At 42.2% G+C, this 72,089-nt stretch overlaps 2 protein-coding genes across 2 annotated transcripts; one reads left to right on the forward strand and one right to left on the reverse strand.

Annotated features, from left to right (window-relative positions):
- Positions 1-14,738: 14,738 nt before the first annotated feature.
- Positions 14,739-26,142, forward strand: LOC131821339 (nuclear RNA export factor 2-like). Its single transcript, XM_059157376.1, has 21 exons — positions 14,739-14,866; positions 16,099-16,282; positions 16,517-16,670; positions 16,953-17,036; positions 17,152-17,256; positions 17,373-17,453; positions 17,574-17,643; positions 17,790-17,878; positions 17,999-18,106; positions 18,285-18,394; positions 19,795-19,831; positions 20,242-20,310; positions 20,397-20,452; positions 20,592-20,699; positions 20,818-20,876; positions 20,987-21,102; positions 21,195-21,237; positions 21,799-21,871; positions 22,426-22,608; positions 25,699-25,759; positions 25,898-26,142. Exons 1-21 carry the CDS (start codon positions 14,854-14,856, stop codon positions 25,940-25,942), a joined length of 1,848 nt encoding a protein of 615 aa, XP_059013359.1. The 5' UTR covers positions 14,739-14,853; the 3' UTR covers positions 25,943-26,142.
- Positions 26,143-42,351: 16,209 nt separating this feature from the next.
- On the reverse strand, positions 42,352-53,754 carry LOC131821334 (nuclear RNA export factor 2-like). The gene is made up of 21 exons (XM_059157362.1): positions 53,627-53,754; positions 52,211-52,394; positions 51,823-51,976; positions 51,457-51,540; positions 51,237-51,341; positions 51,040-51,120; positions 50,850-50,919; positions 50,615-50,703; positions 50,387-50,494; positions 50,099-50,208; positions 48,662-48,698; positions 48,183-48,251; positions 48,041-48,096; positions 47,794-47,901; positions 47,617-47,675; positions 47,391-47,506; positions 47,256-47,298; positions 46,622-46,694; positions 45,885-46,067; positions 42,735-42,795; positions 42,352-42,596 (listed from the first exon to the last, which is right to left on the reverse strand). Exons 1-21 carry the CDS (start codon positions 53,637-53,639, stop codon positions 42,552-42,554), a joined length of 1,848 nt encoding a protein of 615 aa, XP_059013345.1. The 5' UTR covers positions 53,640-53,754; the 3' UTR covers positions 42,352-42,551.
- Positions 53,755-72,089: the final 18,335 nt, after the last annotated feature.

Consider the following 72,089-nt stretch of genomic DNA (forward strand, 5'->3'; position numbering starts at 1 on the left):
ATTTAATGATTCTACAAAAATCCCATAGGTTTTCTTCACTCTTTTTAATTTTTTTTTCCTTTTTCTCTTCTGATTAGTTTCAAATTATGTTTTGTTTATGACTCCACAAACACTATCTTCTCTTACTATTTTTTTCCTTCAGAGCAAGAAAAAACCACAAACACAGTCTCTTGTCTTTACTAAGTTCCTCAACTTTAACCACTGTGGAAAGTTTGGTCTGTTGTCTTTTCTTTAACTTATTTACATAGCCATGCCACATTGCAGGGACCTAGAAAAATAATCCCAACACACACATAGCATTGTTTGCCTAAGCCAGCAAACTAAAAAGATCAGATCAAATTTATTTCAGGCATGCAAATGAAGCTGCAGTTTCCAATGCAAATCAACAAAGAGGTGTTTGTGGAAATGACGTTAAAAAAATACACACACACACACACACACACACACACACAGATCTCTAGAGTATATATATTTCCTTCTTTATCTTTTCTGGGGAGGCATGGACAGAATATAAATACAGTAAAATCTAATGAGTTCAGATTCCCCTCATTTGTAACTGCTGCAATTCAAGCAAGGGGACAAGTATGATGTTTAAACTTTACAATATTTCCCTTTTTAGTGTTTATTTAAAAGAAGGAAATGTTTTTAGCTAACATCAAGCATTTTATATGCTACTCTTACATACACATATTTCACACTTTAGATATAGATTTATATCTATACATAAACCTTAATTAAAGCTCATTAAGTAGATTCAACTTTGGGTCTAATTACTGATAGTACTTGAAATTGTTTAGTGGCATTTCAAAGAAATCTCCCATGATCTCAACTTTTCAGTAACCAGGACTAGTTTTCTAGATTTCGCAACTTAGTCAGACTGAACTAATATTACTTTCTGTTGAGGAACCTGGTGGGTGACCAGAACACAGAATCGAGAGCCAGACTGCTTGTGAGCAAAACTTAGTTTGCCACCTACAGTATCTGTGACCTCTTAGGCAAGTGATTTATATACCTCTGTACTTCAACTTCCTCATCTGTAAAGTTCTATAACAGTATCTCTTCTGTAGAGTTACCTCTCTTAAATGAGTTATGCCTTTAACATGCATGGACCATAGTAATCACTATACACCTTTTTATTCCCCACAAATGAACAATGAAAACTCATTAGATTTGTTTTAATTTCCTTTAGAATTGCATGAAATTTAAGTCATCAACATCCACCTGTACCTACTGTTAGGTTCTTACAGTAGTTTCTACAGTGTAACCACAATTATGATTTTTGGGAGGACTTATTGTAGTATTATGTGTTAATTTGTTATCTATTAAATTTCAGGTGGTATTGGGGGAAATCATATACAAATAACACATTAAAGAGCAATGGGAGTAGGCAAAGCCCAAACTTGTGTGCTGTGGAAGGTCACCTGGAGGCATCAATATCACAGAGGAGACCAGGAATGTGGCTAATCTCAGGTCTCCAGGTCTCCTGAAGATAACATTCTCCTGGAAAATGAAGATCAGGAGAATGCTACTGTCACTGGACCCTACATGAGCATTGTGGGTTCCCTATGGCTGCTGGTCATGTGGATGTTGGATCTTGTGGACAATAGTTATGTGGCAGGTCCAGCTGTACCTGTCATGTCAGCACCATGTGCTCTTAAACCCAAAAGGTCATGTGGTCTCTTTGGCCTTGTTGCCACCACGGTCATATGGTAGATCCAATTCTTTAAGCCACTAGAGCATCATGGACTCCTAAACCCTGCCTATCACATGGATCCTTCTCTCATGTAACCCTTAATTGTTACCAGCATGTGAAATCTTCAGCCCTTGATGTCACATAAATGACCTATTGCTTAGGGTCGTGTAGATGCTATGGTCATGTATCCCTCCCTCTGCCATGGTACATGTCAAGCTCAGCCGCCTCTGTCATGTGAAGATTGTGGGCTATAAAACTCTGCAGATCCATGTGTAGGCAACAGTGTGGTTCTTACCACATGTAGAACACAAAGCTCTTGCAGTCATGTGAGCCATGCAGCTACCTTATCACTATTGGCCATGTGAATCCTATGGTCGTGCTCCTGGATACAGTCACGTGAGACTCAGTTCTCTTGGTCATGTGAAGATCGAGGGCCGCTGAACTGTGTGGTGGGTCAGATGGTCCTAGGGGTCATGTGACACACAGATGTCCACCCTTTAAGTGTGTGTGGAGAATTCTGAACTATTGCTGGCTTAACCTTGCAAGGAGTCAGCCTGATAGGTTCAGAGGACCTTTAGACTTGCAGTCTGCACCCTGGCTCAGCATGATGAGATTCTGGCTCAGATCCCAACCTTTCCATTAACTTTTATATCCTGCTTTAGTGGGTGGTACTTGGGTAGGGGGAGTGCCAACAGGTACTAAAAGTTTATCCAGAGGAGGTTGGAGAGGAGGCAGCCAAACACCGTCAGGTCAAGGCCTGGCCAAATGGTCTGAGAAAGGGTTGGTTAGAGGCTGGGGAAGGACTTCTGAATGTGGCCTAACTTTTGTACATCTGGAAGAGAAAGCCTATTAGTGTGTGAGACCTGATCCTGGACTCAGGGGAGTTGTCTGTAGAAAGTGAAGTGGAGGAGGAGAATGACCTGCATCAGAGAGTGGGGTGGTAGGGAGGGGGCAGCAAGGATTCATGGACTTGTCTGTCATCTCTCAGTAGCAGGGCTCTGGAAGCTGTGTGGGAACCCTTCCCTGCTCTCACACTAAAGCCCTACCCCTGCTTATCAGCCTGCTATATTCATTGTCTGTACAGTGTGACAGCCTCCTCTGCTGTCTTTGACCATGTTGTTATTGAAGACAACAAAGACCTCCCAGATGCCAATTTGTCTAGAGGACTCCAAATCTCATCTTAATTTCTGCGTCTTATTTGATTTTATAAGATTCTCTATACTCCTTTGATATATTTCCCCAGCAAACATTCTACACATGTGCTCAGAGAAGTAACAAAGCAGAACTAGAGGGAGATAGAAAAGAGAGGAGGGAAGTAGGGGGAGAAAAAAGGGAAGGAGGAAAGACAGGAAAGAGAGAAAAAAAGGGAAGGAGAGAGTTTATTTTCAAGACTGTGTTATTTCAGGGGCGCCTGGGTGGCTCAGTGGGTTAAGCCTCTGACTTCGGCTCAGGTCATGATCTCAGGGTCCTGGGATCGAGCCCCACATCAGGCTGTCTGCACAGCAGGGAGCCTGCTTCCCCTCTCTCTCTGCCTGCCTCTCTGCCTACTGGTGATCTCTCTCTCTGTTTCAAATAAATAAATAAAAATTTTTAAAAAAGAATGTGTCATTTCAGGAAAGTGTCAAAGTAGCCATGATCTAAAGATTTGGACTTTATTTCTTTTTTTAAAAATTTTTTCAATTTATTTATTTTCAGAAAAACAGTATTCATTATTTTTTCACCACACCCAGTGCTCCATGCAATCCGTGCCCTCTATAATACCCACCACCTCGTACCCTAACCTCCCACCCCCCCACCACCACTTCAAACCCCTCAGATTGTTTTTCAGAGTCCATAGTCTCTCGTGATTCACCTCCCCTTCCAATTTACCCCAACTCCCTTCTCCTCTCTAACACCCCTTGTCCTCCATGATATTTGTTATGCTCCACAAATAAGTGAAACCATATGATAATTGACTCTCTCTGCTTGACTTATTTCACTCAGCATAATCTCTTCCAGTCCCGTCCATGTTGCTATAAAAGTTGGGTATTCATCCTTTCTGATGGAGGCATAATACTTATATTTAGTTTGAAGTTCAGTGGTTCTACAAAGTACATAAGGAAATGGGGTGACAATCTTTTTTTTTAAGATTTTATTTATTTGACAGACAGAGATCACAAGTAGGCAGAGAGGCAGGCAGAGAGAGAGGAAGAAGCAGGCTCCCTGCTGAGCAGAAAGCCTGATGCGGGGCTCGATCCCAGGACCCTGGGATCATGACCTGAGCCGAAGGCAGAGGCTTTAACCCACTGAGCCACCCAGGCACCCCTGGGGTGACAATCTTTTTGTGCTTAGGGTCTCTAAATGGCTTAAAGTAGTTCAGCCAGCCACAAATAATTTCTGGTGCCCCCTCCTCCCAATTTTCTAACCTTTGCTTCTTAGATTCCTTGTTGAGAACCCTCTTCTTTCCCTCACTCAAAAAATTATAGTGAATGGATTTAAGAAAACACCAGGTGAAGTCATCGGTGATACTCACATTTGGTACATCATGCAGGTGATACTGAATGAGTAAAGAGGGACTAATAATAAGATTGTGCTTACATTTATAGACTACTTAAATATTTCTTGACACATGACTCAGGATATTGTCACTCATGATAGTTTATATTACATGTAGCTTAGATAATCCACTTTCTTTTTCTCTCATTGCAGCATTTCCAAGTTTGTTTGGCAAAACACTAGGGCAAAGAAACAGCAGCAACAAAAAATGTGCCCTATTTTGGAGAAGTGTGAAGCATAGTGTGGGACTGTATGGTAAGTAAATTTCCATACTGTAGGACTTTTAAAAGTATTATTTTTTTATTTTTTTAAAGATTGTATTTATTTGAGAGACAGAGAGAGGAGAGAGAGAACATGCAAGTGGGGGAAGGGCAGGGAGAAAGAGAAGCAGACTACCTGCTGAGCAGGGAGCTAGATGCAGGGTTCCATCCTACGACCCTGGGATCATGATCTGAGCCAAAAGCAGACAACTGATTGAGCCATCCAGCCCCCCCCCCACACACAGTTTATTTTTAAAGATAATATGCTAATATGACATAGGAATCTCAAACTTTTTCATTCCTCAGAAATAACCCCAGTTTCTAAGCATGTTTCTGATAGCGTGGTGGCTGAAGAAAAAATAAGCAAATAAGTACAAATCATTAAGAAGTCTTATCTATAGAAACAAATATAGTGCCCCCTCTAGAAAGCAATGTACAACTTAACTGTTAGAGTCAACAGACATAATACCTCTCATTTTATACAAATATGCCACACTTTAAAAAAAACAGTTTTGAAATTATCATTTAATAATTATAGCTGCCATGTTTTGAGTCCCTATTATATGTGAAATACCACAATAATTTTTTTCATATATGTTAACTAATTTACCCCTCAGAAAAATCCTGAGAAGGTATTATTTTAATTAATGGATGAGATATGTGAGTCAGGAGAGGCTGGGGTTTTGCCATTGTAAATAGACAATCCCTACATCAGTGGCTTATTCCTCACTCCTTTTACATGTCCACGGCAGGTGCACATCCACCACAAGCTGGTGCATGTTGGCAGCCTGACGATTCTTACTGGAATGACTTGGCCACTCGAATTGACGGATCAGTCACCATCTAGAAAGTTGTCAGTTACCATGCCTGAGAAGTCTCCGGGTGGTTTCAAACCAACAACCATATATTCTGTCCCAGAAATAACACATGTCACTCCCAGCCCATTAACTAGAGCTACTTACATACATGGCCTTGTGTAAACTAAGGGGTTCAGACAAGAAATGCAGTTCTCACAGGTGCATGGAACAGGGCAGAAATGGAAACACTTGGCAACGACCCCCACTGACTACTGCATGATGGAACTGAAACTCTAAGAGTTTGAGTATATGCATAAAATAACATAAGCAATAAGTGACAGAGCCAAGATTTGAATCCAGAGAAGTATGCTTTTAAAGTCAATGATCTTTCCATGCTCTTTTCTACTTTGCATACTATCCTTTTTTTAAAAGATTTTATTTATTTATTTGACAGACAGAGAGATCACAAGTAGGTAGAAAGGCAGGTCGGGGGGGGGGGGCAGGCTCCCCAATGAGCAGAGAGCCCAATGCAGGACTTGATCTCAGGACTCTGAGATCATGACCTGAGCCAAAGGTAAAGGCTTAACCCACTAAGCCACCCAGGCACCCAAATGCTATCCTTTTAAATGAAGTTCATATATATTTATAATAGAGATGCCATTACTTGAATGCTGCAATTCCCTCTTCCTCTTCCTCATTCATCTGATATTCCAGCAGAGGGATTGAATAGACATGACAGTCTTGGTTGAGAACACCAGCATTGATGTTTTATAGTCTCCTAAAAATAAAAGAATGTGTTGGATATTTGAATGCCCATTATATTCAAAGATAAAAAGGAGACAAAGATAACTCATATGACTGTTTCTTTTAAGCATCACACTGCATCTCCTAGGCAGTACAGTAAGCCAAAAACATGCATGTATGCATATATACATACATTAATAAATGTGTACAAGTGAAAATAAAGCTGTCACAATGGTATGGCTATCTTCATGTAAATTCAAGGGATGCTATAGAAAATTAAATTAATAGGCTTTAGTAAGTTAGTTCATTGTAAGACTAATATACACAAAACAATTGTAACAAATAGAAAATGCCATTTTCATTCTGAATAGACCATTTACCATAGCAAAATTTATAATGTTCTGCTAAACTATGAACTGGCTCCCTTGGCAACTATCCCAACACATATAAAGGCTCTTGTAAGCTTTCTTGTTCTATAGAGACTAGAAAGCTAAAACATGAAGGGGAATCTGTGTGTGTGCATGCACATGTGTGTGTGCACGTGTGTGCGTGCACGTGTGTGTGTGTGTGTGTGTGTGTGTGACACACATACACATTAACCAGAGCCCCTTACAGCTAGGGTGCTAAATGGGATCTCAGTTGTATCATGCATATGCACCATCCTGGACTTAGAGCTGTAACTGAATGACATAGGAGCCACATATGGCCCAATGACATGGTCAGCTATCCATAATGGGAGAGGTTTCTGTTTTTCTGAAGCAACCATAGCAGAGTGCCTAGAATTCTGTCTCTGTCATACATGTCAATTAGCAGGCAAGCAGCAGGCAAGGTCTGTTTCAACTATAACAGACCTGCAGCATGAGTGGCTTCCCATGACCATATTGCATACAAACTTGCTTTTCTGGCCCCCGTAGAGTGTTTGTAAGCCATGTAATATATTTTATTAAAGATGTCTCATTTTTATAAAATAGCTAGAGTGAATTCTGGTGCAGGCAAGTAGGAACCTCGATTAGTAGAGTACTTGAAACCAAAATGGGTTGTAAGTAAAGGGCCCTGACAAAAAACGGGGGTCTGGGATGGGTTATCTGACCTAGGTGGATCTGAAGACGGTGAGAATCCAACTGACGTTAGAAGATGAAATACTGGTATTCTATGGTACATGATGGTGAAACAGTTGCTGAGTTATCACCCATGGTCACATGAATTGAAATGCCTTTGATATAAATGTGTCAGTGAAACAAGGAGATGCTTTTAGGGACTCAGAGGACACCTTTCCCCACAGCACTGAGAAACATATTGATGAGGAGGGCACCTACCTTTGAAGTGTTCTAAAGTGACTGAGTGGTACAAGCTGCGGATGAGTTTAGAGGTCCTTCTGTTGACATGGTCACCCTCATTTCAGTGAGGATGATGGGATCCTGGAGTCACAGGCCAAGTAGAAGCACTTAACCTCCTGGGTCAAGGTGCACACTGATTTGACACACACGGTTGGTTCAACCTACAGCAACCTTTGAAGGTGGCTAATTGATCAACAGATCCTTTGGACCTTGAAATAGCTGAGCATCCTCTAAAGCTGCATTTGATCATTGTAAAAATAAATGAAATATAAATAAATGCTCATTTATAATAAAAATGTAAGAACATAAAATATAAGTAAAACTCTAGATCCGGTGACTTGAGCCATCTTCATGGCAAACGATGGTCCCTTAACCAATTCCCACACCTGAGCCAGAACATCACGAGCAAACGGACTACTGAGGAAAGACCCTACAATGAAGCCACAAGTAGCTACAGTAAATCTTCTTCCTGGGCTTAGGCAAAGGGACCTCCAGCCATTTACCAGTGTTACTGCGCACTTGCTTTAAAGACACTTGCTCTAAGGCAGAGCTCAACAGTTTTTCCTTAAAATATTTTTTCCTAAATATTTGAGGCGTTGCAGGCCTTTCAAGTCTGTGATGGAACTATTCAAATCTGCCATTGTTGACCGAAAGCTGCCGCTGCCATAGACACAGCATGGCTCTGTTCCAATAAAACTTTACCTGTGGACATGGACATGTCAACGTCAAATATTTTTCATGTCTCAGGAAACATTATTTTTCTTTTGATTTTGGTTGAAAACCATTCAAATACTTAAATGCCATTCTTAGCTTGCAGGCCATACGAAAACAGGCTGTTTGCCAATCCCTGCCCTGAGCTAATGGAATCACTAGCTTCCTAAAATAGCACTGAGAAGAAAGCCAGCAGAATGAGGTGGCAGCCATCCCTATGGCTTCCGACAGGCCTAAAAGCTGATGCTTTTTAACATAGTGGTTTTCAACCTTGGTTGCACACTGCAGTCACATGAAGAGTTTAAGAACTGTGGTTGCCTAGTTTTGACCGCAAATTCTGCTTTAATTGTTGGGGGTATAGCCTGGTGTTGGTGAGTTTTTTCAGTCTCCTTAAGTTGCTCTAGTGTAGAGCAGCAAGGTTGAGAACTACTTGAACAATTTTACTGATGAGAGTGCAAGTATTTTGCAATATTTCATTTTAAAATGTTATAATTGTGATTTGGGGATAATAATATTCCAATAACAAATACATATAGTAATCTAAGAACAATAAATATATAGCTATGCTAGAAAGTATGAAATAAGGATTCCCATGTGAGAAAGGGAGAATTTCTCCTTTTAAAGAAAGAAGGGAAATTAACAAGACAGCAAACAACAAGTGTTGGAGAGGATGTGGAGAAAGGGGAACCCTCTTACACCGTTGGTGGGAATGCAAGATACAGATGTAGTGAAAAGAAGGGCCATCTGTACCCCAATGTTCATAGCATCAATGGCCACAGTTGCCAAACTGTGGAAAGAGCCAAGGGGCCCTTCAACAGACAAATGGATAGAGAAGATATGGTCCATATACACTATGGAGTAAAACCCAACTTTTGTATCCACATGGATGGGACTGGAGGAGATTATGCTGAGTGAAATCAGTCAAGCAGAGACAGTGAATTATCATATGGTTTCACTTACTTGTGGAGCATAAGGCATAACACGGAGGACATGGGGAGATGGAGAGACGTGAATTGGGTGAAATAGGAGTGGGGAGATGAACCATGAGAGACTGAGAAACAAACTGAGGGTTTTGGAGGGGAGTGGGATGAGGGCTTGGGTGAGCCTGGTGGTGGGTGATAAGGAGGGCACATACTGCATGGAACACTGGGCGTGGTGCATAAACAATGAATCTTGGAACACCGAAAACACAAAATAAAATTTAAGAAAGGAAGGAAGGAAGGAAGGAAGGAAGGAAGGAAGGAAGGAAGGAAGGAAGGAAGAAGGAAGAAGGAAGAAGGGAAAGGAAATGGGAAAACACAGTGATAAAGCAGGGGCCACCAGCGGAGGATCAAAGAAGAAGCAAAACTGCTGGCAAGGCCAGAACAAAGTACAGATTAAAGCCAAGCACCTTTGAGCCCCGGGCTGACTCAGCAAGGAAGCCACCTCTGCATGGGATAGTCCCAACTCAGGGTAAGCATGGAAGGGACAGCAGAAACAAAAATTCAAGTGATTTGCACTGAGGGAATAAAACAAAATAGAAAAGGGTGGAAAAGACTGTAAGATAATATTTCCTCAGAGTGATAAAAGAGTGACAAAGGATGAAATGATATCATTATATAAGAACAGAAGACTGACCAAGAAGATGGTGATTGAACACAAGGAACTGCTTTCACTTCCTCCTGTAACTTCCTTAAAACAACCTTAAAGCTAAACAAATTGATCAATGGGATACTGCTTAGCAATGGAAAGTCAGGGGCATGGATGGATCTTTAAAAATTGCTGAGTTTAAAAAGCCAGGCACAGAGGAGTACAGGATGTGTGATTCCATTTGTATGAAATTCTAGGACAGGAAAAACTAATATAGAGAGACTGAGAGCAGATCAAGGTTTGCATGCAGCCGGAGGATGAAGAGGAGATTAGCTGGGAACCATATGGGGTGTGGTCTATGTTCCATATCTTGATAAGGTGGCAGTTAGACCTAATCTCCGATTATTACATATAAGGAGCTGGGATCAGGAGAAGCTGGGTGAATTGTCTAAGGTGATACCGCTTATTAATCAGTGAGAAGATATATCTGCTTATAAACAATCGATTACTCCTATTGTGTTGCATAATGGGTCAGTAAGAATAGTGCTTCCCACCGCTCCCCCACCCCCAGCACCTGAAAACACCGTGACCCAGGCACAAACATCCTTTTATTCACATAAAACATCAACATGAAAGCATCACTTTTGGGTGTTCCAACCACCCATTTATAAATACGGTTGACATTCTCACATGTTCTTTTACCCTGACTTCTTTATGTTTACATTTGCGCATAAAAAAACATAAACATTTGCTAATATCTTCTTCTGAGGAACCATAGGGTAATATACAGTTTTATATCCTGACTTTTCCTCTTTTCAGATTGTATCATGTGCTGCAAGGAATAGTCCTCTTTGCTTTTTGTAACCTACCACTCAAGCCTGAACTGTTTCTTTTTTTTTTTTTTTTTAAGATCTTATTTATTTATCTGACAGAGAGATCACAAGTAGGCAGAGGCAGGCAGAGAGAGAGAGGGGGAAGCAGGCTCCCTGCCGAGCAGAGAGCCCGAGGTGGGGCTCGATCCCAGGACCCCAGGATTATGAACAGAGCCGAAGGCAGAGGCTTAACCCACTGAGCCACCCAGGTGCCCCAAGCCTGAACCGTTTCTTGAACAATAATGGTTCTCTTGCCCAAATTGTGGAAATGGGAACTTAAGCCCCCTACCTAGTCCTTCCAGATGCCTGTTTCAGTCTGTGATCTTTTAATTTTGGCTCCCTGAAACAGTATATCAGGTTATTTCCCACCCGTGCTGCCCTGTTTAACCATTGCCACTTTATAAAATATGTGAATAGCTGACACTGCAACTTGCCTCCATTCACCCATCTGTTTTCCTTTGTGTAATAACAAATGCAGTTAACACACATTCATCTCTTACTAAGCCCCAGCCATTGTACTAAGTTCCGGACCTAGTAATGACTAGCTTATTTGTGGTGCTTGTTGGGTCCCAGGCATTTCTCCAGGGGCTTTGCCTGTATTGCCAGAATTAGTTCAGTTCTCACAATTTTCTCATGAGGTCGAAACTATCACTACCCTCAATTTAAGGGAAAAAATAAGGTGAGAAAAAAAAATGAGAAACAAACTGAGGGTTTTGGAGGGAAGGGGAGCAGGAGGTTGGGTGAGCCTGGTGGTCGGTATTATGGAGGGCACGTATTGCATGCAGCACTGGGTGTGGTGCATAAACAATGAATTCTAGAACACTGAAAATAAATTAAAAAAATAAATAAATAAAAATTAAAAAAAAAAAAGAAAAAAAAAAGGTGAGTCACCATGAAGTCAAAGTTACTTGCCCTGGATCACAGACATTAGCCTCAGGATTCAAAACCTGGTTGATCTGACCTCAAATCCGATGCCCTTAACCAATAATGTGTGACTCCGTGTTAGGGCTGAAATGAGTACTGGGACTCAAAGTCCAGTGGCCAATGACGGATGTGGTATCTGGGACCAGCATGACCTGAACTCCAGCCCTCTGTCCAAGAGACCCATTTGTTGCACACTGTTCCCCTGTGCCATCTCTCCTTTCTCAGACTGTGTGGGAACTGTTTCCCTGGCGTTCAACATGAAGACAAAGTAACAGAGACAGACAAGATATGTGTGGAAAGAAAGGAAGGTTTCCAGTGGGGTGTGTATCACCAGGATGCATCCAGTTCCTCAGAGGCTTTTTCTACTTGTGTTGCATTCTCTTCCCAATGATCACCCTCACCTTTCTGGCCCAGACGTCCATCCCTTGGCCTTTTTACTCCGTATGTCACATATCTATGCCCCCTTCTTTCCCATCCTTGATTTGAGGGACAACCATTTCTACCCCTCTTCTGTCAATATCAGCCACTCCCAGATCCCATTGTCTTTCTGTGTCAAAGAGCCTGTAAAGAAGAATGAAATCATGCCATTTACAACGACTTGGATGGAGCTAGAAAGTATAAGCTAAGCAAAGTAAGTCAGTCAGAGAAGACTAATACCATATGATTTCACTTATACGTGGAATTTAGAAAACAAAAGAAATAAGGAAAGGTTAAAAAAATGAGAGGAAGAGGCACAGAGAGAGTGAAAGGAGAGAAAGGAGAGAGAGAGAAACAGAGCCTTAACTATAGGGAAAAACCTGGTGGTTACCAGAGGGGAGGTGGGGAGGTGGGGGATGGGTGAATTAGGTGATGGGGATTAAGGAGTGCACTTGCTGTGATGAACACAGGGTGATGTATGGAACTGTGGAATTACCATATTGTACACCTGAAACTAATATAACACTGTATGTTAACTATACTGGAATTAAAACTAAAACATTCAGAAAAGCACAAACTTCCAGTCCTAAGAGAAATAAGTATTAGGGGTGTGATGTACAACATGATGAGCATAGTTAATACTGCGTCATGGTGTATTTGAAAGGTGTTAAGAGAGTAAATCCTAAGGGTTCACATCACAAGGAAAAAATCTTTTACGTCTTTTTCACTTGCGTCACTTTTTTTTTGAAAGATTTTATCTGTTTATTTATTTATTTATTTATTTGATGAGAGAGAGAGAGAGAGAGAGAGAGAGGAACAGCAAGAGAAGGAACACAAGCAGGGGGAGTGGGAGAGGGAGAAGCAGGCTTCCTGCGGAGCAGGGAGACCGATGTGGGGCTCGATCCCAGGATCCTGGGATCATGACCTGAGCCCAGCGAAGGCAGGAGCTTAATGACTGAGCCTCCTGGGTGCCCCCATTTACTTTACTTTTTGCATCTGTATGAGATGATGGATGTTAAGTAATTGTGGTAATTATTTATGTAAGTAGGATCATTATGCTGTGGTCCTTAAACATACACAGTGGGAGATGTCAATTATACCTCAACAAAGATGGGGTTAAAAGGGGGGAAAAGAGCCTGTAATCCACAGCCATATAATTATAGGTATATATTTCGGCAGAAAATATTTTGTATGATAAATTTTAAAAGTGAAATGTCTGGGTCAAAGTGTAAGCATGACTTCTGAATGGTTAAACATACTCTAGGAAATTAGACTCTCCTACACTGTTAGTGGAGAAGTATATTGGTGTAAATATGCTTAGGAAATTGTCTCTTATAATTTAAAATATTTATGTGCTTCTTCTGGGAAGCTATAGAGCACAGACACAAATCTTGGAACTGCCCTAAATCCCAAGCCATGCTCCACTGGGTAATTTGGCCTCCACCATTAGCAATACCTTGTGTGGAGAATTCTAATACTTTAAATTTGAAAATCGATCCAAATATTAAAAGGCTAAGATGTAAAATAAAATAAAATAAAATAAAGGGTGTATTAAAAACAAGAAGCAAACATTGGGTATATATGGTATATGTTACATGAAAAGAAAATGTACATTTGTGTCCAGTTTTGTGTGGCAATGCACCTTCCAGCATGATTTGAAATACATGTATCTGTAGTCTAATTGTGCAAATGTAAAACATAAACTATTAGCACATGCCCCTACGCACGCACGCGTGCACGCACACACACAGACACACACACACATGCTCATGCACACACTCTTGCTTTGCTCTGAGACAAGTACGATACTGGCTGTCACAAAGCTGAGCACCCACAGACATGTGTGTAGGCCCAGAACATTCTTCTTACACATACCAGGCACCCAGGAAGCTATATCTGCTAGATTTAAGGAAAGCCTCTCCTTACTTCTGTGACCCGTTTGCAAAAGCCTCTCTTCCTTAGGTCAGAAAAGCAGTAGTTTTAGCATTAATCAGGAGGGGGTAACTCACTCTATTTCTAACTGTACACTAGTGAAAAATACTATTTTTGCAAAGGACAAATTCAACACATGGTAGTTTTACAAGCAGTTTATGAAACAGTTCTGCAGCCCTCCCCCCCACCCCCCGGAATAAATAGATGTGGGTAGAAATGGTTGAGATGTATGGATTCTCAAAAGTGGCTTTGTTGATCCCAAATCTACAACATTCACTTAATGAATACTAATTAGGCCCCAGTATATGCCAGACACTGCCACCTCAAAGTGTCTCCTAATCGGCAAATGCTGTGATCCAAACAGATTTCTTCATCTAGTTCAAGACCGATATCTCCACTTGGTCCAAGGTACCTGGACCCACCCAAACAAGAGTGACTAACACCTGCTCACAAAATGTCATCCCTTGTCTGCTCACAGAAATCTGTCCTTGAGATCTGAAAGTCCACCATTAAAGGAGAACCAGCACACTAGCTAGAGGAACACTTAGGATGTGGAGGCAGACCAAAAGGTGAGGACACAATTTCTGTTCCACCACTGTCTTAGCTGAGGAATCCTGGGAAATGTACCTAAACCCTGTGAGCCTAATAGTCATGATCTGAAAAGGGATTGTGGACACAATCATTTTTGGACTTCTGTGAGGAGGTCAAAAAACTCTAGTGAGTCTGCCCAACACTGAGCAAATGCTGGTTGCTGCTGGGCAAGTGTTGGTTTACTTCTCACCCTGTTCTTTCCCTACCATAGCAGGGATGCCACTTCCATGTACTCAATGGCATAGCAATGATGTAGGCAGAATTCCAAACCGACACAGGAAGTAAGTACCATGTGAACACACATGATGTCATAAAGGATACTCACAACCGTTTCTTCGCGGGAGGATCAGTTAATACTGTGGTAGAGACGGAGAGGGATCCCAGGCAGCCTGGGGAAGAGGCACCAGCTGATTTCCGATGCTCCTGGCTTTGATTTTGTCAGAACGACGGTGAGACGGGGACCGTGCTGAGATGCAACCCTTCAGTAAGTGGACATGCATGCGCACACACGTGTGTGTGTGGTCTCTCTGGCTTTTTAATCACATGCCCACTCTCCTGTGAGGTTCCCAAAACAAGGCTATGCTTGAGATTGCTCCTGTCTGATTCACCTTGATGAGGGAGGCCTCTGGCCTTGTTTAGGCACCCAACTTAGCTGGTCAGTCTGAGGACTGCTGTAGCTGTTCGCTGGCTCACTTTTAACACTTTCCCCTTGACAACGTTATTTCTGAAGTAATGTCAGTTCTCAAAGATGACTCTGACACCCCCATATGCCATATGCTGACCACGAGCCGTTATTTCCTCCTTTCAATGTATGAGTTTTTCCTTTAATATTCATCAAGCTAGATCATCAAACAAACTTCAACAAATTTTAAAAGAATTGAAATCACACAGAGCACATTCTCTGACCATAATGGACCCATGTTAGAAATCAATAATAGAATGAAAAAGGAAGAATCCCTACACACTTGGAAATGGTAGTTGACATATTATCCCAGTTTGTCATTCAGATCCTTGTTATAGAGGAGTTGAGGTTAGGAAGAGTTGTCCCCTCAGCTGAAAGGCATTTCAGGGTGGGCAAAAAGAAAACTCACTCTGGATATTTCAAACTGAATATTGTTGACAACAAGGCTGGAGGGAGGGGGACAGCTTAGGAGGCTGTTACATCAGTCCCACCTGACATTAAAAGTTGAAGTACACCAGCATAGGAAGTACAGCTTGCTGATTGTTAGTGGGATCAGTTTGGTGGCTGATTGAATTTGGGAAGCATGAGAGAGATTGCCACCCTTGTATTGGTGTGGCTTTTAGACAGGCCTGAGAGAAGGTACAATTCAGATGTCTTCCTAGTGTATGGCTGGTTTCCAGTTTAACCCATGGATGCACAGATCTCTGTTTTTGTTTGTTTGTTTGTTTGTTTGTTTTGGTTTGGTTTTTGTTTTTTTTTTTTTTAAATAAATCCTGCTTTATTCTTTAAAAGGTTCAATAAAATTTCCTCCTCTTCCTCTTCCTCCCCCAAGATCCTCCCTGATGGTGCCATCTGTCAAATAAAGCTCTCCTATCTGGACAAGCAGAGGAGTTTCCTTTCTGTGGTTTGGGGGATTGGACCCTTAGGGCAGGTTAACACTTTGCTTGCCCTACCATGGTGTTAGCCTAAGATGGGTACATGGTAAGTGGACCACTGATGTGTCTTCAAACTTGTATTTTTGTTCCCCTTTTGAGAATACGATGATGGTGATAGCTCACCTCAAGGAAGAAAGAACGTTTGGAGTTCTCTCCGAGGTAATTTTGGCAGGAGGAACCCTCGTTATGAACGTGGTGGATATGAGCCTCAGCCTTCACACCTCCAGGAGGATGATGGAAGTGTGCTGATGAGAGATGCCCGGGAGGACCCCCAAATAAGACAGTAAGTGACGGGGCAGACTGGCTTGCATGTAACAGCCCCTGGGACTATGCGACTCTTTCACTCTCCCTGGTCTTCTTTTTCTTCTTTCACTGGAAGACTGAAAGAAGGCCAGAAGTGGAATAATGGTTAAGAGATCCTAATTGTAGTCCTGGTGACAGAGAGGTGAGGGTGTATAGAAGAAGACTTTCTTAGCATTTATGGCCCTACCTCTGTCTTTCCTCTTCCCTTCCACAGCACTCCCTATAGCACCCGGCGTGACAAGAGGAGAGTGAAATGGCAAAATGAAGGCCATATCCGTATTACTATGTGGAGAGATAGAAAAACTCCAAGGAGAGGAATGGGGGAGAACACACAAGACGGAAACCCAGGGAGCTGGTTCAAGATCACCGTGAGTGTCTTGGCAAGGTCTGCATTAGGTAGACTATCCTGGAACCTTATAAAAAAGGAAGAGCACATTAAACAACCTTACGTCAATTATTTGGAGGAGATTTCTCTTCTCCATTGGAGGGTCTAGGAGATCCATATTTGGCACGAAAATAAGAAAGAATGCCAGTGGTCCCTTCTTTCAAAGTCCTATGCAGCTCAATATAGAAGGTCAGATAAGAATGCTGTTGGGTCTGTTAATTCTATGTTGTCTCTCCTAACTCCCATCCCTTCTTCTCACCTTTAGATTCCCTATGGGAGAAAGTATGACAAGACATGGCTAATGAATTCAATCCAGAGCCATTGCAGTGTCCCCTTCACTCCAGTGGATGTAAGAGAGGATGGTGAAGCCAGATGAGTGGGCACAGGGAAGTGTGGGTGGGGGAAGCCAACTGAGCCAGAAGACTCTATCCTCCAAAATTATTGTTGCCCCCCACCTCCTGCAGTTTCACTACGTGAAAAACCAGGCTCGGTTCTTTGTCCAGGGTGTTGGCACTGCCTCTGCACTGAAGGATGTCAGCTACAAGATTTATGATGAGGAGAACCGAAAGGTATGTGTTGAGGGCACTACCTCTCCCTAGTCCTGGGGCAGGAAGACAGGGCAGGGGCTGGTTATCTTCTCTGGAATGAAAGTTCTTGGTGTTTACCCCACCTCTCCTTCCTGCAGATAACTATCTTTGTCAATCCCTCCTCTGTACCCTACTCTGTGAGGTATAAGTTGGAGCCAGAAGAAATGGAGCAGCTAAAGGTAATGCAGACTCAAGGCCCATTGCGTGCCCACACCCAGACCCACCCCTTCTTCCTCGAGCCCCTGATTTCCTTATCCCCACCAGAGCCTCCCAGTGGCTCTCTGCGTCTCTCACTGCAGCTGACCATGAACAAACGCTATGACATCTCCCAGCAAGCTCTTGACCTCCAGAGTCTCCGCTTTGACCCAGGTACACTTGACAGCAATAATTCTTGGGTAGGTGAGGGCACAGGGATCTTTCTGAGAGGGAGACTGAGGGATGGCGATGTGGGGAGGGTTTGGGCTGGTCCTGGACTGCTCTCAGCCTTCTGATTGCCTCCTCTCGGCTTCCTGAAGACTTGGTGGGCCATGATATAGATATAATCCTGAACCGAAGAAACTGCATGACTGCCACCCTGCAGATCATAGAAGAAAATTATCCCGAGGTGAGAGCTTAGGCCCAGTGCTGTTATTAATGGTAGGGGGTGGAACACATGGGGTGGAGGACAGAGTTGTCTCTGAGGCCCTAGATAGTAACTGTCACTCTAACTCTTCTTCACCAACAGCTGTTGTCCTTGAACTTGAGCAACAACAAACTGTATGGGCTGGATGGCCTGTCTGACATCATAGAGATGGTCCCCACAGTCAAGATCCTGAACCTCTCCAAAAATGAAGTGAGAAGAGGGAGCCTGATCAGATTTGGGGTTGACAGTGGGTGGGTAGTGCTCATCAGAGTGGTGGCAGGAGGCAGGAGAAGGTACCTCTGTGGAAAGGTGGGGGCTGGGGGTGCCGGTGCCTGTGTGTGTCCCTTTCCCTGGGATTCCTTTCCTGTTTCTTCCCCGTCCTTCTCAGCTGAACGTGGTGTGGGAGTTAAACAAGATGAAAGGGCTAGAGCTTGAAGAGCTTTGGCTAGAAGGGAACCCCCTGTGTGACACTTTTCCAGACCAGCCCACCTACATAAGGTCAGTGTGAATCCCTGTCACCCTTCCTGGGGACCTTTGGGCCTGGAAGTCTGAACTGTCCCTGAGAATGCAGGTATGCAGGAAGCTGCAGCCCTGGTCCTCGGGAATGACTGTAGGCCCCACCTTCTCCTCTCTCCCTGTCCCTCACCTGTAAGGAGTTTCCTTCCTCTGACCTGCTCACCTGTTCTCCTGGTCTGGGGTCTCTTTCCACCTCTCTGCATTCAGTGTTCTTTAGCATGCCCTCCAAGAGTGTGCTCCAGGAAGCAGGGCCCCTCCTCTTCCCCAGGACCAGGAGTGACCAGCCTTGAGCCAGATGCTGGTGCCCTGGACTGAGATGGGTCCTCTGTCCTGGGGCCTCATGCTGAGACAGGCTTTCCTACTCCCTGCTAAGATGGGACTTCCCTCCCTTGTTCTGAGAGGGGACCTGCTCTCAGAAGCACTTTCCTCCTCCCTTCCCTCCACACATCACATCATCACAATTGGTTCTTTAGAAAAGCCCTGGGTAGCCCAGCATAGGCACATTTCCTCAGGCCAGGAACCAAAAGTGACAGGCACCGGTGCACAAGGGCCATTAGGAGGGAAGGTGGTGATCAAAAGAGGGGGCCACAGACCCCCAGCTCCATGCTGATCTGGGGCTTGACCCTCTACTCCCTCCAGGAAAGGTCTCCTGCCCCCGTGGCTGCCTCATTTCCCATGCCTGGCTCAGGCTAAGCTCACACAGGTGACAAAGTTTCAGCCAGCATGCAATGGGCCCCCAGCCCCACCAATACCTGCAGGTTTTCCATTCCTACCTTGGGTGCCAGGGCCAGCCAAGGCAGATGCAGGAAAGGACTGCAGCCAGGGAGCCATTGCACCCTTCTTCTCTCTTCCTCCTGATCCCCACCACTGTGGTAGGGCCTCTTTCCCTTCCCTTTGTTTTGCATTCTCTTCCTCCTTTGTCTCTGGTTCCCCTATGTCTCTCCCACCTCTCCCTTTCTACCTTTACTCCCTCTTCTGTCTTCATCCCCCTCCTTCTCCCTCCATGCCTCATGGGCCTTGCCTCACTCAACCTCCCTGCCCCAACATTCTGGGCCATCCCTGGGGTGGGAGGGTATCATGGTCCTGCAGAATGCTGCACCCCTCGTGATACAGCAGAGCGCTGGGCTCCCACTCCATTCCCTCTTCTCTCTAGAGTCTTCAGTGGGGATTTGGAGGAAGAAAGGGAAGCAGGGAGGGGAAGGCAGCCCTGGAGCCTGGGCTCCACATGTTGTTTCTTGTGGCACTGAAGAAGGGAGTCAGAGCAGTCTAGGTGGAAGCTACCCAGTGGAAAGGAGGGGTGGGGGAAGGGAGGGAAAGGGTAGGAGGGAGGCTTGGCAGCCCTGACCTATCAGTCACTTCTTCCTATTTTGGATTTTGGACAGTGCCATCAAGGACTGTTTTCCTAAGTTGTTACGCCTGGTAAGTGACTACACTCATCATTGTCTCTTACTAACATTGATCACCACCACACCTGCTCTCAAGCTCTTTGGGTCTTCTCTAGATTACATGTTTGTGTCAGACCCTTTTCTATTTTAGGGTACCAGGACTCCTGAAAATGACATGAATATGCTCTCTGGAAAAATGTGTGCGTGCGCGCGCGCGCACGCACACACACACACACCCACCCCCCAGAAAAATAGTTGCATATAATAGTAAATACTTTCCAGACGTCATGTTGAAGACACACACTCTAATCTTGTCCATGTAATTTCCAGTGCGCTTTCATACCTAACCTCTGACCCTCACCCTCTCTTGGGCTCACCTTTTCCCCTGATCATCCAGGGCCACCTCCCTGGTCTCCCCTGCTGACTTCTTCTTCCCTTCTCCAGGATGGCCAGGAGTTATCACCACCAGTTATCACTGATACTGACACACCCTGCTTGTTAAAGCCCTGCAAGGTGAGGGAAAATTGATCAAACAACATTTGGGCTATTACAAGGGAGGTTTTATCAGCCACATAGTCTCAAATGTATTTTGATTCCAGGAAAGCTACAAAGGATCTGATGCCCTGAAGAGTCTAGTCCTGCAGTTCCTGCAGCAGTAAGTACTCCTGGGAATCTGGAGAAGGAGATGGCTAGGACGGGTGAGGCCACCCAAGCTCAGAACTGCTGACTGGGTCTGGAAATCTCATTTGGGGTCCAGACCACAGAAATAGACTGTCCTCATTACTCTCCCACAGGTACTATTTCATCTACGATTCTGGAGACCGTCAGGGTCTTCTCCATGCCTACCATGATGAGGCCTGCTTCTCCCTGGCCATTCCCTTCAGCCCTGAGGACTCAGCCCCGTGAGTAGCAAAGCTCAGACTGTTCCTGGGCCCTGTGGCTCCCCAGCAGACACAGGGCAGCTCCTGGAATCAGCCACACTGGCCAGACCACCACCTTCTGTTCTTCTTTCTCTGCTAGAAGCAGCTTGTGCGAGTACTTCAAGGAAAGCAGGAATATGAAGAAGCCCAAGGACCCCTGTGCGTGTGTGATGGGGAAGACTGGGCATGGAAAGGGGATGTGCAGGGTAATTATAGGTCCCAGGGTGTGGCGACCCCCAATCTTTGCCTACTTCTCCTCCCCCACTTAGCCCTGTGTGTTCAGCCACTGAAACATACAAAATGTGACATCGTGGGCTCCCTCTGTGTGCTGCCCAAAACACAGCACGATCTCAGCTCCTTCTTGGTGGACATGTGGTTCCAGACGGTGAGCACCTTCGTCCTCCCAAGGGCAGCCCCAGAAAGCCATGGGTGGGTAGGAAGTATAGGTGACTTAGCACCTGGGCTCTTCCCTTTCAGGAGAAGATGCTCTGCTTCTCTGTTAACGGGGTGTTCAAGGAGGGTGAGTGTGCACAGAGCCCCTCCCCAAATGCCCCACTGCTCCCTCCCCGCTGGCTGGGCTCCCTCTCAGAACTGTCCCAGCTTCCCTGATCCCTTTCCTTCTCTTCCTACTCCTGCTGTGTTCTCCTGCCTCCACTCTGTCCCCAAACCATCCTGGTCCGAACTGGCTCTATGCCGGTCTGCCCCACACAGCTTGAGCATTAGGAACACAGTCTGTGGAGTTTCATGGCTGTCATTCCAGATCCTTATTCTGAGAGCTACTTGGGGTGGCTACCTAACCTCTAAGTTTCCTCATTTGCAAAATGGGGCTAACAATAACCACCTCTCAGATAAATCAAATGAACTTGTGGAGTGGTTGTCACAGCACCTGCCACCTGGTAGAGGCCCTGTCACTGGGAGTAGACTGTCCCTACTGTTGCCATCCCCATGCCAGACACCCTGACTCCCAGTGAACAATTGTCCCCTTCAGCATGAGTACCAAAGCAGACCCTGACTGAGGAACACCGTGTGGGCATGTGACGTATGTGTGACTCTAAGAGGGTATTGTTGTTTGTTGTTGAAGTGGAGGGAAAGTCTCAGGGTTCTGTTCGCGCTTTCACCCGGACTTTCATCGCCATCCCTGCTGGCAATTCCAGGTGAGCGCTACGTTGTAGGTGGGAATGTTCATCCCAGCCTGGGCTCAGGGGTGTGGGAGCGTGGTGGTGAAGACATCTTAGCTTTCTCAGTATTGTGGAAAGCCAACAGGTAGATACAAGGAGCAGTCTGATCTGGTGGTTAAGAGTATGGGCTCTGGAGTTAGAGCACTGGGTTCTCTTCTTGACCCAAGCACTCACTGGATGTGTGCGAGATCTTGGTTAAGTCACGTGACCTCTCTGTGATGCATTGTCCTCCTTGGAAAATGGGGATTAGACTGCCCATTCCCTTGGGCTATTGTAAGGGATAAATGTGGGTATAAAATCAACCCTGGGTTGCAGGTTAAGTACACATCTAGTGAGTTTGGTAGATAGTCCCTGCAAAGGTGGGCTCTGTGGAGGGGTGGAAGCACTAGCCAAGGACTCTGGGGTGGGGGGAAGGCACAGAAGGGGTATGGAAGGAATCTGGTTGGTGAGGGGCAGTGGGAGCAGGATCATTGTTGGGGATGTGGAGTTGTACATTCGTCCACTTGTCTGAGGGCCCATTTTCCCTTCAGTCTGTGCATCGTGAATGATGAGCTGTTTGTGAGAGATGCCACCCCCAGTGAGACTCAGAATGCGTTCTCCAACCAAGAGCCTACACTGACCTCCAGCTCCATGCCCACCCTCTCCCAGGAGCAGCAGGAAATGGTGTATGCTTTCTCCACTCAGTCTGGGATGAAACTCGAGTGGTCTCAGAAGTGAGTGGTGGGTGTGCATGGGAAGAAGGATGAGTTGGGGCAATGACTTGGGTGGGGGACCCTGAATCAAAGACACTGCAGGAAATTTGGAAAAGTAACATTTTGGAATAGTTTGCTTCCAAAAAAGAAAAAGAAAGAAAGAAGAAAGAAAGTGGGCCCATGGAGAAGGTATCATACTATTATATATGTGAAGGATTTAAAAAATAGTATAATGCTCAATGACATTGTCTTATATATAGAAAATCTGAAAGAGTCCACCAAAAAGCTAATAGAGCTAATAAACTCAGCGAGGTTAGGGATAAAAGGCCACTATACAAAACTCATTTGCATTTCTATGTGCTTGCAATGAGCAGTCCAAAAATGAAGTTAAGAAAACAAGTCCATTTACAATAGCATCAAAGTAGTAAAATATTTGGAAACAAATGTAACAAAAGAAGCACAAATCTTATACTCTGAAATCCATAAAATGTTGTTGAAAAAAATTAAATAAATAGAAAGACACCCCATTTCCATGGGTTGGAATATTGCTAAATGGCTTAATATTGTTAAGATGGCAGTAATACCTAGAGCAATCTACAGATTCAATGCAATCCCTGTCAAAATCCTTCTCTGCAAAGATTGACAGGGTTATCCTAAACTTCATACATAAGTGCATCTTGAGAGAAAAGAACAAAGTTAGAGGACCCACACTTCCTAATTTCAAAACTTGCTAAAAAGGTACAGTAATCAGGACTATGTGGTGCTGGCATATGGACAGTGCATGAATAAAGGAGTAGAATTGAGAGTCCACAAATAAACCCTCACGTTTACAGTCAACTGATAGTCGGTGAGAGTGCTGAAAAAAATCTGTTTAAAAAAAAAAAATAGTCTTTTCAGCAAATGCTGCTGGGGCCACTGGATATCCACATGCCAGACAATGAATTTTGACCCCAGATTCACATCATGTACACATGTAGACTATAAATGGGTCAAAGATCTAAAGTTTAAGAGCTAAAACTATTAAAAATCTAAGAAGAAAACATAGGTGTCAGTCTTCATTAATTAGGCAAGTGTTTCTTTTCTTTTTTTTTTTTTTTTAAAGATTATTTATTTATTTATGTGACAGAGAGAGAGATCACAAGCAGGCAGAGAGGCAGGCAGGCAGAGAGAGAGGAGGAAGCAGGCTCCCTGCTGAGCAGAGAGCCCGATGTGGGCCTCGATCCCAGGACCCTGAGATCATGACCCGAGCAGAAGGCAGCGGCTTAACCCACTGATCCACCCAGGCGCCCGGCAAGTGTTTCTTATATATGACACCAAGAGCAAAAGCAACCAAAAAGACAAAAACAAAAACAAAAAAACAAAAAACAAAAATCAAAACAGATAAATTGGGCTTTACCAAAATTAAAAGCTGTTGTGCACCAATGGACACTATCAAAAGAGTAAAAATCCTGCCAAAGGAATGGGAGAAAATATTTGCAAATCACATATCTGACAAGAATATGTGAAAAACCCTTGCAGCTCAACAGCAAAAGGATAAAAAACCCAATTTTAAAAAGTGGGAAAGGGGTCTGAATAGATAGTTCTCCAAAGAAGATATACGACAGGCCAACGAGCACATGAAAAACTTCTCAGCACCATTAGTCATTAAGGAAGTGCAGATTAAAACCACAGTGAATCACTACTTCACACCCACTGGGATGGCTTTTAATCAATAAAATGAATGACAACAAGTGCTGGTGCAGATGTGGAGCAATTGGAGTTCTTATGTATTATTGATGAGGATATAAAATGGAGCAGTGGTTGGGAAAAACATTTTGGCAGTTCCCAAAAATGTTAAATATGGAGTTACCCTATGAACCAGTAATTCCATGCCCAAGTATCTAATGAAAACATCTGTTCACTCTAAAACTTGTACAGGAAGGTTCATAGCAGCATTATTCATAATAGCCAAAAAAAGTGGAAACAACCCAAATGTCCTTTAGCTGATGAATGGATAAACAAATCTGGTATGTTCACATGGTAGAATATTATTCAGTCATAAAAAAGAATACAGTTCTGTTATATGCCCTGCCATGGATGAACCTTGGAAACATGCTAAGTGAAAGAAGCCAACCTCAAAAGGTCACATATCACATGATTCCATTTATATGAAGGGGCCAGCACAGGCAAATCCCCAGGGACCAAAAGCAGATTAGTGGTTTCCATGGTCTGGGGAAAGGGGAGGAATAGTCATCTCTAATGTTTAAGGAGGAGGTTTTTTGTTTTTTTGTTTTTTGTTTGTTTGTTTGTTTGTTTGTTTTAGGCGATAGAACTATTTGGGAATTAGATCATGGTGATGGTTGTGCAGTCTTGTGGCCATACTAAGGAAACACTGAATTGTACGCTTTAAAATGGTATGTGCGTGCAAAAATAATAAAATGGTATGCACACAATCTCAATAAAAATGACTGGAAACTTGAACTTTTAAATTTCCCATTTATTTTCTTGAACATCTTTTTATTTATTTATTTATTTATTTATTTTCAGCATAACAGTATCATTATTTTTTCACCACACCCAGTGCTCCATGCAATCCGTGCCCTCTATAATACCCACCACCTGGTACCCCGACCTCCCACCCCCCCTGCCACTTCAAACCCCTCAGATTGTTTTTCAGAGTCCATAGTCTCTCATGATTCACCTCCCCTTCCAATTTACCCCAACCCCCTTCTCTCTAACTCCGCATGTCCTCCATGCTTTTTTTTATGCTCCACAAATAAGTGAAACCATATGATAATTGACTCGCTCTGCTTGACTTATTTCACTCAGCATAATCTCTTCCAGTCCTGTCCATGTTGCTACAAAAGTTGGGTATTGAACATCTTTTTTTTTTTTTTTTATCAATATATAATAAGTTCCCTTTTTCTTTCGGAAAGGTCTATTTTTCTGTTTTGAATTCTAATGGGCATGAATGCCAGTGATAGACATTTTCACTAGGTCTTTCCTCATCATTGCACATAGTGATCATTCCGGTACATGCATCCCAGCAAAGAACTGGCACTGATTTAGCATCCCACGGTCAGCCTGTCTGTATTGTGGTACTAATGGAGATCACCTGTTCTTCCTCTCCAGGTGCCTTCAGGACAACGAGTGGAACTATACCAGAGCTGGTCAGGTCTTCACTATGCTCAAGGTGAGGTCTGGGAATCATTAAGCGGGCTACCGATGGGCATTTCTAGGCCTTCAGTAAGGCCAAGAAAATGGAGGCTGGGTGGCCTGGGAATGAAACTCCGGATCTGGCTCTTCTGATGTCCCAACTCTTTCCCTCCAGAATGAGGGCAAGATCCCAGAGGAGGCTTTCAAGCAAACCACCTAAAAGAAGCCTTAGATGTCCACGTCATCACTGTTTCTCTTTTCTGCAGCCTAAGGCTATACCCATGACTGGGGATGGAAGCCTGGCTGACCAAGAAATCAAAATTACCTTGCAGGCCAGGTAACATAAGCACCTGAAGGATCAGTTCTTCCACGTACTTTCCCCACTCAGGATCACTGTTTATTTTCATAATAAAGAGTTATGTTGCACGTTGTATGCTGTGTGTCCTGGATCGCTCTTCTCCTGCCCCAACCGTGAACCAGCGAGTCCAGGACTGAAAGGCCCTGTCCTCTTCCCGACATTGTTCACCCTGGCACAGCAGGTACACAGGCTTGACTCCACAGGTAATATGTCAGTAAATTCTGCTGAGAAGGTACACACACTAAGTCCAGGGATTGGCCTTTGGAAACAGTGTGACTCAGATGCTCTACCTGGAGGCCTGCAGAAGCAGGCATGTGGCCTGGAACAATAGGGGCTTTGCAAGGGCTGCCTACCAGCTAGTGAGTTCAGTGGAAGGAAGGAAGATGAGGACTCACATGTATTTACTTCTTATTCCTAATCACTTGGATGCATTCAAAGGCATACCATCAATAACTTTATAACTTGCACACAGGTGAATAGGAAATGGGCCTTTTCACACCTCTCACCACGCTTGCATTTGTCTTCTCATCTATCCACTGTACTGCCCCCTTCCCCTCTCTGAAGGTGCACTGTGGGAGGGGTCTCACTTTAGCTCCTGAGAGTGAGGGAGAGTCAACCTGCTTGCCCAGTGCATTTTTTAGAGCGGTGACAAAGGTGCTCCGTGTCCGTGTGCTTGAGGGGGATCAGATATTTAGTTTCACTTCCAGGCAAACAACAATACTATAGACTGAAAAATAAAATAAAATAAAATCTTAGAGTGAGGCACACCATAAGAGACTCTATAGGTAGTTAAAAAATAAGATTGCTGGAAGGGTGTGGTGGGCAACATGATAAGTGACTGCTCAGTAACACAGAGGGCACCTGTTGGGAGGAGCACTGGGTGTTATATGGAAGTGATGAATCACTAAATTCTACTCCAGAAACAAGTGCTACATGACATGTCAACTAACTTGAAATAAAATAAAAAACCCAATGTATGTTTGTAATTGAAAGGAATCAAACAATGTAGGTATGTATATGTGGAAAATAAAATGATCTTGTATCTACCTTCTTTCATCCTGCTGAGCCATCCTTTGTTAATGGTCTGGAGCGCATTCTGCAGATGCTTTTCTCAAATGTATATGTGTAAAATATGTGCAGATGCACAATATGTGTGAGCAGATATACACACTTTTTTGTAAGATAGGTGGCAGCCGGTCGCCAAACTATGGAAATAACCAAGATGCCCTTCAACGGACGAATGGATAAGGAAAATGTGGTTTATATACACTATGGAGTATTATGCCTCCATCAGGAAGGATGAATACCCAACTTTTGTAGCAACATGGATGGGACTGGAAGAGATTATGCTGAGTGAAATCAGTCAGGCAGAGAGAGTCAATTATAATATGGTTTCACTTATTTGTAGAGCATAACAAATAGCATGGAGGACATGGGGAGTTAGGAGAAGGGAGTTGGGGGAAATTGGAAGGGGAGGTGAATCATGAGAGACTATGGACTCTGAAAAACAATCTGAGGGGTTTGAAGTGGCGGGTGGGTGGGAGGTTGGGTTACCAGGTGGTGGGTATTATAGAGGGCACGGATTCATGGAGCACTGGGTGTGGCGAAAAAATAATGTATATTGTTATGTTGAAAATAAATTAATTTAAAATTAATTAATTAGTTAATTAATTTAAAATGTAGCCTTTGAATTCTAAAAAATAAAAATAAAAAATAAAAAAATAAATTGATCACCTCAACACCTGGCAGCTCGGCATTTAACAGTCATTAAGAGAGTACATTGGAACTTGGATAAATTCACTGGTTTTGTTATCTAACATGAATCTAATTTCTTGATAGTAAAGATTTAATATCTAAGCCATTGTAGTAATGTATTTAATTTTCCATTTAGTGGTATGTAAAAATAATATATGTATAAGTGAACTGTGGTTGGGGTCACCTTCGGGTTTTCTCATGGATTATTGAATGCATTACTAATTAATAAACTCTCTTCCTGAAAAAAAAAAAAAGAATGGGGTGGCAGCAAACCTTATCATGCAATGTATCTTTTTTTAGCTGAAGATAAAATTATCAGGACTTTTATATTTGTCATTTTATTGCTGTTGGCTATCTTTTCATAGGTTTGTTTGCATTCCTATAGTTTTCTATTAGATTTTTTGTTTTCATTTATTTATGTCTTTCCTGATTCAAGAAAGCTCCTGGTATACAAAGTTTGTGTTGTAGTAAATGTGAATAAGTTCCCTCTAATTTTTCATGCATCTTTTAATCTTTAAATCTCATTGACTTTTATGATGAGCTCATTTGACATTGTCAATTCATTATCAAAGTTTTAAAGGAGTGTTTTTAAAAGTGTTTATTGCTGAATTACGGAATTAATCATGATTTTATTTTACATTCTGTTTTATAACCTTCATTCAAAGTAGAATTTGTTCATCTTGCCAAATGAATATTTTTCCCTTTGAAAAAAAGAATTTAATTGGAGGCTCGTGCCACCTGGTGACCAAATCCAGAATTGCAGTTTGGTCTCACTTAAGCAAGAAGGCTGAGAAGGAGGTAGAGAGGAAAAAAGGCCTTCCAAAGCCCTCTGGAGAAAACTTTCTGGAGTTTATATGGCACAGGAAGTATTAAGCGGTGATGCAGAGCCCATGTGGCTCCTGTGACAGGATGTTTATTTTGGCCCTTCTTTCAAACAAATGAATGCATGTATGTGTGTGATTATAAATATATAGCTGTGTGTAAATTAAAAAAAAAAGATTTATTTATTTGAGAGAGAGCGTGGAGAGGGGCATGGGGAGAGGGCGGAGGGAGTGGAGAGAGAGAGTCTCAAACAGATTCTGCTACCTAACGCGGGGACTCTATCCCATGACCCTTAGATCCTGAACTGAAACCAAGAGTTGGACACTTAGCCATTTGTACCACCCAGGTGCCCCTGTGTATAACTTTCTTATTTTATAGTATATTTAATACATTTAATCTTCAGAAATACATGTTTCAGCATTACCTTTTTTTAGGTGAAATTCACTTTAATAATACATTTTATTTAACCAAATATATCCAAAACAATAAGATATTTCTAAGTTATGTATTTACCCTTTCTACTCATTTTAATAAATCCTTTTTAAAAAGATTTTATTTATTTACTTATTTATTTACTTACTTACTTATTTATTTATAACATGCGCGGTGGGGAGGGGAAGAGGGAGAGGGAGTGAGAGAGGATCTCAAGCAGACTCTGGGCTGAGTGTGGAGCCAGTTGTGGGGCTTGACCTCACAACCCTGAGATGGCGACCTGAGCTGAAATCAAGAGTTGGATGCTTAACTGACTAAGCCACCCAGGCGACCCAACATTAATTTTGTAAATAAAAGCACATCTAGGCTTATCTTATGCTGTCATAATTTTATCTTAGTTATTTTAGTAATTAAAACTCAGTGAACAGTGGCACCTGGGTAGTAGACTTGGTTAAGCATCTGACTCTTGGTTTTGGCTCAAATGGTGATCTCGGGGTCATAAGATCAAGCCCCGTGTCAGACTCCATGTTCAGTACTGAGTTGGCTTGGAGTTTCTCTCTCGCTCTTCTGTCCCTCACCCCATGTGTGGGCACATGTGCGCTCTCTCTCTCTCTCTCTCTCTCTAAAATAAATAAATATAACTTAAAAACAAATCAGCGCACATGTACCCTGAAGCCCCTGGAAACACTGAAGAAATATACATTTGTGAGAGGAATTATCTTGTATTCCCCTCTTAACTTCGATGTCCCACTTCAAAATAAGCAGCCAATATATTTGTTAATATTTTTGTGTGGGATTGTTGTCATTTAAATTATGACATATGTATATTCTTATGAAAATATGAATTTTTCAAAACTTAGGTCATATTGCACATTATTTTCAATACTTTTTTACATATTTATATATCTGATGTTTCTATTACCATTTACTTTCATTTAGTTTTTGGTGTGGTTGAGCAATTTTACACATGTCTGATTGCCATTTATTATTCTTCCTTGAATTATCTATTGGTAATGTGAACATGACTCTTTCAACTAGTCAGATTTCATTATATGGAAATTTATGGTATATTAATTATGTCTGTAAATTATGTTGCCAGTGCGCTGTGTCTGATACAGAACCCTCCATCTGCACTGATTCCATATCTGCCTCTTTTCCCCCTGGACTTACACTACTGAACTGTGACTGGTCCCTTCTTTTTTTTTTTTTTTTAATTGTGTTATGTTAGTCACCATAAAATACATCTGGTCCCTTCTGCCATTAGGGAGGTGACATATATCGGCACCCAGTTCTTACTTATGAGATCTAGAGCACTGTTCTAGGGGCATTACTTCTGTGTATATTGTGATCTCTTTGCTCTGACCCTAGGCAGTTTTATTCACTGGTCTCAGCACAGGGCTGTAGACACTTAAATATTGCAGCTCTTACTATGAATTGTGTGATTTAAAATAAGAAAGAAGAAGGAAAACAGTCATTTCAGAATAAGGGTAATTATTATTTTATTGAAGAGTGTTTCATAACAAGCTTTAAAAAAAACATTTGGGGGATTTTATTCTCTTAGCCAAATTAATATATCAGGATATTAATCTTGTGCCAGGATTCCCAAACCAACTAGAAGATACTCATTATTAATTATTTGATGCATATTCTGTTGTTTTTTCCCCCAGTATATATCCTAATAAAATGCACAGATATTTATCCAAATATAAATTATATATTTTACAAACTTGTGCCCCCTCTCTACATATCGTGTTGATATTTACCTGTTCCACTGCGAATGAGAGCTCATTTGACATTTTTTAAAAATTTCTTCTCAGTTTAACAGTATTCATTATTTTTGCACCACACACAGTGCTCCATGCAATACGTGCCCTCCCAAATACCCAAGACCTGGTTCCCCCAACCTCCCACCCCCCACCCCTTCAAAACCCTCAGGTTGTTTTTCAGTGTCCAGAGTCTCTCATTTGGCATTTCATCAGTTATATGGTTAGGCATGTTTTTAAGGATTTTATGGGGCATTTATGCTGCTTTGAATGAGCATTCTCTGTTGTAATCTTTGGCTCATTTCTGTTGATTGAAAGACTGAAGTTGTTAACCCTATACCTACAATGTGTCTTCCAAAAATTTTCTCCCACCTTTTTATATACTTTGTACTTTTAAATTTTGCTATGTACCATCTGTATAGCAGATATATACAGGTATAAGTATATACAGTATATATACATATACACTGTATATGTATGTATATATGTAGTATATATACACATACCACCATATATATACATATATATATATATATAAATATATATATTTAAATGTAAAAGCTGTAAAAGCTCATTGTTAAGGCAAAACCCTGAATAATACACTTAGCTCCATTAACTCCTTGCCCACATCACAGAGCAGAAAAGCACTGGCACTTTGTGTAATTCTAGGTTTTAAGCTCCTGAGCATTAATTTACAAGGTTATTTTCCCTAGGCAAAGTTACCTCACTTCTCATAACTCCTGTACCCTAATCTGAATAATGTCAACAATGAACAATAACTCGAATACCTGTCAGGATTAAGTTAAAGTATAAAGTACCCATCCGTTAAAGTCCCTGTGTAAATGTCAACAACCTTTTCTCAGGTCACCCTCCAAAAAGGGCAACAGCTCTGCTGTCACATCGACCTTGCTTAACACCTTAGAGACCCACTGGAACATGTGGTTCATACATCTGGTCCTCCTGGCACAAGGTTTCATCTCTATAATCAGTATCACGTTGAGTAGTCATGTGGTCATAGTTCTAGGAGAGTTTAAAACAATCAGTCTTCAGCTTTGGAAACCCAACCTCTCAAAGGGAAGCTGATGGGTATATTGTGGGAAGTGAGAGAGAAAGAACCCCATTCTTGCTCCTGAGTTGATGTGTGACTGGAAAAGCATAGTGCTCTGTGAGCCCAATTTGGTCATCTGTAAAGTAGGAATAACAATATATTCCTCACAGAACTGGTGGGGAGAAATGGAGGAAACCTATAGAAACTTCTGGCACATAGTAGGATGTGGATAAACATTAGTACTGCCCAGCCGGCCTCCTCCCTCTCATAAAAGAATTGACTCTTAGAGAAACCAAGAAGCATATCTCTCTTTCTTCTTCTTATGGAATCCCAACTCATGAAAGAAATTGAGGAAGACACAAAGAAATGGAAAAATGTTCCATGCTCCTGGATTGGAAGAATAAATATTGTGAAAATGTCTATGCTACCTAAAGCAATATACACATTTAATGCAATTCCTATCAAAGTACCATCCACCTTTTTCAAAGAAATGGAACAAATAATTCTAAAATTTATATGGAACCAGAAAAGACCTCGAATAGCCAAAGGGATATTGAAAAAGAAAGCCAAAGTTTGTGGCATCACAATTCCGGACTTCAGGCTCTATTACAAAGCTGTCATCATCAAGACAGCATGGTACTGGCACAAAAACAGACACACAGATCAATGGAACAGAATAGAGAGCCCAGAAATAGACCCTCAACTCTATGGTCAACTAATCTTCGACAAAGCAGGAAAGAATGTCCAATGGAAAAAGAACAGCCTCTTCAATAAATGATGCTGGGAAAATTGGACAGCCACATGCAGAAAAATGAAATTGGACCATTTCCTTACACCACACACAAAAATAGACTCAAAATGGATGAAGGACCTCAATGTGCAAAAGGAATCCATCAAAATCCTTGAGGAGAACACAGGCAGCAACCTCTTCGACCTCAGCCGCAGCAACATCTTCTTAGGAACAACACCAAAGGCAAGGGAAGCAAGGGCAAAAATGAACTATTGGGATTTCATCAATATCAAAAGCTTTTGCACAGCAAAGGAAACAGTTAACAAAATCAAAGGACAACTGACAGAATGGGAGAAGATATTTGCAATCGACATATCCGATAAAGGACTAGTGTCCAGAATCTATAAAGAACTTAGCAAACTCAACACCCAAAGAACAAATAATCCAATCAAGAAATGGGCAGAGGACATGAACAGACATTTCTGCAAAGAAGACATCCAGATGGCCAACAGACACATGAAAAAGTGCTCCATATCACTCGGCATCAGGGAAATACAAATCAAAACCACAATGCGATATCACCTCACACCAGTCAGAATGGCTAAAATCAACAATTCAGGAAATGACAGATGCTGGCGAGGATGCGGAGAAAGGGGAACACTCCTACACTGTTGGTGGGAATGCAAGCTGGTGCAGCCACTCTGGAAAACAGCATGGAGATTCCTCAAAATGTTGAAAATAGAACTGCCCTATGACCCAGCAATTGCACTATTGGGTATTTACCCTAAAGATACAAACGTAGTGATCCAAGGGGGCACGTGCACCCGAATGTTGATAGCAACAATGTCCACAATAGCCAAACTATGGAAAGAACCTAGATGTCCATCAACAGATGAATGGATCCAGAAGATGTGGTATATATACACAATGGAATACTATGCAGCCATCAAAAGAAATGAAATCTTGCCATTTGCGACAACATGGATGGAACTAGAGCATATCATGCTTAGCGAAATAAGTCAAGCAGAGAAAGACAACTATCATATGATCTCCCTGATATGAGGAAGTGGTGATGCAACATGGGGGCTTAAGTGGGTAGGAGAAGAATCAATGAAACAAGATGGGATTGGGAGGGAGACAAACCATAAGTGACTCTTGATCTCACAAAACAAACTGAGGTTTGCTGGGGGGAGGGGGTTTGGGAGAAGGGGGTGGGATTATGGACATTGAGGAGGGTATGTGCTTTGGTGAGTGCTGTGAAGTGTGTAAACCTGGTGATTCACAGACCTGTACCCCTGGGGATAAAAATATATGTTTATAAAAAATAAAAAATTAAAAGAAAAAAAAAAAGAAGCATATCTCTCATAGAGAGAATCCAGAAATGTAACAAAGAGAGAGAAACGTACAGACACTTACCTGGTGCATGAGCTTTGGTGTCATTCCTGTGTTGTGGGATGAATTAAGCAAGGAATTTTGAGAAAGGTAAGAAAATAAATTATTTTTATTCCAGGTGATTTCCTGTTTCCTTCTTTTCCCTTCTAGTTTGTTACTGGTGGAGAAATTTTTAGCTGAGTCTCAGAAAAAGAGAGCATATATGGGAACAAGCCAGTAAAAGGTCTCCTGGATAGAAGAGTAATTTCAGAAGGCCTGTACCCATGCCAAACCCCAAGATCTTGGGTGAGTGGGTCCCCCGTGCGGGCTGCAGCCATAACTCAGAAGAAATATAACATAGGAACAGTGGTTCAGGGAATGGGTTTTGCCTCCTGAGATGTAACTAATAACTAGAATAAGTTGTCTGTACACTCCATAAATTGCTTCATACTTGAACTGTGAAAGAAAGTATTCTTAAAAAAATGTTGTATACACATACACATATGTAAACACACATATATATTCATGCTGTAGGTGCCTTTATCTTCCATTTGATAACTTGATATAACATTGCGTTTTTCAGATGTATATAGGGCCTGATTCCTATAGTTCAAAGACACTCAGTTTTATTGCTTTACAATATTACACTGTAAGAATGAATCACAGTGTGTTTTGGGGACCACTTTTGAGGGACATTTTGTTTTTCTCCTACACTTTTGCTCTCATAAACAATGCTGAAATGAGCATTACTATAGATGAAGCCATGTGCCCACTTGCCAGATATTCTCTAGTTCCTTGCTACTCAAAGTGTGAGCCATGCAATAGCAGTTTTAGCATTACCTGGTGTATTAGTTAGGGTTTTCCAGAGAAACAGAGGCAATAGCTTATGTATGTGTGTGTGTATGTGTGTGTGTGTGTGTGTGTGTGTGTGTGTGTGTATGTATTTTCTTTTCTTACAGTTTCACTGAGACATTATTGATGTACAGCCTTGTATAAGTCTAAGTTATACAGCATAATGACTTATGTGTATCATAAAATGATGACAGTGGGTTTATTTAACATCTATCCTCTCATAGATATTTTATTTTTCTAATTTTTAAATTTTTAATTTCTTTAAAGATTTTATTTATTTGACAGAGAGAGACACAGTGAGAGAGGGAACACAAGCAGGGGGATTGGGAGAGGGAAAAGCAGGCTTCCCGCTGAGCAGGGAGTCTGATGTGGGGCTTGATCCCAGGACCCTGGGATCATGACTGAACTGAAAGCAGACACAACGACTGAGCCACCCAGGCACCCCCCCCCCTTTTTTTAGTTTTTTTAAAATTTAAGTTCAATTAGCCAACATATAGTACATCATTAGTTTTTGGTATTTAATAAAAAAAAAACAAAAACCAATTTTTTTTCTTGTACTGAGAACTTTTAGGATTTGCTCTCTTAGTAACATTCAAATACACCATACAGCAGTGTTAACTATAGCCATCATATTGTACATTACATCCCCACTACTTTTTAATGTTATAACTGGAAATTTGTGCCTTTTGATCACTTTCATCCAGTTCCCGGGCCCCCTCATCCCCTGCTTTTGTTAACCACAAACCTGATCTCTCATTTTTAAAATGAGTTTCTTTTCTTTTGTTTTTGGATTCCACATATAAGTGAGGTCATAGAGTATTTGTCTTTCTCTGTCTGACTTATTTCACTTAACATAATCCCTTTAAGGTGCATCCCTGTTGTCACAGACGACAGGATTTCTTTTCTATGACGAAATACACACACATCAACAACAGTGTGCAGTGTTCCCTTTTCTCCATATTTGCCAGCATTAAGTATCTCTTGTCTTTTTTTAAAAAAAAGATTTTATTTATTTACTTGAGAGAGAGGGAGCAGGAGCTGGGGGAAGGGAAGAGGGAGAGGGAGAAGCAGACTCCCTGCTGAGCAGGGAACCCAGCACAGGGCTGGATCCCAGGACCCTGGGATCATGAGCTGAGCTGAAGGCAGACGCTTAACCAACTGAGTCACCCAGGAACCCATATCTCTTGTCTTTTTTATGATAGCCATTCTAACAGGTATGAGATGATATTTCACTGTGGTTTATTTTGCATTTCCCTAAAGATTATTGATATTGAGTACCTTCTTTAAAATTATTTTTATTAACATATAATGTATTATTTGCCCCAGGGGTACAGGTCTATAAATCATTAGGCTTACACATTTCACAGCACTCACTATAGTCCATACCCTCCCCAATATCCATAACCCAAATATCCATAACCCAAACCCTATCCCTACCTCCCATTCCCCAGCAACCCTCAGTTTGTTTTGTGAGATTAAGAGTGATGTTGAGTACCTTTTCATGCATCTGTCAGCCATTTCTATATCTTCTTTGGAGAAATGTCCATTCAGGCTTTTGTTCAGTTTTTAATTGGATTGCTTGCACTTACTGGATTGTATGAGTTCTTTATACATTTGGGATAGTAATCCCTTATAGGGTATATGGGGTATATGACATATGATTTGCAAAATTTTCTTCCATTACATAGATTGACTTTTTATTTTGTTGTTGATTTTGTTTTTTTCCCATGTGCAGAAGATTTTTAGTTTGATGTGATTCTACTTGCTTTTTTGTTGTTGTTGTTGTTGTTGTTGCTTACACTTAAGGTGTCATCCCCAAGAGATCATGGCCGAGATTCATGTCAAGGAGCTTTCTTCTTTTTTTCCTAGGAGTTTTATGGTTTAAGTTATTACAAATTGTGTAACATAGAAGTCTAGTTTTATTCTTTTACATGTGAATATCCAATTTTCCCAACACCATTTATTGAAGCAATAGTCTATTCTCTATTGAGTGTTCTTGGCTTGCTTGTCAAGTATTAGTTGACAGTATATACTTGTCTTTATTTCTGGGATCTCAATTCTTTTCTTTTTTTTTTTTTAATTTATTTGACAGAGATCACAAGGAGGCAGAGGGGCAGGCGGTGGGGGGTGGGGAAGGGGGGAAGGGGTGGGGAGCAGGCTCCCTTCCCAGCAGAGAGCTAGATGCGGGGCTTGATTCCAGGACCCTGAGATCATGACCTGAACCAAAGGCAGAGGCTTTAACCCACTGAGCCACCCAGGCACCCCTCTCCTTTCTATTGATCTTTGTATCTGTTTTTACGCCAATGCCACGTAGTTTTGATTACTTTAGCTTTGTGATATAGCTTGAAATCTAGAAATGTGATGCCTCCCAGTTTGCTCTTCCTTCTCAGGATTGCTTTGGTTATTCAGTGTCTTTTATGGTTCTATATAAATTTGAGGATTTTTTTTCCATTTCTGTAAAAAAAAAAAAAAAAAAGCCCTTCGATTCTTGATAGGGTTTGCATTGAATCTATAGATAGCTTGGGTAGTATGGACATTTTAACAATATTAATTTTTTCCATCTATGAAACAGGATACTTTCCAACTTTTTGTGTTCTTCAATTTCCTAAATCAATGTTTTGTAGTTTTCAGTGTAGTGACCATTCACCTCCTTGGTTAAATTTATTCCTAAGTATTTTATTGTTTCTGGTGCTAGTGTATGTGAGATTGCTTCTTTTTCATTTGTTTCAGATTTTTATTTAAATTCTAATGAGTGAACATAAAGTGTAATATTGGTTTCAGGAGTAGAATTTAGTGATTCATCACTTACATGTAACACCAAGTGCTCAACACGAGTGAGCTCCTTAATATCCATCACCCATTTAGTCTGACCCTTGCCCATCTACCCTCTCTCATCCCACAGTTTGTTCTCTATAGTTAAGAGTCTATTATGGTTTGCATCCCTCTCCATTTTTCGCCCTCTTCCTCCATGTTCATCTGTTTTGTTTATTAAATTCCACATATGAGTGAAATGCTATGGCATTTGTCTTTCTCTGATTGACTCTTTCACTTAGAAAAATACACCGTAGCTCCATCCACATTGTTGCAAATGGCAATATTTCATTCTTTTTGATGGCTGGATAATAATATCACCTCTTCTTATTTTTTTTTAATGTATTTATTTGAGAGAGTAGGAGGAGGGTCAGGAGAGAAGCTTTAAGCAGACTCCTTGCTGAGCATGGAGCCCCATGTGGGCCTTGATCTCAAGAGCCATGAGATCATGACCTGAGCCAAAACCAAGAGTTGGATGCTCAACTGACTGAGCCACCCTGGTGCCCCTATACCAGCTCTTCTTTATCCATTCATCACTCAATGGACATTTGGGCTGTTTTCATGATTTGACTATTGTTAATAATTCTGGTATAAACATCAGGATGCATGTGCCCCTTTGAACCTAGTACTGTAATTGCTGGGTTGTAAGGTAGTTCTATTTTTAACTTTTTGAGGAATCTCCATACTGTTTTTCACAGTGGCTACTCAAGTTTGCCTTCCCACCAACAGTATAAGAAGGTTCCAATTTCTGCACATCCTTGTCAAAATCTGTTGTTTCCTGTGTTGTTAATTTTAGCCATTCTGACAGGTGTGAGGTGGTATCTCACCATTGTTTTGATTTGTATTTCGCTTATGATGAGTGATGTGGAGCATCCTTTCATGTGTCTGACGGACATCTGGATGTCTTCTTTGGAAAAAATGTCTATTCATGTCTTCTGTCCATTTCTTAACTGGGTTATTTATTTTTTGGGGTATTGAGTTTGATAAGTTTATAGACTCTGGATAGTAACTCTTTATCAGATATGTAATTTGCAAATATCTTCTCACATTCCATAGGCTGACTTTTAGCTCTGTTGATTGTTTCCCTCACTGCAAGGAAGATTTTTATCTTGATGAAGTTTCAATAGTTCATCTTTGCTTTTGTTGTAAAAGGGATTGTTTTCTTCATGTCTTTTCCTGATAATTCACTGTTGGCATATAGAGACGCTACTGGTTTTTGTATGTTAATTTTATATCCTGCCATTACTAATTCATTGATTAGAGTTAATAATTTTAAGTAAAGTTTTAAGGATTATCTCTGTATAAAATCATGCCATCTTCAAATAGAGATAACTTCACTTTTTCCTTTCCAATTCTGAGGCTTTTATTTTTTTTTTTAATACCTAATTTCTTTGGCAAGGACTTCTGGTACTATGTTGAGTAGAAGATGTCCAAGTGGGCAACTTTGTCTTATTTCTGATCTTTGAGAAAAAGCTTTTAACCTTTCACCATTGGAATGATGTTAGTGGTGGCTTGTCATATATGGCCTTTGTTATGTTAAGGTATGTTCCTTCTATAACTAATTTGTTATGAGTTTTTATTATGAACAGTTGTTGGAATTTGTCCAAGGGTTTTTTTTTGTACCTATTGAATGATCATGCAATTTTTCTTTCATTCTATTAATATGATTTATCACACTTACTGATTTACATATGTTGAACCATCCTTGCCTCTCAGGGATAAATACCACTTGATCATGGTGAATTATTCTTCAGTATGCTGCTGGAATTAGTTTGCAAGTATTTTACTGATATTTTTTATATCTATACTGGTCAAGAATATTGGCCTGTAGTTTTCTAGTAGTGTCCTTTTCTAGTTTTGATATAAAGGTAATGCTGGCCTCATAAAATGAATTTGGCAAGATTAAGAGTCACTGAGGGTTGCTGGGGGGAGGGGGGTTAGGAGAAGGGGGGGTGGGGTTATGGACATTGGAGAGGGTATGTGCTTTGGTGAGTGCTGTGGAGTGTATAAACCTGGCGATTCACAGACCTGTATCCCTGGGGATAAAAATACATGTTTATTAAAAAAAATTTAAAAAAATAAATTAAAAAAAAGAAAAAGAAAAAAAAGAAAAATTTAAAAAAAGATAAAAAAATGAATTTGGCAGTGTTCTTTCCTCTTCAATTTTTTTGAAAGAGTTTGAGAAGGATTGACATGAATTTTTCTATAGATGTTTGATAAGATTCACCAGCGATGCCTCTGGTCCTGAACTTTTCTTCATTTGATTTTTTTTAATGGTCATCCAATCTTCTTATGTTCAGATTTTTTTATTTTTTCCTGATTCCATCTTAGTAGGTTGTGTGTTTCAAAGACTTTTTTCTTTTCTTCTCAGTTGTCCTGTTTGTTGCTGTATAGTTGTTCATGCTTTTTTCCCCCTGAATTAAGGAGTTGGCTCCTGCTATGCTATTGTGGAACCTGACAAGCCCCAAATCTTTAGGATTAAGCTGGCAGGCTGGAGACCTAAGGAAGAGCTACAGTTCAGTTTTGAATGTAGTTTACTGGCAGAATTCCCTTTTCCTTCAGTCTTTTTTCTATTCAGGCCTTCAAGTGATTAGATGCAACCACCCACATAATGAAGAGTAATCTGCTTTGCTCCATGTCTACTGATTTAAATAATAATCTAATCCCAAGCAATCCTCATAGAAATATCCAGAATAATGTTTAACCAAGTATCTGGGTACCACAGTCTACCTAAGTTGACAAATAAAAGTAACCATCACAACTGGGATCCTGTTACAACTGCAAAATTTCAGACCCTGCCACAGACATTCACCCTCCCTAACCCCCAGAAATCATACCATCCTATCATTATTTTACTACCTTTCTTTGATGCAGGTTAGGGTGCTAAGAACAGCCAGACACCATTTCCCCCTTCTTTATTTTATTTCAGTAAGGGTGTGAGACAGTGCCCAATCTTGTATGATCTAGGGCCAAGGCTTCTGCCCAGGGTTATGGTCACTGAAGAGGTGATGTGTTCACATCCAATGACTGACTGTCTCCAGCAAAAGTTAAGGGTGGCAGAGTCATAAATAGTAGTGCTTGAAGAAAAATTATGTGATCTTTAAAGAAATGGTACCATTCAAGTCTTATGAGCAGGTAAATAAAATCCATATTTAGAGAGATAAGCAGCAGTTATACACTAGAGCTAGGGGTGGAGTTTCCAGGCAAGGATCTTAGGGATAAGGGCATCTCACTGAAGCTGTCCATAAACTTGATGCATTTGTACTAGGTGGCCAAGGGAACTGGGAGAATTGGCAGAGGAAAGAGTTCATGGAAGATCATGGCATCTGAGCTAGCTAGGGAAGGAGGCCAAGGATGTGGAGATGTAGAGATGAAGCAGTAAATGAGGTAGAGAAAAGAAGTAAAGGGGCACAATGATGTAGAGAGAAGCAGTAAAGGGGCCATGCCATGGGTTCCATGGTCCCTTGCCATGAGGGAACTCAGACAACTCAGAGAGTCAATTAGAGCCATACACCACAAATGCTCACTAACATGTGAAACTGCCTCTATTCCTCACAATGCAGGCTCGGTTCTCTGGGTGAGCAGAATGAGAATTGTCTTTGAACACTGAAGTACTATATAGAATAGAATGGGATTACTCGTTATGTAATGGCAATTATTCCCTTGGTTCATATATCTAAGAAATTCACACACTCCTATATGAATTCTTCATGTAAATGTACAGAAAGAACTGAAAAGTGGCAAGTGGTAGCATATGACTTATGTGAGACCTGCCAAAGATGCATAACTTGTACACTGGTGGTACCTCACCTGTACCATAATTTATAGGATGGTAATGTGAAATTTGGTACTGCTATTATTTTAATTTCAAAAATTATTCTTGCTATGGTCTAGAGTCCAAACGTTATAGAAATGTGGAGAACAAATTGCACAAGGGTCCCTTGCAACTTCTGCCTGTGATTCTGAACTTTCAATTGCTGATCACTGAGAAATGTCTCACAGAATCAACCATAAAGTGAGGTAACATGCTATTGCGCTTTGCCTGGAAGTGAAACTAAATGTCTGATCCCCCTCAAGCACACGGACACGGAGCACCTTTGTCACCGCTCTAAAAAATGCACTGGGCAAGCAGGTTGACTCTCCCTCACTCTCAGGAGCTAAAGTGAGACCCCTCCCACAGTGCACCTTCAGAGAGGGGAAGGGGGCAGTACAGTGGATAGATGAGAAGACAAATGCAAGCGTGGTGAGAGGTGTGAAAAGGCCCATTTCCTATTCACCTGTGTGCAAGTTATAAAGTTATTGATGGTATGCCTTTGAATGCATCCAAGTGATTAGGAATAAGAAGTAAATACATGTGAGTCCTCATCTTCCTTCCTTCCACTGAACTCACTAGCTGGTAGGCAGCCCTTGCAAAGCCCCTATTGTTCCAGGCCACATGCCTGCTTCTGCAGGCCTCCAGGTAGAGCATCTGAGTCACACTGTTTCCAAAGGCCAATCCCTGGACTTAGTGTGTGTACCTTCTCAGCAGAATTTACTGACATATTACCTGTGGAGTCAAGCCTGTGTACCTGCTGTGCCAGGGTGAACAATGTCGGGAAGAGGACAGGGCCTTTCAGTCCTGGACTCGCTGGTTCACGGTTGGGGCAGGAGAAGAGCGATCCAGGACACACAGCATACAACGTGCAACATAACTCTTTATTATGAAAATAAACAGTGATCCTGAGTGGGGAAAGTACGTGGAAGAACTGATCCTTCAGGTGCTTATGTTACCTGGCCTGCAAGGTAATTTTGATTTCTTGGTCAGCCAGGCTTCCATCCCCAGTCATGGGTATAGCCTTAGGCTGCAGAAAAGAGAAACAGTGATGACGTGGACATCTAAGGCTTCTTTTAGGTGGTTTGCTTGAAAGCCTCCTCTGGGATCTTGCCCTCATTCTGGAGGGAAAGAGTTGGGACATCAGAAGAGCCAGATCCGGAGTTTCATTCCCAGGCCACCCAGCCTCCATTTTCTTGGCCTTACTGAAGGCCTAGAAATGCCCATCGGTAGCCCGCTTAATGATTCCCAGACCTCACCTTGAGCATAGTGAAGACCTGACCAGCTCTGGTATAGTTCCACTCGTTGTCCTGAAGGCACCTGGAGAGGAAGAACAGGTGATCTCCATTAGTACCACAATACAGACAGGCTGACCGTGGGATGCTAAATCAGTGCCAGTTCTTTGCTGGGATGCATGTACCGGAATGATCACTATGTGCAATGATGAGGAAAGACCTAGTGAAAATGTCTATCACTGGCATTCATGCCCATTAGAATTCAAAACAGAAAAATAGACCTTTCCGAAAGAAAAAGGGAACTTATTATATATTGATAAAAAAAAAAAAAAAGATGTTCAATACCCAACTTTTGTAGCAACATGGACAGGACTGGAAGAGATTATGCTGAGTGAAATAAGTCAAGCAGAGCGAGTCAATTATCATATGGTTTCACTTATTTGTGGAGCATAAAAAAAAGCATGGAGGACATGCGGAGTTAGAGAGAAGGGGGTTGGGGTAAATTGGAAGGGGAGGTGAATCATGAGAGACTATGGACTCTGAAAAACAATCTGAGGGGTTTGAAGTGGCAGGGGGGGTGGGAGGTCGGGGTACCAGGTGGTGGGTATTATAGAGGGCACGGATTGCATGGAGCACTGGGTGTGGTGAAAAAATAATGATACTGTTATGCTGAAAATAAATAAATAAATAAATAAATAAAAAGATGTTCAAGAAAATAAATGGGAAATTTAAAAGTTCAAGTTTCCAGTCATTTTTATTGAGATTGTGTGCATACCATTTTATTATTTTTGCACGCACATACCATTTTAAAGCGTACAATTCAGTGTTTCCTTAGTATAGCCACAAGACTGCACAACCATCACCATGATCTAATTCCCAAATAGTTCTATCGCCTAAAACAAACAAACAAACAAACAAACAAAAAACAAAAAAACAAAAAACCTCCTCCTTAAACATTAGAGATGACTATTCCTCCCCTTTCCCCAGACCATGGAAACCACTAATCTGCTTTTGGTCCCTGGGGATTTGCCTGTGCTGGCCCCTTCATATAAATGGAATCATGTGATATGTGACCTTTTGAGGTTGGCTTCTTTCACTTAGCATGTTTCCAAGGTTCATCCATGGCAGGGCATATAACAGAACTGTATTCTTTTTTATGACTGAATAATATTCTACCATGTGAACATACCAGATTTGTTTATCCATTCATCAGCTAAAGGACATTTGGGTTGTTTCCACTTTTTTTGGCTATTATGAATAATGCTGCTATGAACCTTCCTGTACAAGTTTTAGAGTGAACAGATGTTTTCATTAGATACTTGGGCATGGAATTACTGGTTCATAGGGTAACTCCATATTTAACATTTTTGGGAACTGCCAAAATGTTTTTCCCAACCACTGCTCCATTTTATATCCTCATCAATAATACATAAGAACTCCAATTGCTCCACATCTGCACCAGCACTTGTTGTCATTCATTTTATTGATTAAAAGCCATCCCAGTGGGTGTGAAGTAGTGATTCACTGTGGTTTTAATCTGCACTTCCTTAATGACTAATGGTGCTGAGAAGTTTTTCATGTGCTCGTTGGCCTGTCGTATATCTTCTTTGGAGAACTATCTATTCAGACCCCTTTCCCACTTTTTAAAATTGGGTTTTTTATCCTTTTGCTGTTGAGCTGCAAGGGTTTTTCACATATTCTTGTCAGATATGTGATTTGCAAATATTTTCTCCCATTCCTTTGGCAGGATTTTTACTCTTTTGATAGTGTCCATTGGTGCACAACAGCTTTTAATTTTGGTAAAGCCCAATTTATCTGTTTTGATTTTTGTTTTTTGTTTTTTTGTTTTTGTTTTTGTCTTTTTGGTTGCTTTTGCTCTTGGTGTCATATATAAGAAACACTTGCCGGGCGCCTGGGTGGATCAGTGGGTTAAGCCGCTGCCTTCTGCTCGGGTCATGATCTCAGGGTCCTGGGATCGAGGCCCACATCGGGCTCTCTGCTCAGCAGGGAGCCTGCTTCCTCCTCTCTCTCTGCCTGCCTGCCTCTCTGCCTGCTTGTGATCTCTCTCTCTGTCACATAAATAAATAAATAATCTTTAAAAAAAAAAAAAAAAGAAAAGAAACACTTGCCTAATTAATGAAGACTGACACCTATGTTTTCTTCTTAGATTTTTAATAGTTTTAGCTCTTAAACTTTAGATCTTTGACCCATTTATAGTCTACATGTGTACATGATGTGAATCTGGGGTCAAAATTCATTGTCTGGCATGTGGATATCCAGTGGCCCCAGCAGCATTTGCTGAAAAGACTATTTTTTTTTTTTAAACAGATTTTTTTCAGCACTCTCACCGACTATCAGTTGACTGTAAACGTGAGGGTTTATTTGTGGACTCTCAATTCTACTCCTTTATTCATGCACTGTCCATATGCCAGCACCACATAGTCCTGATTACTGTACCTTTTTAGCAAGTTTTGAAATTAGGAAGTGTGGGTCCTCTAACTTTGTTCTTTTCTCTCAAGATGCACTTATGTATGAAGTTTAGGATAACCCTGTCAATCTTTGCAGAGAAGGATTTTGACAGGGATTGCATTGAATCTGTAGATTGCTCTAGGTATTACTGCCATCTTAACAATATTAAGCCATTTAGCAATATTCCAACCCATGGAAATGGGGTGTCTTTCTATTTATTTAATTTTTTTCAACAACATTTTATGGATTTCAGAGTATAAGATTTGTGCTTCTTTTGTTACATTTGTTTCCAAATATTTTACTACTTTGATGCTATTGTAAATGGACTTGTTTTCTTAACTTCATTTTTGGACTGCTCATTGCAAGCACATAGAAATGCAAATGAGTTTTGTATAGTGGCCTTTTATCCCTAACCTCGCTGAGTTTATTAGCTCTATTAGCTTTTTGGTGGACTCTTTCAGATTTTCTATATATAAGACAATGTCATTGAGCATTATACTATTTTTTAAATCCTTCACATATATAATAGTATGATACCTTCTCCATGGGCCCACTTTCTTTCTTCTTTCTTTCTTTTTCTTTTTTGGAAGCAAACTATTCCAAAATGTTACTTTTCCAAATTTCCTGCAGTGTCTTTGATTCAGGGTCCCCCACCCAAGTCATTGCCCCAACTCATCCTTCTTCCCATGCACACCCACCACTCACTTCTGAGACCACTCGAGTTTCATCCCAGACTGAGTGGAGAAAGCATACACCATTTCCTGCTGCTCCTGGGAGAGGGTGGGCATGGAGCTGGAGGTCAGTGTAGGCTCTTGGTTGGAGAACGCATTCTGAGTCTCACTGGGGGTGGCATCTCTCACAAACAGCTCATCATTCACGATGCACAGACTGAAGGGAAAATGGGCCCTCAGACAAGTGGACGAATGTACAACTCCACATCCCCAACAATGATCCTGCTCCCACTGCCCCTCACCAACCAGATTCCTTCCATACCCCTTCTGTGCCTTCCCCCCACCCCAGAGTCCTTGGCTAGTGCTTCCACCCCTCCACAGAGCCCACCTTTGCAGGGACTATCTACCAAACTCACTAGATGTGTACTTAACCTGCAACCCAGGGTTGATTTTATACCCACATTTATCCCTTACAATAGCCCAAGGGAATGGGCAGTCTAATCCCCATTTTCCAAGGAGGACAATGCATCACAGAGAGGTCACGTGACTTAACCAAGATCTCGCACACATCCAGTGAGTGCTTGGGTCAAGAAGAGAACCCAGTGCTCTAACTCCAGAGCCCATACTCTTAACCACCAGATCAGACTGCTCCTTGTATCTACCTGTTGGCTTTCCACAATACTGAGAAAGCTAAGATGTCTTCACCACCACGCTCCCACACCCCTGAGCCCAGGCTGGGATGAACATTCCCACCTACAACGTAGCGCTCACCTGGAATTGCCAGCAGGGATGGCGATGAAAGTCCGGGTGAAAGCGCGAACAGAACCCTGAGACTTTCCCTCCACTTCAACAACAAACAACAATACCCTCTTAGAGTCACACATACGTCACATGCCCACACGGTGTTCCTCAGTCAGGGTCTGCTTTGGTACTCATGCTGAAGGGGACAATTGTTCACTGGGAGTCAGGGTGTCTGGCATGGGGATGGCAACAGTAGGGACAGTCTACTCCCAGTGACAGGGCCTCTACCAGGTGGCAGGTGCTGTGACAACCACTCCACAAGTTCATTTGATTTATCTGAGAGGTGGTTATTGTTAGCCCCATTTTGCAAATGAGGAAACTTAGAGGTTAGGTAGCCACCCCAAGTAGCTCTCAGAATAAGGATCTGGAATGACAGCCATGAAACTCCACAGACTGTGTTCCTAATGCTCAAGCTGTGTGGGGCAGACCGGCATAGAGCCAGTTCGGACCAGGATGGTTTGGGGACAGAGTGGAGGCAGGAGAACACAGCAGGAGTAGGAAGAGAAGGAAAGGGATCAGGGAAGCTGGGACAGTTCTGAGAGGGAGCCCAGCCAGCGGGGAGGGAGCAGTGGGGCATTTGGGGAGGGGCTCTGTGCACACTCACCCTCCTTGAACACCCCGTTAACAGAGAAGCAGAGCATCTTCTCCTGAAAGGGAAGAGCCCAGGTGCTAAGTCACCTATACTTCCTACCCACCCATGGCTTTCTGGGGCTGCCCTTGGGAGGACGAAGGTGCTCACCGTCTGGAACCACATGTCCACCAAGAAGGAGCTGAGATCGTGCTGTGTTTTGGGCAGCACACAGAGGGAGCCCACGATGTCACATTTTGTATGTTTCAGTGGCTGAACACACAGGGCTAAGTGGGGGAGGAGAAGTAGGCAAAGATTGGGGGTCGCCACACCCTGGGACCTATAATTACCCTGCACATCCCCTTTCCATGCCCAGTCTTCCCCATCACACACGCACAGGGGTCCTTGGGCTTCTTCATATTCCTGCTTTCCTTGAAGTACTCGCACAAGCTGCTTCTAGCAGAGAAAGAAGAACAGAAGGTGGTGGTCTGGCCAGTGTGGCTGATTCCAGGAGCTGCCCTGTGTCTGCTGGGGAGCCACAGGGCCCAGGAACAGTCTGAGCTTTGCTACTCACGGGGCTGAGTCCTCAGGGCTGAAGGGAATGGCCAGGGAGAAGCAGGCCTCATCATGGTAGGCATGGAGAAGACCCTGACGGTCTCCAGAATCGTAGATGAAATAGTACCTGTGGGAGAGTAATGAGGACAGTCTATTTCTGTGGTCTGGACCCCAAATGAGATTTCCAGACCCAGTCAGCAGTTCTGAGCTTGGGTGGCCTCACCCGTCCTAGCCATCTCCTTCTCCAGATTCCCAGGAGTACTTACTGCTGCAGGAACTGCAGGACTAGACTCTTCAGGGCATCAGATCCTTTGTAGCTTTCCTGGAATCAAAATACATTTGAGACTATGTGGCTGATAAAACCTCCCTTGTAATAGCCCAAATGTTGTTTGATCAATTTTCCCTCACCTTGCAGGGCTTTAACAAGCAGGGTGTGTCAGTATCAGTGATAACTGGTGGTGATAACTCCTGGCCATCCTGGAGAAGGGAAGAAGAAGTCAGCAGGGGAGACCAGGGAGGTGGCCCTGGATGATCAGGGGAAAAGGTGAGCCCAAGAGAGGGTGAGGGTCAGAGGTTAGGTATGAAAGCGCACTGGAAATTACATGGACAAGATTAGAGTGTGTGTCTTCAACATGACGTCTGGAAAGTATTTACTATTATATGCAACTATTTTTCTGGGGGGTGGGTGTGTGTGTGTGTGCGTGCGCGCGCGCGCACGCACACATTTTTCCAGAGAGCATATTCATGTCATTTTCAGGAGTCCTGGTACCCTAAAATAGAAAAGGGTCTGACACAAACATGTAATCTAGAGAAGACCCAAAGAGCTTGAGAGCAGGTGTGGTGGTGATCAATGTTAGTAAGAGACAATGATGAGTGTAGTCACTTACCAGGCGTAACAACTTAGGAAAACAGTCCTTGATGGCACTGTCCAAAATCCAAAATAGGAAGAAGTGACTGATAGGTCAGGGCTGCCAAGCCTCCCTCCTACCCTTTCCCTCCCTTCCCCCACCCCTCCTTTCCACTGGGTAGCTTCCACCTAGACTGCTCTGACTCCCTTCTTCAGTGCCACAAGAAACAACATGTGGAGCCCAGGCTCCAGGGCTGCCTTCCCCTCCCTGCTTCCCTTTCTTCCTCCAAATCCCCACTGAAGACTCTAGAGAGAAGAGGGAATGGAGTGGGAGCCCAGCGCTCTGCTGTATCACGAGGGGTGCAGCATTCTGCAGGACCATGATACCCTCCCACCCCAGGGATGGCCCAGAATGTTGGGGCAGGGAGGTTGAGTGAGGCAAGGCCCATGAGGCATGGAGGGAGAAGGAGGGGGATGAAGACAGAAGAGGGAGTAAAGGTAGAAAGGGAGAGGTGGGAGAGACATAGGGGAACCAGAGACAAAGGAGGAAGAGAATGCAAAACAAAGGGAAGGGAAAGAGGCCCTACCACAGTGGTGGGGATCAGGAGGAAGAGAGAAGAAGGGTGCAATGGCTCCCTGGCTGCAGTCCTTTCCTGCATCTGCCTTGGCTGGCCCTGGCACCCAAGGTAGGAATGGAAAACCTGCAGGTATTGGTGGGGCTGGGGGCCCATTGCATGCTGGCTGAAACTTTGTCACCTGTGTGAGCTTAGCCTGAGCCAGGCATGGGAAATGAGGCAGCCACGGGGGCAGGAGACCTTTCCTGGAGGGAGTAGAGGGTCAAGCCCCAGATCAGCATGGAGCTGGGGGTCTGTGGCCCCCTCTTTTGATCACCACCTTCCCTCCTAATGGCCCTTGTGCACCGGTGCCTGTCACTTTTGGTTCCTGGCCTGAGGAAATGTGCCTATGCTGGGCTACCCAGGGCTTTTCTAAAGAACCAATTGTGATGATGTGATGTGTGGAGGGAAGGGAGGAGGAAAGTGCTTCTGAGAGCAGGTCCCCTCTCAGAACAAGGGAGGGAAGTCCCATCTTAGCAGGGAGTAGGAAAGCCTGTCTCAGCATGAGGCCCCAGGACAGAGGACCCATCTCAGTCCAGGGCACCAGCATCTGGCTCAAGGCTGGTCACTCCTGGTCCTGGGGAAGAGGAGGGGCCCTGCTTCCTGGAGCACACTCTTGGAGGGCATGCTAAAGAACACTGAATGCAGAGAGGTGGAAAGAGACCCCAGACCAGGAGAACAGGTGAGCAGGTCAGAGGAAGGAAACTCCTTACAGGTGAGGGACAGGGAGAGAGGAGAAGGTGGGGCCTACAGTCATTCCCGAGGACCAGGGCTGCAGCTTCCTGCATACCTGCATTCTCAGGGACAGTTCAGACTTCCAGGCCCAAAGGTCCCCAGGAAGGGTGACAGGGATTCACACTGACCTTATGTAGGTGGGCTGGTCTGGAAAAGTGTCACACAGGGGGTTCCCTTCTAGCCAAAGCTCTTCAAGCTCTAGCCCTTTCATCTTGTTTAACTCCCACACCACGTTCAGCTGAGAAGGACGGGGAAGAAACAGGAAAGGAATCCCAGGGAAAGGGACACACACAGGCACCGGCACCCCCAGCCCCCACCTTTCCACAGAGGTACCTTCTCCTGCCTCCTGCCACCACTCTGATGAGCACTACCCACCCACTGTCAACCCCAAATCTGATCAGGCTCCCTCTTCTCACTTCATTTTTGGAGAGGTTCAGGATCTTGACTGTGGGGACCATCTCTATGATGTCAGACAGGCCATCCAGCCCATACAGTTTGTTGTTGCTCAAGTTCAAGGACAACAGCTGTTGGTGAAGAAGAGTTAGAGTGACAGTTACTATCTAGGGCCTCAGAGACAACTCTGTCCTCCACCCCATGTGTTCCACCCCCTACCATTAATAACAGCACTGGGCCTAAGCTCTCACCTCGGGATAATTTTCTTCTATGATCTGCAGGGTGGCAGTCATGCAGTTTCTTCGGTTCAGGATTATATCTATATCATGGCCCACCAAGTCTTCAGGAAGCCGAGAGGAGGCAATCAGAAGGCTGAGAGCAGTCCAGGACCAGCCCAAACCCTCCCCACATCGCCATCCCTCAGTCTCCCTCTCAGAAAGATCCCTGTGCCCTCACCTACCCAAGAATTATTGCTGTCAAGTGTACCTGGGTCAAAGCGGAGACTCTGGAGGTCAAGAGCTTGCTGGGAGATGTCATAGCGTTTGTTCATGGTCAGCTGCAGTGAGAGACGCAGAGAGCCACTGGGAGGCTCTGGTGGGGATAAGGAAATCAGGGGCTCGAGGAAGAAGGGGTGGGTCTGGGTGTGGGCACGCAATGGGCCTTGAGTCTGCATTACCTTTAGCTGCTCCATTTCTTCTGGCTCCAACTTATACCTCACAGAGTAGGGTACAGAGGAGGGATTGACAAAGATAGTTATCTGCAGGAAGGAGAGGTGGGGTAAACACCAAGAACTTTCATTCCAGAGAAGATAACCAGCCCCTGCCCTGTCTTCCTGCCCCAGGACTAGGGAGAGGTAGTGCCCTCAACACATACCTTTCGGTTCTCCTCATCATAAATCTTGTAGCTGACATCCTTCAGTGCAGAGGCAGTGCCAACACCCTGGACAAAGAACCGAGCCTGGTTTTTCACGTAGTGAAACTGCAGGAGGTGGGGGGCAACAATAATTTTGGAGGATAGAGTCTTCTGGCTCAGTTGGCTTCCCCCACCCACACTTCCCTGTGCCCACTCATCTGGCTTCACCATCCTCTCTTACATCCACTGGAGTGAAGGGGACACTGCAATGGCTCTGGATTGAATTCATTAGCCATGTCTTGTCATACTTTCTCCCATAGGGAATCTAAAGGTGAGAAGAAGGGATGGGAGTTAGGAGAGACAACATAGAATTAACAGACCCAACAGCATTCTTATCTGACCTTCTATATTGAGCTGCATAGGACTTTGAAAGAAGGGACCACTGGCATTCTTTCTTATTTTCGTGCCAAATATGGATCTCCTAGACCCTCCAATGGAGAAGAGAAATCTCCTCCAAATAATTGACGTAAGGTTGTTTAATGTGCTCTTCCTTTTTTATAAGGTTCCAGGATAGTCTACCTAATGCAGACCTTGCCAAGACACTCACGGTGATCTTGAACCAGCTCCCTGGGTTTCCGTCTTGTGTGTTCTCCCCCATTCCTCTCCTTGGAGTTTTTCTATCTCTCCACATAGTAATACGGATATGGCCTTCATTTTGCCATTTCACTCTCCTCTTGTCACGCCGGGTGCTATAGGGAGTGCTGTGGAAGGGAAGAGGAAAGACAGAGGTAGGGCCATAAATGCTAAGAAAGTCTTCTTCTATACACCCTCACCTCTCTGTCACCAGGACTACAATTAGGATCTCTTAACCATTATTCCACTTCTGGCCTTCTTTCAGTCTTCCAGTGAAAGAAGAAAAAGAAGACCAGGGAGAGTGAAAGAGTCGCATAGTCCCAGGGGCTGTTACATGCAAGCCAGTCTGCCCCGTCACTTACTGTCTTATTTGGGGGTCCTCCCGGGCATCTCTCATCAGCACACTTCCATCATCCTCCTGGAGGTGTGAAGGCTGAGGCTCATATCCACCACGTTCATAACGAGGGTTCCTCCTGCCAAAATTACCTCGGAGAGAACTCCAAACGTTCTTTCTTCCTTGAGGTGAGCTATCACCATCATCGTATTCTCAAAAGGGGAACAAAAATACAAGTTTGAAGACACATCAGTGGTCCACTTACCATGTACCCATCTTAGGCTAACACCATGGTAGGGCAAGCAAAGTGTTAACCTGCCCTAAGGGTCCAATCCCCCAAACCACAGAAAGGAAACTCCTCTGCTTGTCCAGATAGGAGAGCTTTATTTGACAGATGGCACCATCAGGGAGGATCTTGGGGGAGGAAGAGGAAGAGGAGGAAATTTTATTGAACCTTTTAAAGAATAAAGCAGGATTTATTTAAAAAAAAAAAAAACAAAAACCAAACCAAAACAAACAAACAAACAAACAAACAAAAACAGAGATCTGTGCATCCATGGGTTAAACTGGAAACCAGCCATACACTAGGAAGACATCTGAATTGTACCTTCTCTCAGGCCTGTCTAAAAGCCACACCAATACAAGGGTGGCAATCTCTCTCATGCTTCCCAAATTCAATCAGCCACCAAACTGATCCCACTAACAATCAGCAAGCTGTACTTCCTATGCTGGTGTACTTCAACTTTTAATGTCAGGTGGGACTGATGTAACAGCCTCCTAAGCTGTCCCCCTCCCTCCAGCCTTGTTGTCAACAATATTCAGTTTGAAATATCCAGAGTGAGTTTTCTTTTTGCCCACCCTGAAATGCCTTTCAGCTGAGGGGACAACTCTTCCTAACCTCAACTCCTCTATAACAAGGATCTGAATGACAAACTGGGATAATATGTCAACTACCATTTCCAAGTGTGTAGGGATTCTTCCTTTTTCATTCTATTATTGATTTCTAACATGGGTCCATTATGGTCAGAGAATGTGCTCTGTGTGATTTCAATTCTTTTAAAATTTGTTGAAGTTTGTTTGATGATCTAGCTTGATGAATATTGAAGGAAAAACTCATACATTGAAAGGAGGAAATAACGGCTCGTGGTCAGCATATGGCATATGGGGGTGTCAGAGTCATCTTTGAGAACTGACATTACTTCAGAAATAACGTTGTCAAGGGGAAAGTGTTAAAAGTGAGCCAGCGAACAGCTACAGCAGTCCTCAGACTGACCAGCTAAGTTGGGTGCCTAAACAAGGCCAGAGGCCTCCCTCATCAAGGTGAATCAGACAGGAGCAATCTCAAGCATAGCCTTGTTTTGGGAACCTCACAGGAGAGTGGGCATGTGATTAAAAAGCCAGAGAGACCACACACACACGTGTGTGCGCATGCATGTCCACTTACTGAAGGGTTGCATCTCAGCACGGTCCCCGTCTCACCGTCGTTCTGACAAAATCAAAGCCAGGAGCATCGGAAATCAGCTGGTGCCTCTTCCCCAGGCTGCCTGGGATCCCTCTCCGTCTCTACCACAGTATTAACTGATCCTCCCGCGAAGAAACGGTTGTGAGTATCCTTTATGACATCATGTGTGTTCACATGGTACTTACTTCCTGTGTCGGTTTGGAATTCTGCCTACATCATTGCTATGCCATTGAGTACATGGAAGTGGCATCCCTGCTATGGTAGGGAAAGAACAGGGTGAGAAGTAAACCAACACTTGCCCAGCAGCAACCAGCATTTGCTCAGTGTTGGGCAGACTCACTAGAGTTTTTTGACCTCCTCACAGAAGTCCAAAAATGATTGTGTCCACAATCCCTTTTCAGATCATGACTATTAGGCTCACAGGGTTTAGGTACATTTCCCAGGATTCCTCAGCTAAGACAGTGGTGGAACAGAAATTGTGTCCTCACCTTTTGGTCTGCCTCCACATCCTAAGTGTTCCTCTAGCTAGTGTGCTGGTTCTCCTTTAATGGTGGACTTTCAGATCTCAAGGACAGATTTCTGTGAGCAGACAAGGGATGACATTTTGTGAGCAGGTGTTAGTCACTCTTGTTTGGGTGGGTCCAGGTACCTTGGACCAAGTGGAGATATCGGTCTTGAACTAGATGAAGAAATCTGTTTGGATCACAGCATTTGCCGATTAGGAGACACTTTGAGGTGGCAGTGTCTGGCATATACTGGGGCCTAATTAGTATTCATTAAGTGAATGTTGTAGATTTGGGATCAACAAAGCCACTTTTGAGAATCCATACATCTCAACCATTTCTACCCACATCTATTTATTCCGGGGGGTGGGGGGGAGGGCTGCAGAACTGTTTCATAAACTGCTTGTAAAACTACCATGTGTTGAATTTGTCCTTTGCAAAAATAGTATTTTTCACTAGTGTACAGTTAGAAATAGAGTGAGTTACCCCCTCCTGATTAATGCTAAAACTACTGCTTTTCTGACCTAAGGAAGAGAGGCTTTTGCAAACGGGTCACAGAAGTAAGGAGAGGCTTTCCTTAAATCTAGCAGATATAGCTTCCTGGGTGCCTGGTATGTGTAAGAAGAATGTTCTGGGCCTACACACATGTCTGTGGGTGCTCAGCTTTGTGACAGCCAGTATCGTACTTGTCTCAGAGCAAAGCAAGAGTGTGTGCATGAGCATGTGTGTGTGTGTCTGTGTGTGTGCGTGCACGCGTGCGTGCGTAGGGGCATGTGCTAATAGTTTATGTTTTACATTTGCACAATTAGACTACAGATACATGTATTTCAAATCATGCTGGAAGGTGCATTGCCACACAAAACTGGACACAAATGTACATTTTCTTTTCATGTAACATATACCATATATACCCAATGTTTGCTTCTTGTTTTTAATACACCCTTTATTTTATTTTATTTTATTTTACATCTTAGCCTTTTAATATTTGGATCGATTTTCAAATTTAAAGTATTAGAATTCTCCACACAAGGTATTGCTAATGGTGGAGGCCAAATTACCCAGTGGAGCATGGCTTGGGATTTAGGGCAGTTCCAAGATTTGTGTCTGTGCTCTATAGCTTCCCAGAAGAAGCACATAAATATTTTAAATTATAAGAGACAATTTCCTAAGCATATTTACACCAATATACTTCTCCACTAACAGTGTAGGAGAGTCTAATTTCCTAGAGTATGTTTAACCATTCAGAAGTCATGCTTACACTTTGACCCAGACATTTCACTTTTAAAATTTATCATACAAAATATTTTCTGCCGAAATATATACCTATAATTATATGGCTGTGGATTACAGGCTCTTTTCCCCCCTTTTAACCCCATCTTTGTTGAGGTATAATTGACATCTCCCACTGTGTATGTTTAAGGACCACAGCATAATGATCCTACTTACATAAATAATTACCACAATTACTTAACATCCATCATCTCATACAGATGCAAAAAGTAAAGTAAATGGGGGCACCCAGGAGGCTCAGTCATTAAGCTCCTGCCTTCGCTGGGCTCAGGTCATGATCCCAGGATCCTGGGATCGAGCCCCACATCGGTCTCCCTGCTCCGCAGGAAGCCTGCTTCTCCCTCTCCCACTCCCCCTGCTTGTGTTCCTTCTCTTGCTGTTCCTCTCTCTCTCTCTCTCTCTCTCTCTCTCATCAAATAAATAAATAAATAAATAAACAGATAAAATCTTTCAAAAAAAAAGTGACGCAAGTGAAAAAGACGTAAAAGATTTTTTCCTTGTGATGTGAACCCTTAGGATTTACTCTCTTAACACCTTTCAAATACACCATGACGCAGTATTAACTATGCTCATCATGTTGTACATCACACCCCTAATACTTATTTCTCTTAGGACTGGAAGTTTGTGCTTTTCTGAATGTTTTAGTTTTAATTCCAGTATAGTTAACATACAGTGTTATATTAGTTTCAGGTGTACAATATGGTAATTCCACAGTTCCATACATCACCCTGTGTTCATCACAGCAAGTGCACTCCTTAATCCCCATCACCTAATTCACCCATCCCCCACCTCCCCACCTCCCCTCTGGTAACCACCAGGTTTTTCCCTATAGTTAAGGCTCTGTTTCTCTCTCTCTCCTTTCTCTCCTTTCACTCTCTCTGTGCCTCTTCCTCTCATTTTTTTAACCTTTCCTTATTTCTTTTGTTTTCTAAATTCCACGTATAAGTGAAATCATATGGTATTAGTCTTCTCTGACTGACTTACTTTGCTTAGCTTATACTTTCTAGCTCCATCCAAGTCGTTGTAAATGGCATGATTTCATTCTTCTTTACAGGCTCTTTGACACAGAAAGACAATGGGATCTGGGAGTGGCTGATATTGACAGAAGAGGGGTAGAAATGGTTGTCCCTCAAATCAAGGATGGGAAAGAAGGGGGCATAGATATGTGACATACGGAGTAAAAAGGCCAAGGGATGGACGTCTGGGCCAGAAAGGTGAGGGTGATCATTGGGAAGAGAATGCAACACAAGTAGAAAAAGCCTCTGAGGAACTGGATGCATCCTGGTGATACACACCCCACTGGAAACCTTCCTTTCTTTCCACACATATCTTGTCTGTCTCTGTTACTTTGTCTTCATGTTGAACGCCAGGGAAACAGTTCCCACACAGTCTGAGAAAGGAGAGATGGCACAGGGGAACAGTGTGCAACAAATGGGTCTCTTGGACAGAGGGCTGGAGTTCAGGTCATGCTGGTCCCAGATACCACATCCGTCATTGGCCACTGGACTTTGAGTCCCAGTACTCATTTCAGCCCTAACACGGAGTCACACATTATTGGTTAAGGGCATCGGATTTGAGGTCAGATCAACCAGGTTTTGAATCCTGAGGCTAATGTCTGTGATCCAGGGCAAGTAACTTTGACTTCATGGTGACTCACCTTTTTTTTTTCTTTTTTTTTTTTTAATTTTTATTTATTTATTTTTTTAATTTATTTTCAGTGTTCTAGAATTCATTGTTTATGCACCACACCCAGTGCTGCATGCAATACGTGCCCTCCATAATACCGACCACCAGGCTCACCCAACCTCCTGCTCCCCTTCCCTCCAAAACCCTCAGTTTGTTTCTCATTTTTTTTTCTCACCTTATTTTTTCCCTTAAATTGAGGGTAGTGATAGTTTCGACCTCATGAGAAAATTGTGAGAACTGAATTAATTCTGGCAATACAGGCAAAGCCCCTGGAGAAATGCCTGGGACCCAACAAGCACCACAAATAAGCTAGTCATTACTAGGTCCGGAACTTAGTACAATGGCTGGGGCTTAGTAAGAGATGAATGTGTGTTAACTGCATTTGTTATTACACAAAGGAAAACAGATGGGTGAATGGAGGCAAGTTGCAGTGTCAGCTATTCACATATTTTATAAAGTGGCAATGGTTAAACAGGGCAGCACGGGTGGGAAATAACCTGATATACTGTTTCAGGGAGCCAAAATTAAAAGATCACAGACTGAAACAGGCATCTGGAAGGACTAGGTAGGGGGCTTAAGTTCCCATTTCCACAATTTGGGCAAGAGAACCATTATTGTTCAAGAAACGGTTCAGGCTTGGGGCACCTGGGTGGCTCAGTGGGTTAAGCCTCTGCCTTCGGCTCTGTTCATAATCCTGGGGTCCTGGGATCGAGCCCCACCTCGGGCTCTCTGCTCGGCAGGGAGCCTGCTTCCCCCTCTCTCTCTCTGCCTGCCTCTGCCTACTTGTGATCTCTCTGTCAGATAAATAAATAAGATCTTAAAAAAAAAAAAAAAAGAAACAGTTCAGGCTTGAGTGGTAGGTTACAAAAAGCAAAGAGGACTATTCCTTGCAGCACATGATACAATCTGAAAAGAGGAAAAGTCAGGATATAAAACTGTATATTACCCTATGGTTCCTCAGAAGAAGATATTAGCAAATGTTTATGTTTTTTTATGCGCAAATGTAAACATAAAGAAGTCAGGGTAAAAGAACATGTGAGAATGTCAACCGTATTTATAAATGGGTGGTTGGAACACCCAAAAGTGATGCTTTCATGTTGATGTTTTATGTGAATAAAAGGATGTTTGTGCCTGGGTCACGGTGTTTTCAGGTGCTGGGGGTGGGGGAGCGGTGGGAAGCACTATTCTTACTGACCCATTATGCAACACAATAGGAGTAATCGATTGTTTATAAGCAGATATATCTTCTCACTGATTAATAAGCGGTATCACCTTAGACAATTCACCCAGCTTCTCCTGATCCCAGCTCCTTATATGTAATAATCGGAGATTAGGTCTAACTGCCACCTTATCAAGATATGGAACATAGACCACACCCCATATGGTTCCCAGCTAATCTCCTCTTCATCCTCCGGCTGCATGCAAACCTTGATCTGCTCTCAGTCTCTCTATATTAGTTTTTCCTGTCCTAGAATTTCATACAAATGGAATCACACATCCTGTACTCCTCTGTGCCTGGCTTTTTAAACTCAGCAATTTTTAAAGATCCATCCATGCCCCTGACTTTCCATTGCTAAGCAGTATCCCATTGATCAATTTGTTTAGCTTTAAGGTTGTTTTAAGGAAGTTACAGGAGGAAGTGAAAGCAGTTCCTTGTGTTCAATCACCATCTTCTTGGTCAGTCTTCTGTTCTTATATAATGATATCATTTCATCCTTTGTCACTCTTTTATCACTCTGAGGAAATATTATCTTACAGTCTTTTCCACCCTTTTCTATTTTGTTTTATTCCCTCAGTGCAAATCACTTGAATTTTTGTTTCTGCTGTCCCTTCCATGCTTACCCTGAGTTGGGACTATCCCATGCAGAGGTGGCTTCCTTGCTGAGTCAGCCCGGGGCTCAAAGGTGCTTGGCTTTAATCTGTACTTTGTTCTGGCCTTGCCAGCAGTTTTGCTTCTTCTTTGATCCTCCGCTGGTGGCCCCTGCTTTATCACTGTGTTTTCCCATTTCCTTTCCCTTCTTCCTTCTTCCTTCTTCCTTCCTTCCTTCCTTCCTTCCTTCCTTCCTTCCTTCCTTCCTTCCTTTCTTAAATTTTATTTTGTGTTTTCGGTGTTCCAAGATTCATTGTTTATGCACCACGCCCAGTGTTCCATGCAGTATGTGCCCTCCTTATCACCCACCACCAGGCTCACCCAAGCCCTCATCCCACTCCCCTCCAAAACCCTCAGTTTGTTTCTCAGTCTCTCATGGTTCATCTCCCCACTCCTATTTCACCCAATTCACGTCTCTCCATCTCCCCATGTCCTCCGTGTTATGCCTTATGCTCCACAAGTAAGTGAAACCATATGATAATTCACTGTCTCTGCTTGACTGATTTCACTCAGCATAATCTCCTCCAGTCCCATCCATGTGGATACAAAAGTTGGGTTTTACTCCATAGTGTATATGGACCATATCTTCTCTATCCATTTGTCTGTTGAAGGGCCCCTTGGCTCTTTCCACAGTTTGGCAACTGTGGCCATTGATGCTATGAACATTGGGGCACAGATGGCCCTTCTTTTCACTACATCTGTATCTTGCATTCCCACCAACGGTGTAAGAGGGTTCCCCTTTCTCCACATCCTCTCCAACACTTGTTGTTTGCTGTCTTGTTAATTTCCCTTCTTTCTTTAAAAGGAGAAATTCTCCCTTTCTCACATGGGAATCCTTATTTCATACTTTCTAGCATAGCTATATATTTATTGTTCTTAGATTACTATATGTATTTGTTATTGGAATATTATTATCCCCAAATCACAATTATAACATTTTAAAATGAAATATTGCAAAATACTTGCACTCTCATCAGTAAAATTGTTCAAGTAGTTCTCAACCTTGCTGCTCTACACTAGAGCAACTTAAGGAGACTGAAAAAACTCACCAACACCAGGCTATACCCCCAACAATTAAAGCAGAATTTGCGGTCAAAACTAGGCAACCACAGTTCTTAAACTCTTCATGTGACTGCAGTGTGCAACCAAGGTTGAAAACCACTATGTTAAAAAGCATCAGCTTTTAGGCCTGTCGGAAGCCATAGGGATGGCTGCCACCTCATTCTGCTGGCTTTCTTCTCAGTGCTATTTTAGGAAGCTAGTGATTCCATTAGCTCAGGGCAGGGATTGGCAAACAGCCTGTTTTCGTATGGCCTGCAAGCTAAGAATGGCATTTAAGTATTTGAATGGTTTTCAACCAAAATCAAAAGAAAAATAATGTTTCCTGAGACATGAAAAATATTTGACGTTGACATGTCCATGTCCACAGGTAAAGTTTTATTGGAACAGAGCCATGCTGTGTCTATGGCAGCGGCAGCTTTCGGTCAACAATGGCAGATTTGAATAGTTCCATCACAGACTTGAAAGGCCTGCAACGCCTCAAATATTTAGGAAAAAATATTTTAAGGAAAAACTGTTGAGCTCTGCCTTAGAGCAAGTGTCTTTAAAGCAAGTGCGCAGTAACACTGGTAAATGGCTGGAGGTCCCTTTGCCTAAGCCCAGGAAGAAGATTTACTGTAGCTACTTGTGGCTTCATTGTAGGGTCTTTCCTCAGTAGTCCGTTTGCTCGTGATGTTCTGGCTCAGGTGTGGGAATTGGTTAAGGGACCATCGTTTGCCATGAAGATGGCTCAAGTCACCGGATCTAGAGTTTTACTTATATTTTATGTTCTTACATTTTTATTATAAATGAGCATTTATTTATATTTCATTTATTTTTACAATGATCAAATGCAGCTTTAGAGGATGCTCAGCTATTTCAAGGTCCAAAGGATCTGTTGATCAATTAGCCACCTTCAAAGGTTGCTGTAGGTTGAACCAACCGTGTGTGTCAAATCAGTGTGCACCTTGACCCAGGAGGTTAAGTGCTTCTACTTGGCCTGTGACTCCAGGATCCCATCATCCTCACTGAAATGAGGGTGACCATGTCAACAGAAGGACCTCTAAACTCATCCGCAGCTTGTACCACTCAGTCACTTTAGAACACTTCAAAGGTAGGTGCCCTCCTCATCAATATGTTTCTCAGTGCTGTGGGGAAAGGTGTCCTCTGAGTCCCTAAAAGCATCTCCTTGTTTCACTGACACATTTATATCAAAGGCATTTCAATTCATGTGACCATGGGTGATAACTCAGCAACTGTTTCACCATCATGTACCATAGAATACCAGTATTTCATCTTCTAACGTCAGTTGGATTCTCACCGTCTTCAGATCCACCTAGGTCAGATAACCCATCCCAGACCCCCGTTTTTTGTCAGGGCCCTTTACTTACAACCCATTTTGGTTTCAAGTACTCTACTAATCGAGGTTCCTACTTGCCTGCACCAGAATTCACTCTAGCTATTTTATAAAAATGAGACATCTTTAATAAAATATATTACATGGCTTACAAACACTCTACGGGGGCCAGAAAAGCAAGTTTGTATGCAATATGGTCATGGGAAGCCACTCATGCTGCAGGTCTGTTATAGTTGAAACAGACCTTGCCTGCTGCTTGCCTGCTAATTGACATGTATGACAGAGACAGAATTCTAGGCACTCTGCTATGGTTGCTTCAGAAAAACAGAAACCTCTCCCATTATGGATAGCTGACCATGTCATTGGGCCATATGTGGCTCCTATGTCATTCAGTTACAGCTCTAAGTCCAGGATGGTGCATATGCATGATACAACTGAGATCCCATTTAGCACCCTAGCTGTAAGGGGCTCTGGTTAATGTGTATGTGTGTCACACACACACACACACACACACACACGTGCACGCACACACGTGCACACACACATGTGCATGCACACACACAGATTCCCCTTCATGTTTTAGCTTTCTAGTCTCTATAGAACAAGAAAGCTTACAAGAGCCTTTATATGTGTTGGGATAGTTGCCAAGGGAGCCAGTTCATAGTTTAGCAGAACATTATAAATTTTGCTATGGTAAATGGTCTATTCAGAATGAAAATGGCATTTTCTATTTGTTACAATTGTTTTGTGTATATTAGTCTTACAATGAACTAACTTACTAAAGCCTATTAATTTAATTTTCTATAGCATCCCTTGAATTTACATGAAGATAGCCATACCATTGTGACAGCTTTATTTTCACTTGTACACATTTATTAATGTATGTATATATGCATACATGCATGTTTTTGGCTTACTGTACTGCCTAGGAGATGCAGTGTGATGCTTAAAAGAAACAGTCATATGAGTTATCTTTGTCTCCTTTTTATCTTTGAATATAATGGGCATTCAAATATCCAACACATTCTTTTATTTTTAGGAGACTATAAAACATCAATGCTGGTGTTCTCAACCAAGACTGTCATGTCTATTCAATCCCTCTGCTGGAATATCAGATGAATGAGGAAGAGGAAGAGGGAATTGCAGCATTCAAGTAATGGCATCTCTATTATAAATATATATGAACTTCATTTAAAAGGATAGCATTTGGGTGCCTGGGTGGCTTAGTGGGTTAAGCCTTTACCTTTGGCTCAGGTCATGATCTCAGAGTCCTGAGATCAAGTCCTGCATTGGGCTCTCTGCTCATTGGGGAGCCTGCCCCCCCCCCCGACCTGCCTTTCTACCTACTTGTGATCTCTCTGTCTGTCAAATAAATAAATAAAATCTTTTAAAAAAAGGATAGTATGCAAAGTAGAAAAGAGCATGGAAAGATCATTGACTTTAAAAGCATACTTCTCTGGATTCAAATCTTGGCTCTGTCACTTATTGCTTATGTTATTTTATGCATATACTCAAACTCTTAGAGTTTCAGTTCCATCATGCAGTAGTCAGTGGGGGTCGTTGCCAAGTGTTTCCATTTCTGCCCTGTTCCATGCACCTGTGAGAACTGCATTTCTTGTCTGAACCCCTTAGTTTACACAAGGCCATGTATGTAAGTAGCTCTAGTTAATGGGCTGGGAGTGACATGTGTTATTTCTGGGACAGAATATATGGTTGTTGGTTTGAAACCACCCGGAGACTTCTCAGGCATGGTAACTGACAACTTTCTAGATGGTGACTGATCCGTCAATTCGAGTGGCCAAGTCATTCCAGTAAGAATCGTCAGGCTGCCAACATGCACCAGCTTGTGGTGGATGTGCACCTGCCGTGGACATGTAAAAGGAGTGAGGAATAAGCCACTGATGTAGGGATTGTCTATTTACAATGGCAAAACCCCAGCCTCTCCTGACTCACATATCTCATCCATTAATTAAAATAATACCTTCTCAGGATTTTTCTGAGGGGTAAATTAGTTAACATATATGAAAAAATTATTGTGGTATTTCACATATAATAGGGACTCAAAACATGGCAGCTATAATTATTAAATGATAATTTCAAAACTGTTTTTTTTAAAGTGTGGCATATTTGTATAAAATGAGAGGTATTATGTCTGTTGACTCTAACAGTTAAGTTGTACATTGCTTTCTAGAGGGGGCACTATATTTGTTTCTATAGATAAGACTTCTTAATGATTTGTACTTATTTGCTTATTTTTTCTTCAGCCACCACGCTATCAGAAACATGCTTAGAAACTGGGGTTATTTCTGAGGAATGAAAAAGTTTGAGATTCCTATGTCATATTAGCATATTATCTTTAAAAATAAACTGTGTGTGGGGGGGGGGGCTGGATGGCTCAATCAGTTGTCTGCTTTTGGCTCAGATCATGATCCCAGGGTCGTAGGATGGAACCCTGCATCTAGCTCCCTGCTCAGCAGGTAGTCTGCTTCTCTTTCTCCCTGCCCTTCCCCCACTTGCATGTTCTCTCTCTCCTCTCTCTGTCTCTCAAATAAATACAATCTTTAAAAAAATAAAAAAATAATACTTTTAAAAGTCCTACAGTATGGAAATTTACTTACCATACAGTCCCACACTATGCTTCACACTTCTCCAAAATAGGGCACATTTTTTGTTGCTGCTGTTTCTTTGCCCTAGTGTTTTGCCAAACAAACTTGGAAATGCTGCAATGAGAGAAAAAGAAAGTGGATTATCTAAGCTACATGTAATATAAACTATCATGAGTGACAATATCCTGAGTCATGTGTCAAGAAATATTTAAGTAGTCTATAAATGTAAGCACAATCTTATTATTAGTCCCTCTTTACTCATTCAGTATCACCTGCATGATGTACCAAATGTGAGTATCACCGATGACTTCACCTGGTGTTTTCTTAAATCCATTCACTATAATTTTTTGAGTGAGGGAAAGAAGAGGGTTCTCAACAAGGAATCTAAGAAGCAAAGGTTAGAAAATTGGGAGGAGGGGGCACCAGAAATTATTTGTGGCTGGCTGAACTACTTTAAGCCATTTAGAGACCCTAAGCACAAAAAGATTGTCACCCCAGGGGTGCCTGGGTGGCTCAGTGGGTTAAAGCCTCTGCCTTCGGCTCAGGTCATGATCCCAGGGTCCTGGGATCGAGCCCCGCATCAGGCTTTCTGCTCAGCAGGGAGCCTGCTTCTTCCTCTCTCTCTGCCTGCCTCTCTGCCTACTTGTGATCTCTGTCTGTCAAATAAATAAAATCTTAAAAAAAAAGATTGTCACCCCATTTCCTTATGTACTTTGTAGAACCACTGAACTTCAAACTAAATATAAGTATTATGCCTCCATCAGAAAGGATGAATACCCAACTTTTATAGCAACATGGACGGGACTGGAAGAGATTATGCTGAGTGAAATAAGTCAAGCAGAGAGAGTCAATTATCATATGGTTTCACTTATTTGTGGAGCATAACAAATATCATGGAGGACAAGGGGTGTTAGAGAGGAGAAGGGAGTTGGGGTAAATTGGAAGGGGAGGTGAATCACGAGAGACTATGGACTCTGAAAAACAATCTGAGGGGTTTGAAGTGGTGGTGGGGGGGTGGGAGGTTAGGGTACGAGGTGGTGGGTATTATAGAGGGCACGGATTGCATGGAGCACTGGGTGTGGTGAAAAAATAATGAATACTGTTTTTCTGAAAATAAATAAATTGAAAAAATTTTTAAAAAAAGAAATAAAGTCCAAATCTTTAGATCATGGCTACTTTGACACTTTCCTGAAATGACACATTCTTTTTTAAAAATTTTTATTTATTTATTTGAAACAGAGAGAGAGATCACCAGTAGGCAGAGAGGCAGGCAGAGAGAGAGGGGAAGCAGGCTCCCTGCTGTGCAGACAGCCTGATGTGGGGCTCGATCCCAGGACCCTGAGATCATGACCTGAGCCGAAGTCAGAGGCTTAACCCACTGAGCCACCCAGGCGCCCCTGAAATAACACAGTCTTGAAAATAAACTCTCTCCTTCCCTTTTTTTCTCTCTTTCCTGTCTTTCCTCCTTCCCTTTTTTCTCCCCCTACTTCCCTCCTCTCTTTTCTATCTCCCTCTAGTTCTGCTTTGTTACTTCTCTGAGCACATGTGTAGAATGTTTGCTGGGGAAATATATCAAAGGAGTATAGAGAATCTTATAAAATCAAATAAGACGCAGAAATTAAGATGAGATTTGGAGTCCTCTAGACAAATTGGCATCTGGGAGGTCTTTGTTGTCTTCAATAACAACATGGTCAAAGACAGCAGAGGAGGCTGTCACACTGTACAGACAATGAATATAGCAGGCTGATAAGCAGGGGTAGGGCTTTAGTGTGAGAGCAGGGAAGGGTTCCCACACAGCTTCCAGAGCCCTGCTACTGAGAGATGACAGACAAGTCCATGAATCCTTGCTGCCCCCTCCCTACCACCCCACTCTCTGATGCAGGTCATTCTCCTCCTCCACTTCACTTTCTACAGACAACTCCCCTGAGTCCAGGATCAGGTCTCACACACTAATAGGCTTTCTCTTCCAGATGTACAAAAGTTAGGCCACATTCAGAAGTCCTTCCCCAGCCTCTAACCAACCCTTTCTCAGACCATTTGGCCAGGCCTTGACCTGACGGTGTTTGGCTGCCTCCTCTCCAACCTCCTCTGGATAAACTTTTAGTACCTGTTGGCACTCCCCCTACCCAAGTACCACCCACTAAAGCAGGATATAAAAGTTAATGGAAAGGTTGGGATCTGAGCCAGAATCTCATCATGCTGAGCCAGGGTGCAGACTGCAAGTCTAAAGGTCCTCTGAACCTATCAGGCTGACTCCTTGCAAGGTTAAGCCAGCAATAGTTCAGAATTCTCCACACACACTTAAAGGGTGGACATCTGTGTGTCACATGACCCCTAGGACCATCTGACCCACCACACAGTTCAGCGGCCCTCGATCTTCACATGACCAAGAGAACTGAGTCTCACGTGACTGTATCCAGGAGCACGACCATAGGATTCACATGGCCAATAGTGATAAGGTAGCTGCATGGCTCACATGACTGCAAGAGCTTTGTGTTCTACATGTGGTAAGAACCACACTGTTGCCTACACATGGATCTGCAGAGTTTTATAGCCCACAATCTTCACATGACAGAGGCGGCTGAGCTTGACATGTACCATGGCAGAGGGAGGGATACATGACCATAGCATCTACACGACCCTAAGCAATAGGTCATTTATGTGACATCAAGGGCTGAAGATTTCACATGCTGGTAACAATTAAGGGTTACATGAGAGAAGGATCCATGTGATAGGCAGGGTTTAGGAGTCCATGATGCTCTAGTGGCTTAAAGAATTGGATCTACCATATGACCGTGGTGGCAACAAGGCCAAAGAGACCACATGACCTTTTGGGTTTAAGAGCACATGGTGCTGACATGACAGGTACAGCTGGACCTGCCACATAACTATTGTCCACAAGATCCAACATCCACATGACCAGCAGCCATAGGGAACCCACAATGCTCATGTAGGGTCCAGTGACAGTAGCATTCTCCTGATCTTCATTTTCCAGGAGAATGTTATCTTCAGGAGACCTGGAGACCTGAGATTAGCCACATTCCTGGTCTCCTCTGTGATATTGATGCCTCCAGGTGACCTTCCACAGCACACAAGTTTGGGCTTTGCCTACTCCCATTGCTCTTTAATGTGTTATTTGTATATGATTTCCCCCAATACCACCTGAAATTTAATAGATAACAAATTAACACATAATACTACAATAAGTCCTCCCAAAAATCATAATTGTGGTTACACTGTAGAAACTACTGTAAGAACCTAACAGTAGGTACAGGTGGATGTTGATGACTTAAATTTCATGCAGTTCTAAAGGAAATTAAAACAAATCTAATGAGTTTTCATTGTTCATTTGTGGGGAATAAAAAGGTGTATAGTGATTACTATGGTCCATGCATGTTAAAGGCATAACTCATTTAAGAGAGGTAACTCTACAGAAGAGATACTGTTATAGAACTTTACAGATGAGGAAGTTGAAGTACAGAGGTATATAAATCACTTGCCTAAGAGGTCACAGATACTGTAGGTGGCAAACTAAGTTTTGCTCACAAGCAGTCTGGCTCTCGATTCTGTGTTCTGGTCACCAACCAGGTTCCTCAACAGAAAGTAATATTAGTTCAGTCTGACTAAGTTGCGAAATCTAGAAAACTAGCCCTGGTTACTGAAAAGTTGAGATCATGGGAGATTTCTTTGAAATGCCACTAAACAATTTCAAGTACTATCAGTAATTAGACCCAAAGTTGAATCTACTTAATGAGCTTTAATTAAGGTTTATGTATAGATATAAATCTATATCTAAAGTGTGAAATATGTGTATGTAAGAGTAGCATATAAAATGCTTGATGTTAGCTAAAAACATTTCCTTCTTTTAAATAAACACTAAAAAGGGAAATATTGTAAAGTTTAAACATCATACTTGTCCCCTTGCTTGAATTGCAGCAGTTACAAATGAGGGGAATCTGAACTCATTAGATTTTACTGTATTTATATTCTGTCCATGCCTCCCCAGAAAAGATAAAGAAGGAAATATATATACTCTAGAGATCTGTGTGTGTGTGTGTGTGTGTGTGTATTTTTTTAACGTCATTTCCACAAACACCTCTTTGTTGATTTGCATTGGAAACTGCAGCTTCATTTGCATGCCTGAAATAAATTTGATCTGATCTTTTTAGTTTGCTGGCTTAGGCAAACAATGCTATGTGTGTGTTGGGATTATTTTTCTAGGTCCCTGCAATGTGGCATGGCTATGTAAATAAGTTAAAGAAAAGACAACAGACCAAACTTTCCACAGTGGTTAAAGTTGAGGAACTTAGTAAAGACAAGAGACTGTGTTTGTGGTTTTTTCTTGCTCTGAAGGAAAAAAATAGTAAGAGAAGATAGTGTTTGTGGAGTCATAAACAAAACATAATTTGAAACTAATCAGAAGAGAAAAAGGAAAAAAAAATTAAAAAGAGTGAAGAAAACCTATGGGATTTTTGTAGAATCATTAAATGGACCCATATATGCCTGACAGGAGGCCATGAAAGAGAAAAGACAAAGAGAAAAAATGAAAAATCTTATTTACAGAAGTAACATTGGAAACTTTCCAAATCCTTGAGTGATATGAACATCCAAGTTCACAAAGCTCAGAAATCTCTAAACAGTATCATCCCATGGAGGAGTACACCAAAACACACTCTAATAACAATATCAAAGACAAGGAGAAAATTGTGAAAACATAGAAAAGTCACTGGTGACCTACAAGGGAACAGCATAAGGCAATCAGGGAATTTCTAAGAAGAAACCTTGTGGGTCAGGAGAGAGGGAAATAATAGTGCTCAAAGTGCTGGGGGGAAAATTCTGACAAAACCAAGAATACTCTATTTGGAAAAGTTATCCTTTGGAAATGAAAGATAGATAAAGACTTTCCCACACAAACAAAATTTGAGAGAGCTATTCCACTGGACCTTCCTTAAAAGATATGCTACAGGAAGCTCTTTGAGTTGAAATAAAAAAAACACTAATTAGCAACATGAAAACATACCAAAATATATAACTCATATGTAAAAGTAAGTATATAGTAAAACTTGGAACACTCAACACTATAATAGTATAAGAGAAAAAGTATTAAATATGAGTACAGTTGTAATAATTTGTTAATGGACACACATTATAAAAAGACATAAAATGTGACATCAATAACATAAATAAGAAGCAAGCTTAGAGTTTTTGTATTCAAAGAAAATTGATCAGCTTAAAAGGGATGTTGTATCTATGAGATATTTTATATAAGCATTTCGGTAACCACAAAACAAAAATCTATAGTAGTTATGTAAAGTTTAAAGAGAAAGGAATCAAAGCATAGCAGTATTTTAAAAAAATAATCAGATCACAAGAGAAAATGGCAAGAAAAGAAGAAAGAAACAATACAACGGTTCAAAATCTGTGGGACAACAAAGGCAGTCCTGAGAGGAAAATATATAGCGGTACAAGCCTTTCTCAAGAAACAAGAAATGTCTCAGGTACACAACCTAACCCTACACCTAAAGGAGCTGGAGAAAGAACAAGAAAGAAACCCTAAGCCCAGCAGGAGAAGAGAAATAAAGATCAGAGCAGAAATCAATGAAATAGAAACCAAAAAAAAAACAAAAACAAACAAACAAACAAAAAAAAAACAAAAAAAAAAAAAAACAATAGAACAAATCAATGAAACTAGGAGCTGGTTCTTTTAAAGAATTAATAAAATTGATAAACTCCTGGCCCGACTTATCAAAAACAAAAGAGAAAGGACTCAAATAAATAAAATCATGAATGAAAGAGGAGAGATCACAACTAACACCAAAGAAATACAAACTATTATAAGAACATACTATGAGCAACACTACGCCAATAAATTTGACAATCTGGAAGAAATGGATGCATTCCTAGAAACATATAAACTACCACAACTGAACCAGGAAGAAATAGAAAGCCTGAACAGACCCATAACCAGTAAGGAGATTGAAACAGTCATTAAAAATCTCCAAACAAACAAAAGCCCAGGGCCAGACGGCTTCCCGGGGGAATTCTAGCAAACATTTAAAGAAGAACTAATTCCTATTCTCCTGAAACTGTTCCAAAAAATAGAAATGGAAGGAAAACTTCCAAACTCATTTTATGAGGCCAGCATCACCTTGATCCCAAAACCAGACAAGGATCCCATCAAAAAAGAGAGCTATAGACCAATATCCTTGATGAACACAGATGCGAAAATACTCAACAAAATACTATCCAATAGGATTCAACAGTACATTAAAAAGATTATTCACCATAACCAAGTGGGATTTATTCCAGGGCTGCAAGGTTGGTTCAACATCCGCAAATCAGTCAATGTGATACAACACATCAATAAAAGAAAGAACAAGAACCATAGGATACTCTCAATAGATGCTGAAAAAGCATTTGACAAAGTACAGCATCCCTTCCTGATCAAAACTCTTCAAAGGGTAGAGATAGAGGGCACATACCTCAATATCATCAAAGCCATCTATGAAAAACCCACCGCAAATATCATTCTCAATGGAGAAAAACTGAAAGCTTTTGCGCTAAGGTCAGGAACACAGCAGGGATGTCCATTATCACCACTGCTATTCAACATAGTACTAGAGGTCCTAGCCTCAGCAATCAGACAACAAAAGGAAATTAAAGGCATCCAAATCGGCAAAGAAGAAGTCAAATTATCACTCTTCACAGATGATATGATACTATATGTGGAAAACCCAAAAGACTCCACTCCAAAACTGCTAGAACTTATACAGGAATTCAGTAAAGTGTCAGGGTATAAAATCAATGCACAGAAATCAGTTGCATTTCTCTACACCAAGAAGACAGAAGAAAGAGAAATTAAGGAGTCAATCCCATTTACAATTGCACCCAAAACCATAAGATACCTGGAATAAACCTAACCAAAGAGGCACAGAATCTATTCTCAGAAAACTATAAAGTACTCATTAAAGAAATTGAGGAAGACACAAAGAAATGGAAAAATGTTCCATGCTCCTGGATTGGAAGAATAAATATTGTGAAAATGTCTATGCTACCTAAAGCAATATACACATTTAATGCAATTCCTATCAAAGTACCATCCACCTTTTTCAAAGAAATGGAACAAATAATTCTAAAATTTATATGGAACCAGAAAAGACCTCGAATAGCCAAAGGGATATTGAAAAAGAAAGCCAAAGTTGGTGGCATCACAATTCCAGACTTCAAGCTCTATTACAAAGCTGTCATCATCAAGACAGCATGGTACTGGCACAAAAACAGACACACAGATCAATGGAACAGAATAGAGAGCCCAGAAATAGACCCTCAACTCTATGGTCAACTAATCTTCGACAAAGCAGGAAAGAATGTCCAATGGAAAAAGAACAGCCTCTTCAATAAATGGTGCTGGGAAAATTGGACAGCCACATGCAGAAAAATGAAATTGGACCATTTCCTTACACCACACACAAAAATAGACTCAAAATGGATGAAGGACCTCAATGTGCAAAAGGAATCCATCAAAATCCTTGAGGAGAACACAGGCAGCAACCTCTTCGACCTCAGCCGCAGCAACATCTTCTTAGGAACAACACCAAAGGCAAGGGAAGCAAGGGCAAAAATGAACTATTGGGATTTCATCAAGATCAAAAGCTTTTGCACAGCGAAGGAAACAGTTAACAAAATCAAAAGACAACTGACAGAATGGGAGAAGATATTTGCAAATGACATATCAGATAAAGGACTAGTGTCCAGAATCTATAAAGAACTTAGCAAACTCAACACCCAAAGAACAAATAATCCAATCAAGAAATGGGCAGAGGACATGAACAGACATTTCTGCAAAGAAGACATCCAGATGGCCAACAGACACATGAAAAAGTGCTCCATATCACTCGGCATCAGGGAAATACAAATCAAAACCACAATGCGATATCACCTCACACCAGTCAGAATGGCTAAAATCAACAATTCAGGAAATGACAGATGCTGGCGAGGATGCGGAGAAAGGGGAACCCTCCTACACTGTTGGTGGGAATGCAAGCTGGTGCAGCCACTCTGGAAAACAGCATGGAGGTTCCTCAAAATGTTGAAA

This window comes from Mustela lutreola, chromosome X, assembly GCF_030435805.1.
Source record: "Mustela lutreola isolate mMusLut2 chromosome X, mMusLut2.pri, whole genome shotgun sequence".
In the NCBI taxonomy this organism is placed as follows: domain Eukaryota; kingdom Metazoa; phylum Chordata; class Mammalia; order Carnivora; family Mustelidae; genus Mustela; species Mustela lutreola.

Bases quoted from the DNA above. Each gene is read 5' to 3' on its own strand.
- LOC131821339 (XM_059157376.1), top strand. The intron at 16,671-16,952 runs GTGAGTGTCTTG...TCTCACCTTTAG, and splicing joins GGAGCTGGTTCAAGATCACC to ATTCCCTATGGGAGAAAGTA. The intron at 17,037-17,151 runs GTAAGAGAGGAT...CACCTCCTGCAG, and splicing joins TCCCCTTCACTCCAGTGGAT to TTTCACTACGTGAAAAACCA.
- LOC131821334 (XM_059157362.1), bottom strand. The intron at 50,920-51,039 runs GTAATGCAGACT...CTCTCACTGCAG, and splicing joins AAGAAATGGAGCAGCTAAAG to CTGACCATGAACAAACGCTA. The intron at 42,597-42,734 runs GTGAGGTCTGGG...CTTTCCCTCCAG, and splicing joins AGGTCTTCACTATGCTCAAG to AATGAGGGCAAGATCCCAGA.